Source organism: Humulus lupulus, chromosome 4 (assembly GCF_963169125.1).
Source record: "Humulus lupulus chromosome 4, drHumLupu1.1, whole genome shotgun sequence".
NCBI lineage: Eukaryota > Viridiplantae > Streptophyta > Magnoliopsida > Rosales > Cannabaceae > Humulus > Humulus lupulus.
This window is the reverse complement of record NC_084796.1, coordinates 41,628,128-41,700,216: the sequence shown is the minus strand read 5'-3', so window position 1 is coordinate 41,700,216 and position 72,089 is coordinate 41,628,128. Positions and strand designations below refer to the sequence as shown.

General features: G+C 39.2%; 2 protein-coding genes and 2 long non-coding RNA genes across 4 annotated transcripts; 3 read left to right on the top strand and 1 right to left on the bottom strand.

Moving 5' to 3' along the window:
• The first annotated feature begins 36,899 nt into the window (after positions 1-36,899).
• On the top strand, positions 36,900-38,467 carry LOC133830357 (uncharacterized). The gene is made up of 3 exons (XR_009892022.1): positions 36,900-37,206; positions 37,534-37,679; positions 38,258-38,467. It is a non-coding gene; the product is annotated as an uncharacterized LOC133830357 (long non-coding RNA).
• Positions 38,468-57,960: 19,493 nt separating this feature from the next.
• On the top strand, positions 57,961-59,212 carry LOC133830356 (uncharacterized). Its single transcript, XR_009892021.1, has 2 exons — positions 57,961-58,416; positions 58,608-59,212. It is a non-coding gene; the product is annotated as an uncharacterized LOC133830356 (long non-coding RNA).
• Positions 59,213-61,922: 2,710 nt separating this feature from the next.
• LOC133830355 (protein NUCLEAR FUSION DEFECTIVE 2) lies at positions 61,923-63,200 on the bottom strand. Its single transcript, XM_062260328.1, has 3 exons — positions 62,956-63,200; positions 62,776-62,864; positions 61,923-62,646 (listed from the first exon to the last, which is right to left on the bottom strand). Exons 1-3 carry the CDS (start codon positions 63,019-63,021, stop codon positions 62,235-62,237), a joined length of 567 nt encoding a protein of 188 aa, XP_062116312.1. The 5' UTR covers positions 63,022-63,200; the 3' UTR covers positions 61,923-62,234.
• Positions 63,201-64,157: 957 nt separating this feature from the next.
• LOC133832115 (uncharacterized) lies at positions 64,158-64,935 on the top strand. The gene is made up of 2 exons (XM_062262499.1): positions 64,158-64,524; positions 64,676-64,935. Exons 1-2 carry the CDS (start codon positions 64,158-64,160, stop codon positions 64,933-64,935), a joined length of 627 nt encoding a protein of 208 aa, XP_062118483.1.
• The last annotated feature ends 7,154 nt before the right edge of the window (positions 64,936-72,089 follow it).

The following is a 72,089-nucleotide window of genomic DNA, read 5'->3' as shown; positions in this document are numbered from 1 at the left end:
AACATTTCCTTTATAGTTTTTAATAAAGTTATGAATGTTTCATATGTATGTTTTCTTAAGAATAGTGTCTATGTATAAGTAGTTTTAATGGTCCAAAGTCTAGAATTAGTTGGGTCATTACACTCATAATGCCCATACTTCATACGGAAGGTCGTCTTCAGAATATCCTCATTCTTGATCCTTAGCTGGTGATAACTAGATCGAAGATCAATCTTCGAGAATACCGTCTTATGCTGCAGCTGATCGAACAAGTCATCTATCCTCGGTAGGGGATACTTGTTCTTGATAGTCAACTTGTTCAAATCCCTGCAGTCTATACACATTTTCAGCATCCCATCTTCTTCTTCACAAATAAAATCGGAGCACCCCATGGCGAGTAGCTTGGTCTGATGAATCCCAAATCCAATAATTCCTGCAACTGTATCTTCAACTCTTTTAGCTTTGCTGGAGCCATCCTATATAGTGCCCTCGACACTGGCTCTGTACCCGGTGCTAACTCAATGACAAACTGAACTTCCCTGTACGGCGGCAATCCCAGTAAGTCCTCAGGAAACACATCCGAAATCTCGCATACCAGTCTAGTCTCTCCCGGTCCCACGGGCATAACTCTAGTGGTATCCACCACATTAGCTAGAAAACCTATACAACCTCCTTGTAATAGGTCCCTAGCCCTCAACGCTGATATCATAGGAATACGGGGTCCATGGATAGTACCCACAAAATCAAAGGGGTCCTCACCCCTGGCTCGAAAGTCACCATCTTCTTCCTGCAATCTATAGTGGTGTAATGACCTGACTAACTTAAAGATCTCAGACCATTAAAAACTACTAAGCATAACTACTATTTTGGAATACATACATAAAATAATAGAACTTTAATATAAAAATCCAAAATACGGGATCCCATTGTTATTACATAAAAACATAAAGAAAACTTAAACCTTTGGTTAATTGTTCAAATACTAAATGCGAAAAACATAAATACATAAATTAAAAGACTTGAAACAGAACATCATCCTCGATCTTTCCCATCAGTCCATTCACTCAGTCCTCCCCCAATACACATGCCAAAGCTGCCATGAATCCATCCCACCTTCCAAGCTTATTTTCCTGGACCATCTAAAGTAAAAAGGAATGAGCTTGATGCCCAGCAAGGAAAATCTACTAAAACATATCATAAGTCATAAAACGTAAAACGTAAAACGTAAAAACATAAATCGTAAACGTATGATGTAAAAACGTAAATCATAAAACATAGGACTACAATAGTAATGGCCATTAACTCATTATCGCAGTATGTGATAGAAACCATCTAGGTCCTCTTGCTACTATTCGAGGTTCGTTTAAACCAATATAGTATATGATAAACCATCTAGGTCCTCTTGCTACTATTCGAGGTAGGTTTAAACATAACACTAAGATAATGATAAAAATCTTGGGATTTGCTTATTTGCTATCTAAGCAACTATATTTCCCAAGCGACTACAACATAAAACATAATCTAACCTATTTTCCTTACCAAAAACTGGAATATTAGAGACAAGAACGGGATTGAAAACTCCTAAAACCAAATAGTAAGATCCATAAGTTTTCTAAAGAAATGAAGATGAAGAGAATATCTAAACCATTAGTTTCAAGAAACTCAAACACCTAACCAAAAGCCATTATAACAAGTTAGGATTTTGAAGAAAATGAAAGAATAAGAGGAAATATAATGAACTAAACCTGAGGATAAAGAATACCTTGGATAGATTAGAACTTCGATCTACACCAGAATACCAAAATATCACTATATCTTACTTCCCAAGTGTTTAGAAAAGCTTAGATTGGATAGCTTTTAACCCCAAAACCCTACTGTTTCTCTCTTGAATGAACTTAGCAGCTTGGAGGTTCTGAAGAATGCTTGAATGATGAAGCAAATGGTTGAGTGAAAGGTCCTATTTATAAAGTTCAAGGAGTCAAACTAAATCCTTTTAAAATGAATAAATAATTGAATAAAATTTGAATTTTCAAAAAATGCCCAGAACTCGGTCAAAAACGTTCAAGAGCAAGTCCAAGTTGTTGAAGGCTGTTTCTAGCTCGGATTCCATAGATTTTAAAAAATGCATGAGGGAGTCGATATATTGCCCCCTATAGGCGATATATCGCCTGCCCTATAATCCTAAGCCTCCGTGGTTTCGTTCGTGCGAAGTCGACGTGTTTTCCGTATCAATCATAGGCGATATATCAGCCCCTATAGCTGTGATATATCGGCATACGCTGATATATGAAACACGTTTTTGCACACTTTTAGCACACTTGAATTTTGTTTAAACAACTTTGACTGAGTAAAACGTGATCCTAATAGTTGAGGGAAGGTTCTAGACTTCCTAGGTTTATCCTTTATTAATTTATTCATCTTAAATCCTTAATAATCATACCTGTAACAAGTGTCACGTTCTTAATTATTCTATCTAAACCTTATGTTATAATAAATATCATTTCTAAGACCAGCTATATTAATCAAACCTTATGTTAAAATTAATATTTCTAAACTATAGGCTAAACTTATAAAATCCATAACTATCTCTATGAGTTTCCAACTAAATCCCAGCTTGAACCAATAACCACAAAAACTAGAATACTAAGCTACTTCTACTACTAACTAACTAAGTAAAATTCTGAGACGCTACAAGTGGCCCCATATCTAACTAGCCAATCCATCCCCAAAATCATATCAAAATTGATCAACCCAACTCAATCAATTCTACTGATAGTTCCCTACTATCCCCCTCACTGGCAGAGCTGTAATCCATCTCCTAGAAACTACAAGCTCCCTTGTCGGCAGTATCGTCCCAAACCCCCCAATATAGTACTCACTAGGCCTACACAATATATCAATTACTTTACTAGAAACAAATGAATGTGTAGCACCAGAATCAATCAATACAGTATATGGAGAGCCAGCGCTAGAAAGCTGACATATTACTACCGAGGGACTAGCCTCATCCTCTGCCTATGTCAAGGTGAACACTCGGGCTGGAGTCAAGTTTTCCGCCTTCCCTGACCCCTATTTCTTCAACGTTGAGCAATCCTTCTTGAGGTGCCCAACCACCCCACACAAGTAACAATCCTTTACCCAACATTCACCCAGATGGAATTTCCTGCATCTAGTACACTCTGGAAATCTCCTCCATGTCTCAACGCCTCCTTGGCAGCCACTCTGGGCACCTCAGCCCCTCCTATAAGGATCGACAATGATCAAGGTGCCAGGGGTCTTCCTCTTCTGACCACTGGGGCCTCCGCCCCTACCAGACACTGTCTATGGAGGCACTACCCTGCGAACATGCCATCTTACAACATTCTCCCTCCAGATCTTGTTCTCCGCCTCCTCAGCAGTGAGGGCCTTCTCAACTGCCTGGGCATAAGTCGTCTCCCCAGGTACTGATGTGATCCTCACATCTCGGGTTATCATAGCATTAAGCCCTCAAACAAACTTGTCCTGTATAACAGCATCTATAGGCACTAGATCCGGTGCAAACTTCGCTAGCTTGTCAAATTTCAAGGCATATTCAGTAGCTGTCATGTTGCCCTGTACCAACCTAGTGAACTCATTCACCTTTGCTCCCCTGGTGGAAATGTTTTAATATTTCTGATTGAATAAATCTCTGAACCCATCCCAAGTCATAGCAAAAACTTCTTGAGTCTGTGATGCTGCCTCCCACCAGATGTGAGCATCATCACGAAGCATATAGGTGGCATAGGCCACCCTGTCATTTCCTTACTCCCTCATAAAATCCAGGATGGGGGTGATAATACTCATCCACTGTTCAACTTTTAGTGGATCTGGTCCTCCCTCAAAGATTGGAGGATGCTGTCTTCTAAATCTTTCATAAAGTGGCCCCCACCTATTCCTAGTATTAGGCGGCTGTACAACTGGTGCCACTACAGGTGGCAAGTTAGGTATCACACTCCCTGGTGGAGCCTGCTGCCTCAGAAGGCGGATCTCTTTCTCCTGGCTCTGAAGTCTAGCTTGCATATCAGCAAGCAACTACTACCAGTTCTCAGGGATTGGCGGAGGGTTCTGACCCTGCTCATCATCTCTAGCCCCGACTTAGGAGCTGGCTAGTCAAATTGATCTCATTGGATGCATAACTATCCAAGTTTATCTACAATCAATGACTCGGCATGTCAGTCAATGATTACAGGTTTATACTCATTCCATGGTCTAGCTCCGAAACACAACCAACAATACACAATCATAATGTAATCATGCATTTAAACAACTATTCACATACAGTAGCAATGCTAATAGGCACGCCTTAACATATTCACATAGCAGTCAAAGGCCAGGCCTTATCAGTATATATCATGCTCCTTATTAATCGTGTAGATAAAGCATTTTTATTTCATTTAAACACTCAAACACATAATCACATATATCGTTACCAAACTCTGAGTCAAGCTTGTATTTAGCGGCGAGTGTACATGCCCAACTAGTCTTCAGGAACCCTTAAACCTAGACCACTCTGATACCAAGTGGTAATGCCCTGGGTAACCAAGACCGTTACACTATGTGTTTAAAATAGTGCAAGACTTGCTAATCAAGTCATTTGAACATAAATGTGTTTTTAAAGTCAACAGTCAAGTCAGGGTTAAACAATTTTGATCGTAGAATAGTTGTCTTTCATTAAAATAAGAGTTTGATACATGGGATCCCAAAAATAGTGTTTACTTGGCAGATACAACCCTCAAAAGTTAATACAACAATAGCCAGTCTAATGGAAAAATACAGTTTTGAGCTCTAATCCCTGTAAATCCATCGACCGTGGCGGTCGAGCACTTGCTGATGTACACTCTGCCCCCAAAGCTTTCCAACTCATGGTTGGTCCAGCTTTCCCTTGCCTTTAGCTACACCACGTAGTACCCATGAGCCAAGGCTCAGCAAGAAAACTTAAATCAATAAGCATAGACAATAATAGAAAGTGCATGGTAAACTTTAAATCAAGTAGTTCAACCAACAACACGGTACAAGCAACAAGTTAGGCAACAGTAAACAAATACTGCCAAATATATAATTCAATCTTTAATACAAATGTTTAGGTGACGGGTCGTACTCTTACACATAATAGATATATAAATTACAGAACACAAATGTTCATATACAAGGAGTCTCAGTCTTATTCATAATTACTTGGGTGCAGTTTTCTTACCTCAAATCCCGAGCGAAGGATGTAGAGAGGTCTCGAGCACGATCCTCAATCCCGAGCCTTAACAGTAACCCTAGTCATAAGCGACAATGGATAACCATCAAAATCTAATCCAATTAAAATGATTTGGAAACAAATACTAGCCTCCGGGACCTCAAATTCTACTAAACCAGGTAGTAGAATTCATCCTGAGCGCTTATGTTTAAATCCTAGAGCCTAAAAACCAACCTAGGTTATGGCTGGCTAGGTAGGCCGCGACCTGACCCTAAGGGTCGCGGTGCGCCTCAAGTCAGAGGCGCCAGCCTTTTGTTCCAGGGGGGAGGCGGGCCGCAACTTGCCCTTTAGGGACGCAGCACGCCGACAAGTGAGCAAGCCTTCCCAGGGCCTTCTAGGGCACGCAGGCCGTAACGCCTAAGAACTGGGTCGCGGTGCACCCCTGTGAACCTAGAAATCCTTGGGTTGCTCCAACATTTTCCCCAACTTAACCCAATAATTTACACCCCAAACACCAGAAAAACTTTGAAGCATGCCTAAAATCCTCATTCATACAACCCAACATCACAGAAATTTCATAAACAGCTACATACCCTCACCAAACACTCAAAATGAGACTTAAAAGTCTACTTCATGGCAAGCCTAAAATTCTAATGGAATTCTGCAGATTAATCAACCTAAAATCCTTACCTTGATGATGCTGATGTTGTTCCTGAGCTGCACCTCAAATTCCTAGGCTTAGTTTTCCCATCCCTCAAACTTAATTCCTTAAGTTTTCTCCTCCAAAGTTTCAAAACTCCCTTAGGCACAAGAAAGGGAGAGAGAGAACGTGAGTGAGAGGGAGAGAGAGTGCTGAGAGTTTGAGAAATTTTGGTGGGTTCTGATTATTCCTAGAGTCTCCACTAAGTTTGTCCCATAACTAAACAGGACCAAAATGCCCCTAAAATCAACTCAGCCCTCTAATAGCTCTAAGGGTAAAACAATCATTTTCCTCATTTCCTGCTAATTCCTACAATTATCCTACAAATTTCCAATTAATCCTAGCGTGCCCAACTAACTACCAAATAATTACCCATTACTCAATATATCTCAAATATATTTTACATTTCCCAAAATAACCCTAGGCTCACCCCGAGCTGGGTATTAAACCCCGTTGTGACTATTCCGCTAACCCGCTCACTAGGATCGCCTCGAGCCGTATACTACAAATATATCCACATAATAATGTGGTCTTAATCATTTATCACAAAGAATTGTAGTTATGCTCTTAACGGGAAAAAATTACTGACATACCCTTGTAAACGATAGCGGGCCTACATGCATATCTAATACTCATAAACATGCATATAAATATATTCCATATTATCATATCAATAATGCATGCCACGTAGTCATGTATTGAATCAATTATTCAAACACATATCCAATTATGCCATCTCGACAATCTAATCAAGGCACTAAACCCTATTAGCATTTTTGGGTCATTACAACATCTTACTAGTGTCATTCCAACCATTTATCAATACCATTCTGGCCAATATAACCACAAACATACCGCCCTTGCAATGGCCCAATGCCATTGTGACAGCCCACTGCCCTTGCGACAGTCCTTCACTTCTTAACACATACCAAGTGTAAAGAATACATATTTCCTTGCTCTTTCCACATATGTTATATTCATCATAACATACTCAAAGCATAATATAACAAAATCAAATAAATTCAATGTGAACATGCATCAATACACATAAGCATGCAACAATTGTAACTCCCATAACATATATGACAAAGCATAGTGTAGCGTCCCAAATTTTCTAATAAGGCTTAGTGCCTTGAATAGCGTGCCAAGAGGGCAATAATTGATTTAATTGTGCTATTTATGTGGATTAAATGATTACAAATGCATGTTTAGGTGAATTGATTATGCATGTGGGTCCATTTTGGTTAATAGGGGCATATTTGTAATTTTAGCTCATTGAGGGCATAATTGTGATAATGTAAATTATATGTGTATTGTGCTTGAGACCACAAGAATGTGGAAATTTATTAATGATGTATGATTCGAGACATGCTTAGGGAGCGGAATAGCGAAATAGTCACAACGAGGACGAACACCCGGCTCGGGGTGAGCCTATGGGTATTTTGAGGGATATATTACGTGTTTGGGATTACCGGGTAAAGGGTAGTGATTTAGCAATTATTTGAGTATGATGGGATTAAATGGGGATTTATAGGACACTCGAGGAATTAGCAAGAATGTGGCAAAAGATTATTTTTCCCTTGGTGATATTAGAAGGTTATGATTGATCTTAGGGGTAGTTTGGTCAATTTGGAGGCTGGGGATAGAATTGAATTGGTTTAAGCACTAGAACTCACCAGAAAGAAAACAAAACCTTAGCCTTATCTCTCTCTCTCTCTCCACTCGGCTCTGTCTCTTCCTGTTTGGTGTGCTTGGAGCTTTGGTGAATTCTTTGAGGAATTGGCTGAGAATTGAGGCCGGGGACTTGGGAAAACAAGCTAGAATTTGTTGAGGTTTAGCTCAGGATCATAATTGTAGTTTAGGTAAGGATTATGTTCTGGTTTTAATGGTAATTTTGTTGTAGTTAGAAGTTTTTCTTAAGGTTAAGCTTCCCAAAGTGTCCTCGATGCAGGCGACGGCATGTGGGGGAGTGCAGAGTCTGAGCATGTTTCACTTATGGGAGTGTTAGTCACCTAAGGTAGGACTGCCCATAAGCCAAGAAGGAAGAACCAAAGAAGAGTGATAGTCTTACTCCAGCTAGAGTTTTCACCTTGACCCAGACCTAGGCTGAGGCTAGTCCCTCGTTCGTGATAGGTCAGATTTCTAGTGCTAGTTCTTCATTTATTGCATTGATTAATTCAGGAGCTACTCATTCATTTGTATCTGCTAGAGTGATAGATCGTTTGTGTAGACCTTGTGATATGTATGCTAGGGGATTCAATACTTTGTTGCCAACTGGGGAACTGGTAGTCTCTAGGAGATGGATTAAAGCATTACCAGTATAGATAGACAGTTTAGAGTTGTCTGTGGATCTGATTGCACTAGCGATGGATGACTTTGATTTGATTCTGGGGATGCACTGGTTATCAAAGTACGGGGCAACGATAGACTACAAGCAAAGAATGGTGAAATTTGAACCGAAAGGGGAGGAACCCTTTGTGTTTGTAGGGACAGTGAGTGGGCCACGAGTACCTATGATCTCTACACTGAAGGCTAGAGACCTAATGCAAGAAGGTTGCATAGGATTCCTAGCAAACATAGTGGATTCTTCTAGGATTGTTTCAGTTGGACCAGATGAGACCAGACTAGTGTATGAGTTTCCTGATGTATTTCCCGCAGACTTGCCAGGGTTTCCACCACACCAAGAGATCAAGTTTGTCATAAAGTTGGCACCAGGGGCGGAGCCAGTATCTAGGACACCTTATAGAATGGCTCCAATAGAGTTGAAAGAACTGAAGATTCAGTTGCAGGAGTTACTAGATCTAAGATTCATCAGACCCAAATTTTCGCCATGGGGTGCTCCAGTGTTGTTTGTCACGAAGAAGGATGGATCCTTAAGGATGTACATCGACTACAGAGAGCTGAATAAGTTAACCATTAAGAATAAGTAATTGTTATCCAGGATCAACAATTTATTCGACCAGCTACAGGGGAAGACGGTGTTCTCTAAGATCGACCTTCAGTCTGGCTATCATCAGTTGAGGATTTAGGAGGAGAACGTACCAAAGACCACATTCCGTACGAGGTATGGACATTATGAATTCTTGGTAATGTCCATTGGATTAACCAATAACCCAACATCCTTTATGGACTTGATGAATAGGGTCTTCAGGGATTATTTGGATAAGTTTGTGATTGTATTCATCGATGATATACTGGTGTACTCCCAGTCAGGGACAGACCACGAGCAGCATCTCCATTTGGTACTGCAGCGATTGAAAGAGCATAGGCTATATGCTAAGTTCCGCAAATGTGAGTTTTGATTGCCCCAAGTAACATTTATGGGCCACATTGTGAGTAAGGAGGGGATTCTAGTGGATCCAAGGAAGATTGAGGCAGTGAGAGATTGGCACAGGCCGAGCAGTGTACCAGAGGTTAGGAGTTTCTTGGGATTAGCAAGGTACTATCAGCGGTTTGTTGAGGGATTCTCTAGAATAGCTACATAGTTGATTGAGATGATGCTTAAGAAGACCAAGTATGTCTTGACAAATAGATGTGAAAACAGCTTCAAGGAGTTGAAGCGGTGACTGGTCACCGCTCCGGTATTGAGTCTTCCATTAGACAATGAGAAGTTTGTAGTCTACTGCGATGCTTCGAGACAAGGTTTAGGGTGTGTATTGATGCAATATGGAAAAGTGATAGCCTACGCGTCTTGACAGCTGAAGGAGTATGAGCAGAGGTATCCCACTCACGATCTGGAACTAGCAGTGGTTGTGCTCATAATGAAGGTATGGAGGCACTATCTGTATGGAGAGAAGTGCAAAATATACACCGACTATAAACGTTTAAAGTATTTCTTTACTCAAAAGGACCTGAATATGCGCCAAAGGCGTTGGATGGAATTGGTAAAGGACTACAACTGTAACGCCCTGGATAGCCAAGACCGTTACACTGTGTGTTTATAAAGTGCTAGACTTGATAATCAAGTCATGTAATTAAAAGCGTGTTACTGAAACTATAGAGGAGCTAGGGTTAAAATGTTCTGGTCTCAAAAGTCTCACTTTCATTAAGAAACATTATCTGTGTTACACGGGATCCCAAAAATAACAAGTTTTAAGAACATTTACAAAAGTCATAAGGTTTAGACACAATAACAAGCCATATTAAGGAAAAACAAACAGTTAGGCAATCCCTGTCCTGATCCACTCCTCGACCATGGTGATCGAACAGCTGGTTATGTACATTCAACCCCACAACTCTCCATCTCAGGATTGGTCCAACTTGCCCTTGCCTTTACCTGCACCACGTAGCACCCGTGAGCCAAGGCCCAGCAAGAAAACACAACAACAGAGCATAAGCAATCAGCAGACAAATCAATATCCCGGACTGCATCACATAATCTCAACCATACAATCATTCAATATAATCAAGTATTCAGCACACTAACATGTCATCTCATATCATATATCAGTTCACAAGTGATAACTAGGGCTAGCGCCCTCAGGCTGCTCCCTCTGTTATCCCACTGACTCCGGCCCGCTTAAACCGAGCTCAGTGAATATTAAGCTGTCCTTGGCTACCAGTGGCCAAGCCGCGCCTTGTGCGCAAATATTATGTACGGAACTCTTAGGCCGCTTTTACATGTCCCATGGAATAATACCATCATTGACACGATATAAATATCAGGAGCAATTAGTCCCATCACAAGCATATAGTCGGGTGTAGTTTTCTTACCTTTCAATTCACTAGCTTTGATCCCTCGACTCCTTGAGCACGATCCCCCTCGAGCCTTAGCACTCACCTAAACACAACCATAGGCCAAAGTCATCATCAATCCTCAAGTCTAAAACCTAGCCTCGGGGCCAATCCCGAGCCCCCGGGAAGTCCTAGTTACACCAAACAAGGTGGTAGAATCAAACCCCAAACCCTTGGTTAAAAACCCTTGCAAACAACCCTAAAATCTCCTTCAGAAGACAGGGTAGCGCTACAGTGCTCATGGGAGGGCGCTACAGCGCTACAAACAGAAGCAAAATCCCCTCAGCATGCATGGCCTAGCGCTACAGCGCCCAAAGGCTAGCGTTGTAGCGCTAGTCACAGACAGACAAACACCAGCTTTCCCTTCCTGCGATTTCCTCGAACCAAACTCAACCAAAACTCCTCCAAACCTTTACCAAACTCAAAAACAACCTTATGAACATACTCCACTCATCCCAAGCACCCCCAAATACCTAGAACTCAAGCACATGCATCCCCAAACTCAAAATTCACCATAGTTGTCCCTAAGCTTAGAAACTCAACAAAACCAGTCAAAACATCAGAGTTAAAGGCTTAGAATTTATACCTTTGGTGGAATTTTGACCTCAAATTATATCTAGACCTCCTTGGCTTGCTTTTCCTCAACCCTTGGCTCCAACTTCCCTAGAATTCCCCATCAACACAGCTTAGATATCTTTGCTAAACACCAAAACCAAAACTAAAAGAATTTACAGAATTTTACCTCAAGTGTTGGTGAGTTCTTGCTAAACCTCTGCCAATTCCTCAAACCTATCTTAGGTTCCTTGATGCTCAGCCTAACCCAGCTCTCCTCTGAACTTTGCTCCAAAAATCCTCAAGAAACTGATGAAGGAAGTGTAAACCGACCTTAGCAAACTCTCTCTGTTTTCTCCATTTCTTTTCCCTCCTTTTCCTTCTTTTCTTTCATCAGACTTCTACATTTGTCTACAATTTCCACTAACATAAAGCCTTAGTAACACTTAACTCCTGTAGGCCAAATGACTATTATGCCCTCCCTATTAACTCTAACCCTTTAATCCACTTAAGGGCATTCTAGTCATTTTACCCAATTCCCGCTAATTCCTCGAGTGTCTCAAATATTTACTGCTTAATTCCCGATACCTAATTAATCACCAATAATATTCCTCGATGTCAAAATAAATCCCAATATACTCACCAAATTCACATTTATACCCCTAGACTCACCCCGAGCCGGGTATAAATCCTCGCCATGACTTTTTCACTACTTTGCTCACTAGGATCGTCTCGAGTCACAAATCACAGATATATCCACATAATAATGTGGTCTTGACAATTATCACATATATCAAAGCAGTTATGCCCATAATGGCCAAAATTACGATTAAGCCCTTCTAACCTAATCAGGACCTACATGCATACTAATACACATAGTCATGTATCTCAAATATTCAGATAGTCATATAACATGCTTAAATCACAATCACACATTTTACTCATTAAAGTCACACATAATTCCCATTATGCCCTCCCATTATGCCCTCCAGGCACACTAATCAAGGCCCTTAAGCCTTATTAGTGAATTTGGGTCGTTACAACTATCCCCTCCTAATGAGAATTTCGTCCTCGAAATTTACCTGAACAACTCGGGATACTGATCCCGCATTGCTGCCTCAAGCTCCCAGGTCGTCTCCTTGACCTTACTATTCCTCCATAGCACTTTAACAAGAGGAATCGTCTTATTCTGCAATATTTTATCTTTCCGATCCAGAATCTGAACTGGTTGCTCCTCATAAGCCAAATCTGTCTGTAATTCCAAATCTTCATACCTCAACACATGAGTCACATATGAGACGTATTTTCAAAGCATGGAAACATGGAATACGTCATGAACTCCAGACAACGATGGTGGCAAGGCTAACCTGTAAGCCACCTGACCAACCCTTTCCAGAATCTCGAATGGTCCAATGAATCTAGGGCTTAGCTTACCCTTCTTTCCAAACCTCCTCACCCCTCGCAATGGTGAAACTCGGAGAAAGACGTGGTCCCCAACCTGGAACTTCACGTCTCTATGCTTAGGATCAGCGTAGCTTTTCTGTCTACTCTGAGAAGCGAGCATCCTAGCCCAGATCTTCTCTATGGTCTCACTTGTCCTTTGAACCATGTCCAGCCCCAAATATATTCTCTCACCCATCTCATCCCAATGAATGGGTGATCTACATTTCCTCCCATACAACATCTCATAGGGAGCCACTCCAATCGTTGACTGATAACTGTTGTTATACGAAAATTCAATCAACAGAAGATACTTACTCCATGAACCCTCAAAATCAGTCACACATGCTCTGAGCATATCCTCCAATACCTGGATCGTCCTCTTAGATTGTCCATCAGTCTGAGGATGAAAGGTTGTACTGAACTTCAATTGAGTCCCCAAAGCCCTCTGCAAACCACCCGAAAACTTGGAAGTGAAGATAGGATCCCGGTCTGACACTATAGACTTAGGAACCCCATGGAGACGTACGATCTCCCTCACATACAACTCAGCATACTGATCCACAGTATATGTCGACCTCACTGGAAGAAAATGGGCTGACTTGGTGTATCTATCCACTATCACCCACACCGAGTCATGAAGTCTTACTGTCCTGGGTAAACCTCCCATAAATCCATAGTAATGTCCTCCCATTTCCATTCAGGAATACCCAAGGGCTGAAGCAATCCTATTGGTCACTGATGCTCAGCTTTCACTTGCTAACAGGTTAAGCATCTGGCAACGTACTCTACCACATCCTTCTTCATCCCGGGCCACCAATATAAAGTTCGCAGATCCTGATACATCTTCGTGGTACCCGGATGAAGTGAGTACGGTGTCGTATGGGACTCATCTAGTATCTCTCGTCTGACCCCCTCATCAGCTAGAACACAAATCCGTCCCTGATACCGAAGCATACCAACCTCAAAAACAGAATAGTCCTTAGCTACCCCCGCTAAGACATCCTCTCTAACCTTCTATAACTGAGCGTCAGCCAACTACACTTCTCTGATCCGCTCTAACAGGGTCGACTGCAGAGTGATATTAGCCAATCGGCCTACCACCAACTCTATCCCTGCTCTGACCATCTCGTCAGCTAACTCCCTCAAGATCTAGATAGAACTATACAACTGACCTGGACCTCTCCGGCTCAATGCATCTGCCACCACATTGGCTTTCCCCGGATGGTAAAGAATATCACAGTCATAATCCTTTACCAACTCCAGCCAACGCCTCTGTCTCATGTTCAGGTCCTTCTGTGTAAAGAAATACTTTAGGCTCTTATGGTTAGTGTATACCTCGCACTTCTCCCCATACAGATAGTGTCGCCAAATCTTCAGTGCAAAAACCACTACTGCCAGCTCCAAATCATGGGTAGGATACCGCTGCTCATACTCCTTTAGATGTCGTGATGCATAAGCTATAACCTTCTCATTCTGCATCAACACACAGCCTAAGCCCAACCTCGATGCATCATAGTAAACAACAAACTTCCCTTTCCCCGAAGGAAGACTCAACACTGGCGCTGTAATAAGTTGTTGCTTCAGCTCTTGGAAACTGTCTTCACACTTGTCTGACCAGATAAACTTCAAATTCTTCCTTGTTAATTCTGTCATTGGTGCTGCTATCTTGAGAAACCCTCTACAAACCGTCTGTAGTAACCTGCTAACCCAAGAAAACTCCGCACCTCCGAGGCGTTCCTTGGCCTCGGCCAATCCCTAACTGCCTCCACCTTAGATGGATCCACCTTAATCCCATCTGCACCTACGATATGTCCAAGGAATGTCACTTCGGGTAGCCAGAATTCACACTTCTTAAACTTGGCGTACAACTGATGCTCCCTTAACCTTTGAAGAACCTGTCAAAGATGAAACTCATGCTCTGCCTCTGAACTGGAATACACCAAGATGTCGTCAATGAAGACAATAACGAACTGATCTAGGAAGTCCTTGAACACCCTGTTCATTAGATCCATAAAGGCTACTGGGATTGGTCAAACCAAAAGACATGACCAAGAACTCATAGTGCCCATACCGCATTCGGAAGGCCTTCTTAGGTATGTCCTCATCCTTGATCCTCAGCTGGTGATAACCAGATCGAAGATCAATCTTTGAGAACACCGTCTTACCCTGCAGCTGATCGAACAAGTCATCAATCCTCGGTAGGGGATACTTATTCTTGATAGTTAACTTGTTCAATTCTCGATAGTCGATACACATTCTCAAAGTCCCATCCTTCTTCTTAACAAAAAAAACTGGAGCACCCCATAGCGAGTAACTAGGCCTGATGAACCCCAAATCCAGAAGCTCCTGCAGCTGTATCTTCAACTCTTTCAGTTTCGCCGGTGCCATTCTATATGGTGCCCTCGACACTGGCTCTGTCCCAGGTCCCAATTCAATAACAAACAGAATCTCTCTACGCGGCGGTAACCCAGGAAAATCCTCAGGGAACACATCCAAGAATTCGCAAACCAATCTAGTCTCCTCCGGCCCAACTGGTGAAACTTTGGTGGTATCCACCACACTAGCCAGAAAGCCTATACATCACCCTGTAACAAATCTCTGGCTCTCAATGCAGATATCCTAGGTACGTGGGGTCCTTGCACCACTCCCACAAAGACAAAGGGATCCTCGCCCTCTGGCTCAAAGGTCACCATCTTCTTCCTGCAGTCAATGGTAGCTCCATATCTAACCAGCCAATCCATACCTAGAATTATATCAAAATCCTCCATACTCAACTCAATCAAGTCTACTGCAACTCCCTACCATCAACTATCACTGGCAGTGCTCTAATCCACCCCCTAGATACTACCAGTTCTCCTGTAGGCAAAATAGTCCCAAACCCTGAAGTACTATACTCACTAGGTCTACACAACCTATCAATCACCTTATCAAATACAATTGAGTGCGTAGCACCAGAATCAATCAAAATAGTAAAAGGAGTGCCAGCACTAGAAAGCTGACCTGTCACTACCGAGGGACTAGCCTCAGCCTCCGCCTGCGTCAGGGTGAACACTCGAGCTGGAGTCAAGCTGTCCACCTTCCCTGTCTCACCCTTCTTCACTGTCGGGCAATCCTTCCTAAGGTGTCCCACCACCCCGCACACATAACAGGCCTTAGCCCGACACTCGCCCGGATGGCGTCTCTTGCACCTCGTGCACTCTGGATAGGTCCTCCATGAATCACCGCCTCCCTGACGGCCACCCTGGGTACCCCGACCTCTCCTATCAAAACCAGGAGCGATTGGAGCATCAGGAGTCTTTCTCTTCAAATCATTGGGGCCTCCGCCTCTACCAGAACCAGAGTATGGAGGCACCGCCCTGCGCCCCTCCTTTCTCACAGCACTCTCTCTCCATATCTTGTTCTCCGCTTCCTCAGCGGTAAGAGCCCTCTCCACAGCCTAGGCATAAGTTGTTCCTCCAGGAACTGTGGTAATTCTCACATCTCGGGCTATCATAGCATTCAGCCCTCTGATAAATCTGTCCTGCTTAGCTGCATCAGTAGGCACAAGATCTGGTGCGAACTTCGCAAGTCTGTCGAACTTCAAGGCATATTCTGTAACTGTCATGCTGCCTTGAACCAGCCCCACGAATTCATTTATCTTCGCTGTCCTGATGGCAACATTATAATACTTCTGACTAAACAAGTCCTTAAACCCTTCCCAAGTCAATACAGAAACGTCTCTAGTCTGTGATGCCACCTCCCACCATATTCGGGCATCCTCCCTCAGCATATAAGTGGCATAGGCCACCCTGTCATGTCCTTCTACCCTCATGAAATCAAGTATGGTAGTGATCATAGTAATCCACTGCTTAGCCTTCAGTGAATCTGGTCCTCCCTCAAAGATCGGGGGCTGTTGCTTCCTGAACCGCTCATACAACGGTTCCCACTTGTTCCCAACCTCAACTGGCTGCGCTACCGGTACCACTGCCGGTGGCACAATAAGGGAAACACTCCCAGATGGAGCCTGCTGCAAAATTCGAATCTGCTCATCTTGGCTCTGAAGCCGAGCCTGCATGCCGGCCATTAACTGATGCCAGTTCTCAGGGACTGACGGAGGAGTCGGGCCCCGATCATCATCTCTAGCCCCAGACCTGCCGGCTAGTCGTGTGGATTTTCTCGAACGCATAACTATTCAAATCAATCTGCAATCAATGACTCGGCAATTAGTCTATGATGACAGGGTAATAATCCTTCCATGATCCATCACTGGAACTCCACAAACAATCAAAGTATAGCAATTGATCCAGATATTCACTCACATGCACAACAGTGCTAATAAGCACGCCTTAATAGCATCATGCAATAGTCAAGGGCCAGTCCCTATCAGTATCTCAAGCTCCCTATTAATCAGGCAAATATCAACAATCATATCTCACTCAAATCATTTAAACACATAATCATGTTTACACAATTTACCAAACCCTGAGTTGAGCTTGTCTCTCGCGGCGAATGTACATATCCAGCCAGTCTTCAGGACCCATAAACCTAGGACGCTCTAATACCAAGTTGTAACGCCCTGAATAGCCAAGACCGTTACACTGTGTGTTTATAAAGTGCTAGACTTGCTAATCAAGTCATGTAATTAAAATCGTGTTACTGAAACTATAGAGGAGCTAGGGTTAAAATGTTTTAGTCTCAAAAGACGCACTTTCATTAAGAAACATTATCTGTGTTACACGGGATCCCAAAAATAACAAGTTTTAAGACCGTTTACAAAATTCATAAGGTTTAGACACAATAACAAGCCATATTAAGGCAAAACAAACAGTTAGGCAATCCCTGTCCTGATCCACTCCTCGACCATGGTGATCGAACAGCTGGCTATGTACATTCAACCCCACAGCTCTCCATCTCAGGATTGGTCCAACTTGCCCTTGCCTTTACCTGCACCACGTAGCAACCGTGAGCCAAAGCCCAGCAAGAAAACACAACAATAGAGCATAAGCAATTAGCAGACAAATCAATATCTCGTACTGCATCACATAATCTCAACCATACAATCATTCAATATAATCAAGTATTCAGCACACTAACATGTCATCTCATATCATATATCAGTTCACAAGTGATAACTAGGGCTAGCGCCCTCAGGCTGCTCCCTCTGTTATCCCACTGACTCCGGCCCGCTTAAACCGAGCTCAGTGAATATTAAGCTATCCTTGGCTACCAGTGGCCAAGCTACGCCCTGTGCGCAAATATTATGTACGGCACTCTTAGGCCGCTTTTACATGTCCCATGGAATAATACCATCATTGACACAATGCAAATATCAGGAGCACTTAGTCCCATCACAAGCATATAGTCGGGTGTAGTTTTCTTACCTTTCAATTCACTAGCTTTGATCCCTCGACTCCTTGAGCACGATCCCCCTCGAGCCCTAGCGCTCACCTAAACACAACCATAGGCCAAAGTCATCATCAATCGTCAAGTCCAAAACCTAGCCTCGGGGCCAATCCCGAGCCCCCGGGAAGTCCTAGTTACACCAAACAAGGTGGTAGAATCAAACCCCAAACCCTTGGTCAAAAACCCTTGCAAACAACCCTAAAATCTCCTTCAGAAGACAGGGTAACGCTACAGCGCTCATGGGAGGGCACTACATCACTACAAACTGAAGCAAAATCCCCTCAGCATGCATGGCCTAGCGCTACAGTGCCCAAAGGCTAGCGATGTAGCGCTAGTCACAGACAGATAAACACCAGCTTTCCCTTCGTGCGATTTCCTCGAACCAAACTCAACCAAAACTCCTCCAAACCTTTACCAAACTCAAAAACAACCTTATGAACATACTCCACTCATCCCATGCACCCCAAATACCTAGAACTCAAGCACATGCATCCCCAAACTCAAAATTCACCATAGCTGTCCCTAAGCTCAGAAACTCAGCAAAACCAGTCAAAACATCAGAGTTAAAGGCTTAGAATTTATACCTTTGGTGGAATTTCAACCTCAAGTTGTCTCTAGACCTCCTTGGCTTGCTTTTCCTTAACCCTTGGCTCCAACTTCCCTAGAATTCCCCATCAACACAGCTTAGATATCTTTGCTAAACACCAAAACCAAAACTGAAGGAACTTACAGAATTTTACCTCAAGTGTTGGTGAGTTCTTGCTAAACCTCTGCCAATTCCTCAAACCTAGCTTAGGTTCCTTGATGCTCAGCCTAACCCAGCTCTCCTCTGAACTTTGCTCCAAAAATCCTCAAGAAACTGATGAAGGAAGTGTAAACCGACCTTAGAAAACTCTCTCTGTTTTCTCCCTTTCTTTTCCCTCCTTTTCCTTCTTTTCATTCATCAGACTTCTACATTTCTCTACAATTTCCACTAACATAAAGCCTTAGTAACACTTAACTCCCGTAGGCCAAATGACTATTATGCCCTCCCTTTTAACTCTTACCCTTTAATCCACTTAAGGGCATTCTAGTCATTTTACCCAATTCCCGCTAATTCCTCGAGTGTCTCAAATATTTACCACTTAATTCCCGATAGCTAATTAATCACCAATAATATTCCTCGATGTCAAAATAAATCCCAATATACTCGCCAAATTCACATTTATACCCCTAGACTCACCCCGAGCCGGGTATAAATCCTCGCCATGACTTTTTCGCTACTTTGCTCACTAGGATCGTCTCAAGTCACAGATCACAGATATATCCACATAATAATGTGGTCTTGACAATTATCACATATATCATAGCAGCTATGCCCATAATGACCAAAATTACTATTATGCCCTTCTAACCTAATCAGGGCCTACATGCATACTAATACACATAGTCATGCATCTCAAATATTCAGATAGTCATATAACATGCTTAAATCACAATCACACATTTTACTCATTAAAGTCACACATAATTTCCATTGTGCCCTCCAGGCACACTAATCAAGGCCCTTAAGCCTTATTAGCGAATTTGGGTCGTTACAACAACTGTGATATTTTGTACCATCCAGGGAAGGGCAATGTGGTGGATGACTCATTGAGTCGGAATGGCCCAGGGCATTTATTCAATTCCTGCTCTAGAAATGACTAGAGCAGGAATTGAATTGGTAGTTCGTTAGCTAGACAATATCACACTTCAGTCCACGCTCCTTGAAAGGATCAAGGAAGCGCATAGGGAGGATCCCAAGTTGAGGAAACACAGGGAGGATGTCTTAGCCAGAGTGGCTAGAGACTTTTCTATTTCAGAGGTGGGTTTACTAAGTTATAAAGGTTGGATTTGCTTTCCGATGGATTCTGGTATTAGGCGAGAAGATGTACTCCGTACTCCTTACATCCGGGTACGATGAAGATGTACCGAGACTTGAGAACTTTGTATTGGTGGCCAGGGGTGAAGAGGGACGTTGTGGATTATGTGGGCAAGTGTTTAACCTTTCAGCAGGTAAAGGTTGAACATCAAAAGTCAGCAGGATTGCTACAACCTTTAGGGATTCCGGGGTAGAAATGGGAGGAGATCACCCTGGACTTCATGGTTGGATTACCAAAGACAATAGGACAATATGATTATGTGTGGGTGATTGTGGATAGGTACACCAAATCATCCCACTTTTTGCATGTTAAAACAACTCATACAGTAGAGCAGTATGTTGAGTTGTATGTAAAGGAAATTGTGCGACTTCATAGGCTCCAAGGTCGATAGTATCTAACAGGGACCCCACCTTCACCTCTAAGTTTTGGGAGAGCCTGCAGAAGGCTATGGGCATGCGGTTGCAGTTTAGTACCACCTATTATCCCCAAACAGATGGACAGTCTTAGAGGACGAATCAGATACTAGAGGATATGTTACGGGCCTGTGTGCTGGATTTTGGGGGATCTTGGAGTAAGTATCTCCCTTTGATCGAGTTTTCGTATGATAACAACTATCAGGCGACTATCGCAGTGGATCCATATGAAATGTTGTATGGGAGGAAGTGCAGATCGCCCATCCATTAGGATGAGACAAGTGAGAGGAAGTACTTAGGTCCTAAGGCTATTCAAATGACCAATGAGGCGATTGAGAAGATTAGAGCTCGGATGCTCGCCTCCCAGACTCGACAAAAGAGTTTTTCAGGCTTGAGATGCAGAAGTGTAGAGTTTCAAGCCGGTGATCATGTGTTCCTCAGAGTTGCTCCTTTGAGAGGAGTAAAGCGATTTGGAGTGAAAGGCAAGTTAAGTCCTAGGTTTGTTGGCCCCTATGAGATTCTAGAACGGGTTGGAGAGGTAGCTTACAGATTGGCTATGCCTCCAGCCTTTTCAGGGGTTCACAATGTATTTCATGTGTCCATGCTCCGAAAGTACATATCAAATTCTACGCATGTGCTGAGTATTGGAAACCTGGAGCAGGATCAAGATTTGTCTTATAAGGAGAAGCCAGTTTAGATTCTAAACAAGACCATTTCCTTAGTAAAGGGGTTGTGGAGGAACAGAAAAGTGGAAGAGGCAACTTGGGAGCTTGAGGTTGAAATGCGGGATCGATACACCAAGTTGTTCAGGTAAATTTCGAGGATGAAATTTCTGTAAGGAGGGGATAGTTGTAGCGTCCCAAATTTTCTAATAAGGCTTAGGGCCTTGATTAGCGTGATGGGATGGCAATAATTGATTTAATTGTGCTATTACATGGATTAAATGAATATGTGATTACAAATGCATGTTTAGGTGAATTAAATATGCATGTGGGCCCATTTTGGTTAATAGGGGCATATTTGTAATTTTAGCCCCTTGAGGGCATAATTATGATAATGTAAATTATATGTGTGTTGTTCTTGAGACCACAAGATGTTGAGATTTATTTATGATGTGTGATCCGAGACAATCCTAGGGAGAGGAATAGCGAAATAGTCACAACGGGGTCGAACACCCGGCTCGGGGTGAGCCTAGGGGTATTTAGGGGGATATATTACGTGTTTGGGATTACCGGGTAACATGTACTAATTTAGCGATTATTTGAGTATGTCGGGATTAAATGTGGATTTATAGAAAACTCGAGGAATTAGCAGGAATGTGGCAAAAGACAATTTTTCCCTTGGTGATATTAGAAGGTTATGATTGATCTTAAGGGTAATTTGGTCAATTTGGAGGTTAGGGATAGACTTGAATTGGTTTACGCACTAGAACTCACCAGAAAGAAAACAAAACCTCATCCTTCTCTCTCTCTCTCTCTCTCTCTCTCTCTCTCTCTCTCTCTCTCTCTCTCTCTCTCTCTCTCTCTCTCTCTCTCTCTCTCTTTGGTGTGCTTGGAGCGTTGGTGAATTCTTTGAGGAATTGGCTGAGAATTGAGGTTAGGGACTTGGGAAAACAAGCTAGAAGTTGTTGAGGTTTAGCTCAGGATCATAATTGCAGTTGAGGTAAGGATTATGTTCTGGTTTTAATGGTATTTTTGTTGTAGTTAGAAGCTTTTCTTAAGGTTAAGCTTGGTCTGATTTTTGAGTTTTGATGGGTTATAGGCTAAGTATTGGGGTTGTTATGCTGCTTTGAAACAAACTATGGACTGAATTCTGGGTTAAGTGTTGAATTGGATGTGAATTGGAAGGTTTAGCTGAGAAAAAATGTAGTGGAAATGCATGGATTTTTGGGTTTTGGGGCTCGAGCTGCAGTCTTGTTCTTCAGGTGTCGTGGCCCCCGTGTGTTCGAAGAGGATTGGGAAGCCTCTGATTTTTCCCAGGCACTGCGGCGCAGACTGAGGCGCACCACGACCCATCTCCCCTAGAAGAGAGCCCCAAGGCTCTTTGACTTGTAGCGCGGGTCGCGGCCCTAGGGGTGAGATCGCGGCAAAAATTAGGCAAAATGACCAAAATAGGGTTTTGAGCTTGGGAACCCAAATCTTAGGGCTCAGGAATGATCCTACTACCCGGTTTTGTAGAATTCGAGGTTTCAGAGGCTAAAATATTAATTTGAAGTTCATAATTGGTTAGGGCTTGATGGATGTCTACTTATTGATGCGTTGTGACTAGGTTTTATGTCAATGCTCGGGTCTAGGGGATCGTGCTCGGGATCGCATTAAGCAATTAGCTCGGGACACAGGTAAGAAAACTGTTATACCCATAGAGCAGGGCATGGCCATATTATTTGTGTTTAATGTATGTGTTTATACCTGTAAATGTTATGCTATGTTGTGCATGATTATGAATGAACGTTAAAGGTCGGGAACGGCGAAGGCCGAGGACAGCAAAGGCCATAATTGACATTAAGCATGCTGAATGCAGGCTGCTAGGGTGAGACCCTCTAAGGGTGTTGTACGCACCCGCTCAGTGAAGATCGTGAAACAAGTGCCTGATAAAGCACCTGGGACAGCACAGGCCGCTATATGTTTAATTTGCTATTTTTTTGAGCTGTTTTTTACTGGATTGAATTGTGATATGCTATGTGTTGAGTTTTCTTGCTGAGCCTTGACTCACGGGTGTTCTATGGTGCACGTAAGGGCAAAGGAAATGTCGACCAACCAAGAGTTGGAGGGCGCGGAGTGGCGTGTACATGTTTGGCCTACCTGGCCACCACGGCCAGGGTTGTTTGAGGAATATGCTGTAAATGGTTGATTTTTTGCTTAGGTCGACTGTATTGTAACTTTTGAATTGTAATACATTTTGAAACACATTTTGAAACAGTATTTTGGGATCCCAATGTATAACTTTTATGAATTTAAATGAATGTCCAAATCTTTTATAATTAACGTTTGTCAAATGAGTCTTGATTTTGATTTAATCACACTTTTTAACCTAAAATTTCAATTAGCGAGTAAATGACACATTTATAAATCACCTGGTAACGACTCTAAGGCAGTAGGGCGTTACACATAGTCCTACACATAACATGAACAATCATTACCATTAGATCACACATACAGAAAACTTGTGCACTCAAATGCACACCCTGTGTTACAGTGACCACTCTTCTTACCTCGTCTCCACCAGGGACGCAATCGCCTTCCTTCAAGTGCCTTGACAAGTCCTAGATCAAAAACATATAGCATATAACATTTAGAGTCTCATAACTTAACCAAATTTCATGAACCAATCTTACACTTTCTAAGACCCAGCCACCCTTAAAGTGTCCTTATGAAAGTCCTAAAATTCCCAAACAGAAAACTCTTAAACTATACCATCAAAGCCCCAACCAAAACCATCAAAATGAAGAAAAAAACATGTTTTTTGGGCATGCAACGCGGTCGCACTACGCTTTGGGTGCGATCGCGCCTGACAAAGAACCCAGATCGCGACTTTTCTTCAAACAATCATAACTCTCTCAATTTAAATATGATTTGAACGATTCTTTTTGTGTTTTTTTCGTTTTGAATCCCTCTATTCTTTGAGATTAATATAATACCGAAAATTCATGAGCATCCCCTAACTCCATAACTCTAACAATCTCCTGCAACAAAACCTCTTTTTCCCCTACTTATCTTTCCATTCTTCAAAACTAGCAATCATGACTTAATAAATTCAACCCTAACATGTTTCTAACCATTATAGATTAACAACCTAGTATCTAACATGCATATAAAACCAATCATCCCAATCTATCACGTTTTCTAATCAAATCCACCATTAATATAACTCAAAGCTTCAAGAACTATCAAAGAAACTTTAAAAGTGTGAGAAGTTCTTACCAAGATCATGTAGAACAACCTAAGCCACGAAAATCTCCTCCCAAACCATCCTGAGTGAGTCCTCACATGAGTTCCTAGTGATCCATACGTATATGAATAGATCTTCATCCTTCTTCTTCTTTAAATCTTGAACCCTAGACTAGAAAGAGAGTGAGAGAGAGAGTTGTCTCCTTTGATCATGTGTAGAGCAACCACCAAATTCAAATTGTGAGTTTAACCCTAGCCATAGTCTCTCACTTTCTATTTATAATGACTCACTATCACCAAATTACCATCCTACCTAAGATCTAAGTCATTCTAACAATTTCATTAAACCCTTTTTAGTAATTCCCCCACTAAACTATTAGTTTTCATAATCCATAATTAACGTATTCCCCATAAGTTATCTTTATTTCATTATGATCCCTCTTTCAACAATTCTTGACAATAAAGCCCCTAGCACTTGAAGGAAAACACGATTTGTCACTTTAACACATATCCTAAGCACCATCAGTATTTTCCAACATAAAATATCTTTCACAGATATTAATATCACATAAACATATTCATACAATCACATAACACATAATTTCTCAAAATTACAAAAATACCCCTCAAGAATATTAAATTACCAAATCGCCATCATAGACCAAAATTACCAAAATACCCATGAAACGAAAAGGCAAATATTACAAAAAAAGTAGCCTACAATTTGAATTGTATATATATATATATATTGCTTAATGAAGTAGCCTGGTATAATCAATTGATTTGCTACACTTGATTCTATTCATTTTTATTAGCATATTGATGTAACCTTGCAGTTGGCCTTATTTTTATTAGAATATGTTCAACATCTTTCAAATTTAAAAAAAAAAAAAAATTATAGTGGAAAAGTAACATAGAACTTGTTTCTCTGCATTTTTTTAATTATATTGAGTAACCTGGTGATTTACATATCTTGTTAATTGAATATGTAGATCATTATTTAATTTTTGAAGAGGGTAGCCGAACAGAGAAAACAATAACCTGCCAGTTTATAATTTGATTTTTCATATCTTATTAAAATAACTGGGTACCAGAATACTTGATTTGCTAGATAGTAGATTGCATGTTTTAAGTTTTAAAAAAGTAACACGGTTTGTATGTATTTTTTTTATTAAGAAAGTAACCTAGAATCTCTGAAGCATCAGTTTATTAGAATATTTATGTAACCTATTTATGTAACCTGTACTTAGCTTCTTTTTTTTTTTGATAGAATATGTTTATCATCTTTCAAATTTTAGAAGAATAGACTAATAGTGAAAAAAAAAAAAAGTAACCTATAACTAGTTTCTCTGCATTTTTTTATCCTATTGAAGTAACTTGACTATTGATTAGTTTCTCTCATAGCTTATTCAAGTAACCTGGTACTTGCCCTTTCTTGTTCATTCAATTAGTAAGCAATATTTAATTTTTGGAAAATGTAACTTGACATTTGAATTTTGCAATTTAATTACTTATTCAATATTTGACATTAGGTATAAGAATACTTCATTTGTTAGAAACCATATTGCTTGTTTTAAGTTTTAAAAAATGTAACCTAACATAATCTTTTTTTTTTAAATTTGCAATGTTTTTTTCTTAAAAAAGTAACCTGGAACTTAGAACTTATGAAGCCTCTGATAATTTTGAGAAAATTGTACGAAAACTAACTGCATACTTAATTCATACATGAAATTGAAATTGTTCAAAGTTAACATACTAGTTTCATGACACAAAGAAGTTTTAAATGCTAAAATATCCACACACAAAAAATTAAACATGTCAAGGTCCAACTTTTCATAAAAAAAAAAAGCTACATCTTCCTTTGCTTTTTCTTCTTCAACCTTTGTAAACTTTTCATCATCAGTTTGGTAACCATCCTCAAGCTTCTACATAACATGCTTGAAAAGGCAAACAACAAGTTCATTACGATAAATAACAATTTTAAGTTAGGTAGAGATATTGCTCGTGGTCTCATGGATAATGTGATTAGCAAAAACAGCCACAAACGCACCAAAATCGCTGCATACATGAAAGCAAAAATAATATGAAGAATAATGATTTGAAATAATCAAAAACTAACACATAACAAAAATAACCAGCTACTTACCAATCTGCTTGTTGAGGAACACCTAAACAACTTTAATAGACAAATGATCTAACCTTGGAACTGAATATGGACGTTCTTTGAAGTCTAAATCTTGCCTAGCATCATAAAAGCCAATGTGTTCCAAAAACAAAGGAATTAAGACAGAAAAAACTTCAACAATTTTCAGAGTAGGTGTCTTGTGCTTTCTAGCTTTGAGGGGATTGTATATGATCAAACCTATCTCCTTGATATTGAAATGAACAAGAATGTAGTGAACTTCTTCCTTCACATAAGTAGGCCTCAATACATGGTCACAAAAGGCCCATGGTGTACTACAACACATATATGTGCCTAACATGTATTTAGCGAGACTCACAATAGATATATCACCACCACCGGCACAATATTTATCTTAAGTAAATCTAGCAGTCTTATAGAAAAAATTATCTGTAGTAGTCACCCTGATTCTGACATTACCACTGTGCTTTATCTTCTTCCTAAGATAATACATTAAGATATCTATATGTTGCAAAATATATTTTAAAATGAAAAATAGTTAAAATGGAATCAATAATAATTTATATAAATTGACTAGCTAGGTAACCTGGTGATTGGACTACACAAAAACAAAAGTACCAAGTTATATTATGATACTTACTTCATCTGACCAATATTGACCACAAGTCTAGAGCTTATAAAACAATATTTTCTCTTTGATTTGTGTAATACCAAAATCAAAGTCAATCTTGTTAGCATCATTTACATACATGTATCTGTTACGACCTGAAAAAATAATTAAGAACAAACCAGAAACCAAGCACAACACTAGCAAGATAGAAAGTAATTGAAGCACAAAAGCTTTGGAATTTCTATTAAGAGGAATAGGAAAATACACTCTCACAGCCACTGGTGGTATTCGAGAGACCACCAACTCTGCACACATTCAACAACTCACTCTAGGATACCCTTACAAACCAAGCCCTTACCTATTTATAAAATAAACCACAACCTATTCCCATTCCAAAACTGACAACAATAACACACAACTTAAATAACATAATAGTAATTAATAGCAACCCATTACAATTCTATAACCCCATAATATGAATCTGCACCTTTGTTTCTTACGTCTAACATAAGTGATGTGAGTTGGAGGCCTAACATTACCCGCCGTCCAAACTCGAACCTTGTCCTCAAGGTTGAAATGGGGAAATTGCTCTGTAAGAACCTCAAAGCACTCCCAAGAATCCTCAAAGCTGGCATCCCCTTCCACCTGATAAGAACCTCAGTACCCGTATAGTTGGGATGTGTGGAGGATCGCACACTAACCACCTCCAATGGTTCCACCAAAAGCTCCATGTCAGAAGAGAGATGAATAGGAATAGCAGGAAAAGTTGCATGCTTACCCACTGCTAGCTTAAGCTGAGAGACGTGGAAGACATCATGAATCTTGGATGTAGGGGATAACTTAAGCTGATATGCGACCTTTCCAATGCGGCGAAGTATCTCAAAGGGGCCATAAAATCTGGGAGCTAGTTTTTCATTGATTTTGTGAGCGAGGGACTGTTTTCGATAAGGCCTGAGTTTAATATAAACAAAGGTCTCGACCTCATAATTCACATCACGATGTTTTGAATCAGCAAAGGATTGCATCTTTTGTTGGGCTTGAGAAAGGTGAGACTTTAACTCCGTCAAAATCACATCAAGTTGAATCAGTTGTTGCTCTACTTCAGCATTGGTAGCAGAACCTAACTCATAACAGATCAAGGGTGGAGGGTCGCGACCATAAAGAACTTTAAAGGTTGTCATGCCCGCCAAAGAATGGAAATAGGTGTTGTAGCAATATTCAGCCCAAGATAGCCATGCAGACCAACGAGAGGGTTTATCCAAAGAAAAACAACGCAAATAGGTTTCTATACCCCGGTTGACCACCTCGGATTGGCCATCAATTTGTGGATGATAGTAGGAGCTTCGTCTGAGTTCAGAGCCTTGCAAAGAGAATAGCTCTCGCCAAAAAAGACTCATAAATATCTTATCCCGATCAGAAATAATACTTCGAGGTACACCATGTAAGGAACCACACCCTGAATAAAAACTTCCGCCACAGAAGGGGCAGAAAATGGATGCTTCAAAGGAATAACGTGTGCATATTTGGAAAGTCAATCGACAACTACTAGAATAGAATCATACCCTTTCAATTTAGGTAAGTCCTCAATGAAATCCATAGTAATATCATCCCAAAAATTTTATGGAATTAGCAACGGTTGAAGAAGTCTAGCTGGAGACATGGCTTCGTACTTGCTGCATTGACAAACATCACATGCAGCAACAAAATTCTGGACAGATTTTATAATGCCTTTCCAATGAAACTCAGCTGCCAAACGATGATAAGTACGACGTATTCCAGCATGCCCTCCGACCACCCCGCAATGGAATTCGCGAAGCAATATTGGAATATAAGGAGAATCTGCCGGTAAAACGAGTTTCCCATTGTATCTCAAATGACCCCCAACAAGTGAATATGCAGAATAAGAAGCGGGATCTTGCTGCACACAATGCTTGATATTAGAAAGAAAGGCATCAGCATCAACTTGCTCCTTGAGTTCCTCAAAATCTTGAATGATTATGGTAGAAATTGTACCCAGCGAGACTTCAACCGGTAATCGTGAAAGGGCGTCAGCAGCAGTATTAGCACTTCCTGGCTTGTATTGAATGTCAAAATCATAGCTCATAAGCTTTAATAACCATTGATGATGCTCGCCATCGACAACTCGTTCATCTAATAAAAAATTTAAGTTGCGTTGGTCCATACACACTATGAACTTTTGACCAAGAAGATATGGACGCCACTTCTTAATAGTGAAAACAATTGCCATTAGTTCCCTCTCATAAACATATTTAATGCGAGAGACAGAGCTGACCTTGTGACTGTTAAAAGCAATGGGTCTGTCTTCTTGCATAAGGACAGCTCCCAATCCAAAACCAGATACATCTGATTCAATCACAAATTTCTTAGAAAAATCAGGTAACACAAGCACTGTTACACTAATCATGGCTTCTTTAAGTTGGCGGAAAGCTGCCTCCGCTTCCGCATTCCACCCAAAAGCGTCTTTCTTCAGTTACTGAGTTAATGGCCATGCGATCTTGCTGTAATCTCGCACAAAATGATGATAATAGCCAGTAAGGCCTAGAAAACCTCATAAGGAACTAAGACTGGTTGGTTGAGGCTAGTCCACCATGGCTTGTACTTTTGCTGGATCAACTGAGACTCTGGTATCATCAATGATATGCCCTAGATACTCAATCTTCGTTTGAGCAAAAACACATTTCTTAGAGTTAGCATACAATTGATTTGCACGCAAAAAAGAAAAAACACACTGTAAGTGATAAAGATGACTTTCTTCAGATGAACTGTATATCAGACTATCATCAAAGAAAACAAGAACAAATTTTCAGAGATATTCACGAAAAACCTCATTCATCAAGGATTGGAAAGTGGAGGGGGCATTGGTAAGCGCAAACGGCATGACAAGAAACTCGTAATGCCCTTCATGAGTGCGAAAAGCAGTCTTCTCCACGGACACGAATCTGATGATATTCGAATTTAAGATCGATCTTGCTAAATACTCAGACTCCATGTAATTCATCTAATAATTCCTCAATAACAGGGATAGGAAATTTAACGGGAACTGTTGCTCGATTCAAAGCACGATAGTCAACACAAAAGTGCCAACTCCCATCTTTTTTCTTGACTAATAAAACTGGGCTAGAATACGAACTCGAACTAGGTTGGATAATCCCAGCCGCTAGCATCTCAACAACCAACCGTTCAATTTCATCTTTTTGAAACTGAGGACATCGATAAGGACGAACTAAAATTGGTGAGGTGCCCTCCTTGAGAATAATGGCACGGTCCTTGACTCTAGTAGGGGGCAAGCAAGAAGGCATGTTGAAGACATCACTTAAATTAGTTAAGAGAGTAGCCACCGTTGGCGACAATATAACCGGCGAAGCCGAGTTATCCAAATCAGGTGCCAACAAAGTCATGTGCCCAAGTTCCAACAGCAGACCATGCCCCTCATGAGTGATCGTTCACAACATGGCGTTTAAGGAAACTTGAGCTTTGCTCAAAGAAGGATCCCCCTGAAGCTTAACCCTCGAGCCTCCAACTGAAAACCTCATACACATGGTACCCCAGTTCATGTAACATTCCCCAAGAGTAGATAACCATTAGTACCCCAAAATTACTTCCGAACTGCCCAAACGCAGAGGAAAGAAATCTGCAATCACATCAAATTGTTCCAGGTGTAAGTAAACCTGTCAGCATACCCCCATAGTACGAACCTCATCACCATTTCCCATAGCAACTCCGAACTCTCGTGTATGGCTAATAGGCAATTTTATCTCTTCAACTAGGCTTGCTAAAATAAAATTATGTGAGGCTCCAGAATCAATTAAAATCACAACCTCTCATTCGCCAATTAACCCACGCACCTTCATAGTGTGTGGAGAGCATAGACCCACTAAGGAAGAAAGGGATAACACTGAAGATTCTGGTTCATCCCCCACCACTGAGTTGTCGGTAGTGGCTTTCGCGATCAGTTCATCATTACCCGAATCTTGTTCCTCATTGACCCATAAAACTTGAAGTTCCTTCTTCTTACAACGGTGCCCTGGACTAAATTTTTCATCATAGCGAAAACAAAGTCCCTTCTCTCGTTTGGCTTGCATCTCTGCATCAGTTAATCTGCGAAAAGAAGATTGGCTAGGGGGTTTTGAAACTGATATATTATAGGAAGCTGGTCGATTAACAAGTATGGTGGATGCGTGAGAAGACCAGTGAGTGAAAGTAGCACCAAAAGGAGTACGCTGCCCCATTGATAAATTGGGTCTAGATCGATACGACAAAAGGGCCTGATTTTTGTCTTCAATTTTCTGGGCTAATTTCATTTTCATGACAAGGCCCATGTTCTCCAAAATTTTGAGTTCAGCCGTAATGTCATCACGTAGCCCTTTTATAAAAATAATTTCCAATACTTGTTCCGATAAATCACAGAGAGGGGCTGAAAGTATTTCAAATTGCTTTATATACGTCTCAACTGTGGAGAGTTTCCGAAGAGAAAAAAGTTGCTCGGGAAGTGACCCTTCTTGAGATGACCAAAAATGTTCAAGAAGCATGTCACAGAATTCGTTCCAGTCACAAAAAGGTCGTCTTCCATCCTCCCAATAATACCACGAAAGATCATCACCCTCAAGACACACCACTGTTGTGCGAAGCTTCTCTGAAGGTAGCATCTAGTTGATGTCGAAATACCACTCAGCCCGAAACAACCATCCATCTGGATTAACCCCATTGAAAATGGGCAGCTCCAACTTCCTGGGTAACAAATCAGACGAGTTTCTAGGCGTAAGTAACTCCGTAAAATTCTCGACGTCCATACTCTTCTCCTTATCACTACTAGAAGTTGTCGCTGGGTTCGGACTCGCACTAGATCCAGCAGATTGTTGAGGACCCAAGTTGGGCCTTTGATGAATAAATTCATTGAACTGCCTAACAAGGGCGCAAATACTTGACTCCAGATCTAGAATTTTATCGATTTCGTTGTGCAGTTTTTCAATTTCGAGTCCCTGGAACTCAGATCGCAGCTGGCCAAATTCAGTTTTAATGGCCTCCAATTTTTCCTCCAAATCGTCGACCCGGTTCTCCACCCGTTTCACGCCCGCCATAGCCCAAGAAGGAGACTGCTCTGATACCATTGTTAAGACGTGAAAAAATAAGCAAGAACAAACTAGAAACCAAGCACAACACTAGCAAGACAGAAAGTAATTGAAGAACAAATGTTTTGGAATTTCTATTAAGAGGAATAGGAAAATACACTCTCACAGCCACTGGTGGTATTCAAGAGACCACCAACTCTCCACACATTCAACAACTCACTCTAGGATACCCTTACAAACCAAGCCCTTACCTATTTATAAAATAAACCACAACCTATTCCCATTCCAAAACTGACAGCAATAACACACAACTTAAATAACATAATAGTAATTAATAGCAACCCATTACAATTCTATAACCTCGGAATATGAATCAGCACCTCTTTTTCTTACGTCTAACATAAGTGATGTGAGTTGTAGGCCTAACAATATCTACAACAAAACAAATGAAACAATAAAAAATGAATTAACAAATAAAATTAGAAATGTATCAAATAAAATACATATATTAAAATAAACTATACTCACTTGGTTTTGGGTTTCAAACCATTGTAAAACCACTCTGAGTACTGAATAATATCATCAATAGTAGTATTACTCACAAGTTCTTTATCGAAAGGAATGACTCCCTTAACAATTCTCACATCATCAATCTTTCTTTTGCCTGCTGCTTTGACTTCACATGAACTAAATTTTGTAAGAAAAGGTGGCGTAACAATAGTTGACGGCTTATTCTCTTTTTTTTGTACATCTTCCCCATCATTTTTCCCCTCATATAACACCAAATCCAGGTTTTTTTCCATCTCAACATTTTCCATGGACTTTTTCATAGAAGATGATTGCGCCTCATAAAACATCTTCTTCAAATCACGAGACACACTAATGATAAAAGTATGAAATTCACTCTCTTTCGAAATCTGCAAAATACCACAAAAACATAAGCCAAATAAATTTTGAACACAACATTAAGTATTAAAAAAGTTACAAACAATGAAACACACCTGAATTTTCTCATCATCTTTGCATAACCCTAATCCTAGATGCTTCATAGCTGCATTAAAACAGAATGAACAACATTAACAATGTCATCACTAAAATCAACATCTTCTTCTTCAATAACATGTAAACAATAAAAGCACATTAAAATGGATAAGATGGCATAAAGTAACATTATACTTAATTCAAAAAAACTATAAATAACCTAAAGTAACTTGGTACCTTAACTGAAGAGTGAACAATTCCAGCATCACCATGAGCATCATCATGCAAAAAATCATTGTCATCATGCTTAGTTTCTCTATGTACGTCCTCCTAAAACAAATAAATATAGGAAACTAGTGTCCAATTTAAAAATAGTTTTATTAAAAAAAACGATATGAGAAAACAAAAAGTATCAGGTTACCTTATTAAAAGGAATATCATTTTAAGGAAAAAACTTCTCTGTACTGGTCTGAAAGCCAGTAATAGTACTTGAAATAACACTTATCATCTTCACAACTTCTCTAAAGTTTTTTTTGAAAGTATCAAGCTCAATATGTATACTTTTCAGTTTTGATAAAATATCCTTCATAGTTCTATCAATTTTTCTGAATTGAGCATCATAATTGATAGTTTTCTTAGCCTACAATAAAGTTAAACATTACTATACAGAAAACAAATAATAATTACATAAAAAAAGTAACTAGCAAAATAAATACTTACATGTGTTTTCCCTTTTGCCTTAGGGATTGATGAACTAGGTCTACAAATTGGAGTCTCAGACAATGAGTTCACATGACTTTCATTATCAGGTGTCTTCCTATATAAAAATTTGGGTTTGAAAGAAAACACAGTTAATGTCTTGTTCTTTCTCAAACTCATTTGGCAACAATTGAATAATTTCCAACATAAAAACATACAAAAAAAATATCAAACTCAGATGAACTTGGTTACTTTAAATTGCATTTAAAAGATAATATGGTTACTATAGCTAAAATTAAAAATGATATAAAAGTTACATAGTTTCTTTTGAAAAATATTATTCAAAATAATAATAAAAATATAAGTGGCAAAGTTACCTGTTTTGTAGAGAATATCTTCTTTGTGAAGGTGTTATAACTTGATGTGCGTACATTTTTCCAGCAAGTGATTTTAGGAAATCCTTCAGACACCTTCTCACAAAACTTGAAGAAAGATTGAGAATAGACTATTAAATACATATCTAAAATGCTAATGGAAACCCAAGCAACTTCTAAAAATTAGTTTCCACTTTCCCAGTATTTTCATCAAACATCTTGAAAATTTTATCCTTCTCATTAAGAGTATTTCTCATTGAATGACGGCTATTCTCCCATACAATTTTTACATATGGGAACTCATTCACCATTGAATCATCGAAATTAACAATAGACAAAAAAATATTGTTGACTTTAGTTTCGTGAATAGTACCTAACAAAAAATTGGCAAATAATTGAACAAATCCAAGCTTCACCATATATCAATCCTCCTTAACTATTTTTTTCTTAAAACCTTCCCTAACTTCTTTCTTAGTAATCTTATCCTTCCTACCTGGAAAAACAAGATTCCTCAAACCTCCTTCCTTCTCCACAAAAATTGAAGTGTCATCACTATCATGACATTTCAAACCTGTAACTAAGCAAAACTTCTCTATGGAGTACCTGAGCAAACTCTCATTAATCTTGAACTAGAATTCAACATCTTCTGTCATTAAAAACATCTCTCGCATCATTATATGGTGAATTAGTTGAGCTTGAAAGCATATATGAGAAACTCCCAAAAATGCCCAAAAGGTATGGACTTAAACAAAATATTTTGTTACTCAGTAAGGGTACTATTTATCTCTTCTATTACCTCTACATCATTGAAATTTGGACTTTACTACCAAACCTTTTGGTTTGGGTAATCATAAAATCTGCATTATGCATTAAAAAGGATAAAATGAATCATGTTACAATGCACAAAACTGTTGAAAGCTAAAAACTTAACAACTACAATATTAAAACTAACCAATATCATTATAAATACATGATTTGCACATCTATAAAGAGAAAACATGATACCCCGGTAAATTGTAAGAAATAAAAATAATAAATTTATAGAAGAATTCTGCAACTATTTAGTGTTGATAAAAGTAACATTCCAAAATATAAATTAAAGTACAAAAAGTAACCTAGAACTAATAAACACATGACAAAGATAAAAACACAGAGACATGTCAAAAAAGTATCCTGAAACATTTAAACATATTTGAGCAAAGTAACAAGATACTTTTTAACACTTAGTGTTCATAAAAGTAACTTGTAACATTCCAAAATATAAATCAACGTACAAAAAGTAACCTAGAACAAATAAACACGTACCAAAGACAAAAACATAGAGTCATATCCAAAAAATACCCTAAAACATTTAAATATGGACAAAACATATATGAACAAAGTATCATGATACTTTTAACTTTAGTGTTCAAAAAAGTAAGTTGTAACATTCCAAAATATAAATCAAAATAACCTAGAACTAATAAACACATAACAAAGAAATTTAAAACACAGAGACATGTCCAATAAAATTACCCTGAAACATTTCAGCATATACCAAACACGCTTAACAAAGTAACAAGATACTTTAACAGTTTAGTTACATATAATTTTTTTTTTCTAAAAAAAAAAAATCTACCTGAACATACCATTTTAGATTTAGATCTTCATTTGACAGTATTCTTAGTAGTGGATTTCAATTTAAAACCACCAATAGAAGAAGGTGAAATTTGATTTCTTCACTGGACTTTCAAAGTCAAATGAAGACATTATAAATTAATAATCTAAAAAGAAAAAAAAACTCAAGAACAATTAATGAAGATCAACAATAAAAACAAAAGAAATAAAATATTAAATTTAAACAAAACCAGCATAGAACCAAATACACATCCATCACATAAACATATGCCGCAATCACATAAATATGGAACCAAATACACGTAGAGAATCATTCACATGCCAATGCTTTTATTTAATTTGTAACAATCTAACAAGAAACAATGCATTTTTAGGAAAGAGATACAAACATAAACAAGGGAAATGAGAGCATGGTACATGTCGTACCATTCAATGAATTATTTTGTTCCAACAAAAATTATTTACCTGAAATCAGAATGGTCAGCGTGTAGGAATTGGAGCTGCCGACTGAGACAATGCCTGAGAATTTCGTCGATAGACCGAGATGAAGGAAGTTGTGACTGAAGCAGAGGTCGACGCCAATAATCGGAGACAACGCCTAAAAAAGACTATCGGAGTACGAACTTGATTTTGAACTAAACACGTCACTGACAATGAAGACAATCGGCAGAGCTACTGGTTCAGACCAGAGGTCGACACCCAGATGAGCTTTTCTTCTGCCCGATATCAGATAGACACGAAAAGAGAATAAGAGGATGAAGAATGAAACGTTAGGTTTTTTTAAAAATGAATAAAATATAATTCATAAAAATGAAATGATAAAAATATTCATGTAAAAATTCTCCACATAATTAGATTTAATTAAACAAAATTCATAAGATTAGTAAAATCAAAAAATTTCCATATTTATGAAAAGAAAAGTAAAAACTTCATATTCTATGTATTTTTTTTAATAAAAGCCAAACATTTAAGTTAGGCTTAGTGCATTTAAGCCCAACTTTATTAAATATGGAAATTACATAGAATATGGATTTTTTACTTTTCTTTTCATAAATATGGAAGAAAAAAATTTGATTTTACTAATCTTTTGGATTTAGTTTAATTAAATCTAATTATGTGGAGAATTGTTACACAGATATTTTTGTCATTTCATTTTCATGAATTGTATTTTATTCATTTAAAAAAAACCTAACGTTTCATTATTCCTCCTCTTCTTCTATTTTCGTGTATGGTCGATATCAAGGAGAAGAAAAGTTCACATGGGTGTCGACCTCCAGTCTGAACAGACAGCTCTACCGATTGTCTTTATTATCGGTGACGTACTCAGTCTGAAATCAAGTCCGGACTCTAATAGTCTTTTTCTAGCGTTGTCTCCAATTATCGAAGTCGGCCTCTGCTTCAGTCACAGCTTCCTTCATCTCAGTCGATTGGTGACATTCTCAGGCGTTGTCTCAGTCCGGCAGCTCTAATTCCTACGGTCCGACCATTCCGATTTCAGGTAAATAGCTTATTTTTTGTTGGAACAAAGTGTTTCATAATGGTACGACATATGTCATGCTCTCATTTACCTTGTTTATGTTAATATTTCATTCCTAAAAGTGCATTGTTTCTTGTTAGATTGTTACAAATTAAATGAAAGCATTGGCATATGAATGATTCACTGTGTGTATTTGGTTCCATATTTATCTGATTCGAGCATATGTTTATGTGATGGGTGTGTATTTGGTTCTACATATGTTGGTTTTGTGTAAATTTAATGTGTTTATTTCTCTTGTTTTTATTGTTGATCTTCATTAATTGTTCTTGAGTTTTTTTTTATTTTCAGGCTATTGATTTATAATGTCTTCATTTGACTTTGAAAGTCCAATGAAGAAATCAACTGGAAATCAATTTTCACATTCTTCTAATGGTGGTTTTAAATCTAAATCCACCGCTAAGAATATTGTCAAAGGAAAATCAAAATCTAAAATGGTATGTTCGTGTAGATTTTTTTTTAAAAAAAAATTATATGTAACTAAGCGGTTAAAAGTATCTTGTTACTTTGTTAAGTTGTGTTTGGTATATGTTAAAATGTTTCAGGGCAATTTTTTGGACATGTCTCTGGGCATTAATTTTTTTTTTTGTTATGTGTTTATTAGTTCCACGTTATTTTTTTTGTATTTTAATTTATATTTTGGAATATTACAGGTTACTTTTTTGAACATTAATGTGTTAAAAAGAATCATGTTACGTTGTTCATATATGTTTTGTCTATATTTAAATGTTTCATTGTACTTTTTGGATATGTCTATGTGTTTTTGTCTTTGGTACGTGTTTCTTTGTTCTAGGTTACTTTTTGTACTTTGATTTATATTTTGGAATGTTACGTGCTACTTTTATGAACCCTTAAGTGTTGAAAAGTATCGTGTTACTTTGCTCAGATATGTTTGGTATAGGTTTAAATGTTTCATGGTACTTTTTGGACATGTATATGTGTTTTTTTCTTTGTTATGTGTTTATTAGTTCTAGGTTACTTTTTGTAATTTGATTTATATTTTGGAATGTTGCAGGTTACTTTTATCAACACTAAATAGTTAGAGAGTTCTTAATTAAATTTGTTATTTTTATTGATTACAATTTACTAGGGTACGGTGTTTCCTCTTTATATATGTGCAAATCATGTATTTATTATGGTATTGGTTAGTTTTAATATTGTAGTTGTTAAAATTTTAGCTTCCCACAATTTTGTTGCATTGTAACCTGGTTTTTATTTTATTTTAATGTAGAATGTTGATTTTATGATTACCCAAACCAAAAGATTTGGTAGTAAAGTCCAAAATTTCAATGATGTGGATGTAATAGAAGAGATAAATAGTACCCTTATTGAGGAACAAAATGTTTTGTTTCAGTCCACACCTTTTGGGCATTTTTTTGAAATTTCTGCAACATGCTTTCACGTTCAACTAATTCACCATCTAATGTTGTGAGAGGTGTTTTCAATGACAAAAAATGTTGAATTCTAGTTCAAGATTAATGGGAGTTTGGTCAAGTACTCCATAGAGGAGTTTTGCTTAGTTACAGGTTTGAAATGTCATGACACTGATAAGAATCTTATGGAGTAGGAAGGAGGTTTGAAGAATCTTGTTTTTCCGTGTAGGAATGATAAGATTACTTAGAAAGAGGTTAGGGGGGCTTTTAAGAAAAAAAATAGTTTGGGGGGTTGGAATTATGGTGAAGTTTGGATTGGTTCATTTATTTGCCAATTTTTTGTTTAGTACTGTACACGAAACTAAAGTCAACAATCTTTTTTGGTCTATTGTTGATTCTAATGATTGAATGGTGAAGGAGTTCCCATATGGAAAAATTTTATAGGAGAATACTCATCATTCAATGAGAAATATAAATTTTTCAAGAAGTTTGATGCAAAAACTAGGAAAGTGAAAACTTATTCTTATAAGGTTCTTCGGTTTCCATTAGCATTTCATATATGAATTTGAGTCTATTCCTTATAACACCTTCACAAAGAAAATATTCTCTACGAAACATGTAACTTTGCCACTTATATTATTATTATTTTTATTATATCGTTTTTAGTTTTAGTTATAATAACATATTACATTTTAAATGCAATTTAAAATAACCAAGTCTCATCTGAGTTTGATATAAATATATATATATATACTAGGTAGAAAAGGGAAATTTGACTTTCTATGCTTAATAGGGGGTTGTAATTCAAAAAAATGCTAGGCATTTTTATCATTACAAAATAATGCCAAAACTTTTTACAGTACCAAAAATGCCCCTGTCACAAAAAAATTTCCCCCACTTTTGATTCTCCTCTCTCTCTCTCTCAACTTTCTCACTCTTTCTCTCTCCGTTCATCTCTCCCCCTCGATACCCATTGAGAACCATCAAACCTAATCGGAGAAGCTTGTCTCGCCGCCGTCGAACCACCGTCTGGGCATCGTCGAAGCACTTCTCCGTCGAACCTCTGAAGCACTGCCTTCGTCGAAGCACTGAGATCCTGAAGCACAACCCCTCCGTCTCGTCGAAGCACCAAGACCCCAAGACCCCTCCGTCCTCGTCAAAGCACAACCCCTCCGCTGAGGTCAATTGCGTCTCCTCTCCTTCGCCTTCGTCGAGGTCCTCCGCGTCTCTTCTCCTCCTTTTAAAATCACAAAGGTGAAGGTCGATTTCCCTTGATTTTTTTTATTTTTTTGTTTGAATGTTGCATACTTTACATGTGTGAGCATATTGATCTGATTTGTTTGAGTATTTTGGAATGTGTATGTTGAATATCGAGTGTGAGCTTTTGCTTTGTTTATTTGATGTTGCTCGATGGTTCGATGGGGGGTTCGATGGGAATCATTGGGGGTTCGATGAGCATCGATGGGTAGGCATTTAGGGGGTTTGATGCATACTCGATGGTTGTTATATGGCGCTCGATGCATGTTCTATTGGGTTCAATAGGTAAGGTCATTTGGGGTTCTAGGTTTATGCTTCTGTGATTTGATGCATGCTCGATGGTGGTTCGATGCATGCTCTAGGGTTGCTCGATGGTGGTTCGATGCATGCTCTAGGGTTGGTTCGATGGTGATTCGATGGATGCTCGATGGATGTTCGATGGGGTAGTTTTTTATGGAAATTTCCAGTTCGATAGGGGTTCGATTGGTGTTCAATGGGTACTTGATAGTGGTTCGATGGTTGCATATATGTTTATTTATGGATTTTTCACGCGACTTTAACTGTATTATTTTATTTTTATTTTTTGCAGATGCCAAAGTTTCTTTTTCCCTTGACAGATCACTTTCCTGGTCGAGTCACATATAGGGGTAATGGTTACTTTAAAACAATCGAGGACAAGTTTTAGGAGCTTGGGTTGATAGAAAGGGTGAAGGAATCCCCTTTCAAACAATTTTTTGTTGCTGAGAAATTAGACTTCTCTGCATCTCTCATACATCAATTAATGTTGCACAAGATCCAGTGCATCAAAGAGGATGAGTTGCATTTTCATTTGGGATCTAGACCTTGTAGATTTGGTAAAGGCGAGTTTGCTTTGGTTACGGGTTGAACTTTAGTTTCGAGCCATCTGAGACTGATTTGAAGAAACACTTGACTAGTGACCGCTTAATCAAGGAGTACTTTAATGATGAAGAAATAGTGAAGATAATGCATTTGGAGGCTGCTTTAAAAAACTGCGCTGTAGTTGAAGATGCCTACAAGTTAGGCCTATGTTTCTTTGTTGAGGGGGTTTTACTTTCACGAGAAGGCAAGTTAAATGTCTGGATAGATTCGCTGAAGATGGTGGAGGACACTGAGTACTTCTTTACTTACCCATGGGGGAAGGTATCTTTTAACAAGCTTATGGATTCATGTAAAAAAGACATGCATCATTAGAAGAGGAACTATGAAAAGAAGAAGGAAGTTAAGGGGAAACAGAAAGAAGCAAAATACAGTTTGTTTGTATGGTTATGTCCCTGCATTGCAGTATTGGGCATACGAAGCCATCTAGCAGTTTGCACGTGAGTATGGTATTAACCATGGAAACCAGTTCCCGAGGATGCTAAGTTGGTCGAGAAATAAGGAGCGTCCTATTTCGAAGGCCGACCTTGCACCGATGTTCAAGAAGACGAGTGTAAGTTCTGCTATATTATGTCAAAATACAGTATTCTTTGGTGGTTTCAAACTAACTTAATACTTTTTATTTGATGCAGTTGATTGTGTTGTCCATGTTGAAGCCCCGGCCTTCGGAGATAGATTATTATAGCGCTCTGACTGATGGTGATGCTCCCTTGTATCCCGGGTTGGGCCAAGAAGAAGAGGTAGAAACTCCCACTGATTTTGAGAAGGTGGCGGAGATAGCTGCTGAGGTTATGAAGGCAGCCAATATTTTTGTTGATGGCCCTAATGATGAGGATACCCCAGTCCCCATCAGCCCCACACCCTCGGCCCCGGCCCCATCGGTACACCCCAATCCTGATCAACCTGATATACGAGAGGTGTTGGAGAGGTTGGAGCGAGTCGAGAGTCGTCAGGATACCATCCTAAAGAACCAGGCGGTCATCATGGATGCTGTCAATAAGATCTTGACATTTGTACAAGATCTTCCAAATGATTCTAATTCCGACTCACTTGACCTCCCATATGATTTTGTCGTACATGACATAGGCACTCCTCCCCCGATAGTACTCACAACAAATCCTGAGACCCCAGGTGTTGCTATTATAGAACCTGGGGATGTCGCTGGTGTAGAGTTTGAATTAGCCAAGAGGAAAAGACGCAAACCTAAGAAATTTGAAGACTACACCGACCCAACCAAGAAGAAAGCTCGTCTGGATGCGATTGATGACGTGCCACTTGCTACACAGTACAGGACGGTCGGCAAAATGGTTGCTTGGAGATATTCCGAACAAGACGAAGAGGGATGTCCAAACTAGTGTGCATGGTCCGAGTTGGTTTCTGACGATGAAGACACCACAGTTTTGGATCGATGATGTTGTAAGTAATTTTATTAATATATGTTATCTGGTATAAACAGTGGGTTCGATAGGGTTCGATGTTGGTTCAATCTGAGTTCGATGAGGTTTCAATGGGTAGAGGCAGATGGTTTGGGTTCTAGTACCTTTAAATGGGGTTCGATAGGGGTTCGATGGAATTTCGATAGGCAGATCGTTTGGGTTCATGGGGTTCAATAGGGGTTCAATAGGGGTTCGATAGGGGTTCGATTGATAGAGGCAGATGGTTTGGTTGTAGTAGCATTAAATTTGGTTCGATAGGGGTTCGATGTTGTAACTCCCTACTTCCTTAGATCCGTTACTAAGTGAGTTTAAAATGTGCGTTTAACTCGCTAATCGAGATTCTAGGCCAAAAGGTGTAATTAAATCATAAGCAGAGCTATAAACTTTGAAAATAATTCCATTTACTGAAAATCATATATTGTTTGACACTTGGGATCCCAAAATATTGTTTAGAAATATTTACAACATATAAGTACAAACCAAGTCGACTAGACGACAAAATCTAGGTTTTAATACAATCATCTCTCAAAACCACTGGCTGTGGCAGCCAGTCAGGCCAAACATGTACGCGCCGCTTCACGCTCTCCGTACTCATGATTGGTCGACTTTTCCCTTGCCCTTACCTGCACCACAGAGCACCCGCGAGCCAAAGCCCAGCAAGAAAACCCTCACAATAGGAAAACATATGCATAGCAAACACATAGAATATTAACAGGCCATCAATAGGCTAAACACATATGGTCAAGCCATCCCAGGGGCTTTACCAGGCCCTGGGTTTGCGGTCCACACCGTGTGGATATCCCAGGTATCCCATAGGGTCTCGCCCTGGCAACTCGCACTCCACGTGCTAAACGCTGCTCCCGGCCCCTTGCCGCACTCGGCCTTGCACTCAACGTGCTTAACGTCGTTCCCAGCCCTTGCCGACCTCGGCCTGCACCGTTCCCAGCTCTCGCCGACCATTTACATAATTGCATTCATAGCATAATAAAACATATATTGATCATTAACAAATTCAATCAAAGGGCTACGCCCTGCAACTCAAACATATTGGGCTCTGTCCTGCATACAAGCTCTACGAGAACAGTGGTTTTCTTACCTGCGTCCCGAGCTCTCTGAGCACCGATAACCCCAAGCATAGTCCCCTAACTTGAGCCTCACCGAAACCCTAGTCACAACGCATTAACAATATTCACCCATCAAGTTCTAATCCAATAATTTGTCTCAAACCATAATTATAATCTCTGGGCTTTGAATTCTATCAATCCAAGTGATAAAATATGTCCCGAGCCTTAACCATTGAGTTCCCGAGCCTAAAACCCCTATAGAACCCAAAAATATCTTAAGCGTCGCGGCCCTAGATACCCATGTCGCGGCCCCCAGCTCAACTGAGGCTTTGCCTCAAGATAGCCCACACGCGCCGCAGCCCTTGCTGAAGGGCGTCGCGCGCACCTTCAAATCCTGACGCACCAACTTCAAAGGGGCTGGGTCTCAACAAGAACAGAGCCACGACCCTACCCCTTGAACCCAGAAAATCACCCTGTTTTTACCTCAAAAATCAATCCAATTATACCCAAAATCAAGCTAGCAATTCTAGATAATCATCACAAAGGTTCTAGCTCAGTCTCAACATCAAAACCTATCAAAAACCAGCCCTCAAAACTTAGCCTAACAATCAAAACCCAATTCAAACTTAGCTAACATGCAAACTCCAATATACAACCTTAAAACCACCGGCAAAATTGACACAATTCAACATATTAAGAGCATACCTTGATGAATTATGCTTCTGTGCAGATTCTCTAAGTTCCAAGCTTTAATCTCCCCAAAATCCAAACTGAATTCCCTTAGCTTCTAGCTAACTTCACCAAGATTTTCCTTAAGCTTCCAAAAGAGAAAAAACCACTTCAAGAGAGAGAGAGAGAAGGAGTGGGTCGGTTTCTGAGAGTTCTATGTAATTCTAAGTTTTGTTTTATTCAGCTTAAGTCTATAGGGTTACCTCAAGGCTCGGGGTACCGGAAACGTCCTCGAGGGAAAAATGGTAAATTTCCCCAATATTCCCTCCTAGACATTCTAACCTCAAATATATCTCCGAATATTTATTTCCATAACCCGATAACCCCATAGTACATCTAATACCCAAAATACCCCTCAACTCGCCCCGAGTCGGATTCTCAACCCCGTTGTGACTTTCTGGCTAACTACTCCCCAAGACTGTCTCGGATCGTGCTACACAGAAATATATCACATGCATATCATATTTATCACCTTTAAGCCCTCAACGGGATAAAATCACAAACATACCCTAATATCCAAACGGGGCCCACATGCACATTTAACTCAACTAAACATGCATCTCTATCACATACTCACATAAATTCACGTATTAACATATTAAATCATTTATTGCTCTCTAGGCACACTAATCAAGGCCCTAAGCCCTATTAGCAAATTTCGGTCGTTACAACTATCCCCTCCTTACAGAAATTTCGTCCTCGAAATTACCTGAACAACTCGGGATACCGCTCCCTCATCTCTGACTCAAGTTCCCATGTTGCCTCCTCAACCTTGTTGTTCCTCCACAACACTTTCACAAAGGCGATGGTCTTGCTTCGCAAGACTTTATCTTTTCGGTCAGGAACCTGAACCGGCTTCTCCTCATAGGACAAATCCTGATCAAGCTCCAGATTCTCATAACTTAAACGTGCATCGAATCTGACACATACTTCCAAAGCATGGACACATGGTAAACATCATGAACCCTTGATAAAGCTGGAGGCATCGCTAGTCTATAAGCTACCTCTCCAACCCGTTCCAGAATCTCAAAGGGGCCAACAAACCTAGGGCTCAACTTTCCCCGAACACCAAACCGTTTCACTCCCCTCAAAGGTGAAACCCTAAGAAACACATGATCACCAACCTGAAATTCTACGCCCCTGCGTTTCAGGTCTGAATAGCTCTTCTGACGACTCTGGGAGGCGAGCATCCGCGCTCTAATCTTCTCAATTGCCTCATTGGTCCTCTGAACCATCTCTGGACCCAGATATATCCTCTCACCTGTCTCATCCCAATGAAGATCTACACTTCCTTCCATAAAGCATCTCATACGGAGCCACTTCGATGGTCGCCTGATAGCTGTTGTTGTACGAGAACTCGATCAAAGGGAGATACTTACTCCATGATCCCCCAAAATCTAGCACACAGGCTCGCAACATGTCCTCCAATATCTGAATCGTCCTCTCAGACTGCCCATCTGTCTGAGGATGATAAGCGGTACTAAACCGTAAATGCGTGCCCATAGCCTTTTGCAGACTCTCCCAAAACTTGGAAGTGAAGGTGGGGTCTCTGTCGGATACTATCGACCTCGGAGCCCCATGAAGTCGAACAATCTCCTTCACATACAACTCAGCATACTTCTCCATAGTATAAGTTGTCCTAACAGGCAAAAAGTGGGCGGACTTGGTATACCTATCCACAATCACCCACACCGAGTCATGCTGTCCCACGTCCTCGGCAAACCAACCATAAAGTCCATGGTGATATCTTCCCACTTCCATTCTGGGATCCCCAGAGGCTGCAGCAACCCCGCTGGCCTCTGATGCTCAGCCTTAACCTACTGACAAGTTAAGCATTTGGCCACATAATCCACCACATCCCTCTTTATGCCCGACCACCAATACAAAACTCTCAAATCCTGATACATCTTCGTTGTACCCGGGTGCAAAGAATAGGGAGTGGTATGCAATTCATCTAAGATCTCTTGCCGGATGTTAGAATCCGTCGGAACGTAGATCCGACCCTTGTACTTCAGTAACCCCATCTCTGAAATAGAAAAGTCCTTAGTCACTCCGACTAAGACATTCTCCCTATGACCTCTCAACTAGCTGCGCCTCCTTGATTCTCTCAAGGAGTGTAGACTGAAGAGTGATGTTGGCCAACTGTCCAAGCACCAACTCTATACCTGTTCTGGTCATCTCCTCGGCTAGCTTATCAGATATCTGTCTCGAACTAAAAAACTATCCTGGGCCTTTCCGACTCAATGCATCAGCCACCACATTAGCCTTCCCAGGATGGTATAGGATATCACAATCATAATCCTTAACCAACTCCAGCCACCGCCTCTGGCGCATGTTCAGGTCCTTCTGAGTAAACAAGTACTTCAGGCTTTTATGGTCGGTATATATCTCGCACTTCTCACCATAGAGATAATGTCTCCAAATCTTAAGTGCGAACACCACCGTTGCCAACTCCAAATCATGCGTGGGATATCTCTGCTCATACTCCTTTATCTATCTCGATGCATAGGCTATCACCTTACCAGCTTGCATCAACACGCACCCCAAACCATGTTTGGATGCATCACAATAAACCACAAACTTTTCATTATTTGTCGGCAAGCTTAACACTGGCGCAGTGATCAATCGCCGCTTCAACTCCTTGAAACTGTTCTCACATCTATCCGTCCAGACATACCTTGTCTTATTCTTTGTCAGTTCTGTCAATGGCGTAGCTATTCTGGAGAACCCCTCAACGAACCGTCGATAATACCCTGCTAAGCCCAAAAAGCTTCTCACTTCAGGAACATTGCTCGGTTTAGGCCAATCTATGACCGCCTCAATCTTACTCGGGTCAACCAAAATCCCCTCCTTACTGACAATATGGCCCAGAAATGTAACTCGTGGTAACCAAAACTCACACTTACTGAACTTAGCATATAACTTATGCTCCCTCAACCACTGTAGAACCAACCGCAGATGCTGCTTGTGCTCTGCCTCCGACTGAGAATACACCAAGGTGTCGTCGATGAACACAATCACAAAATTATCCAGATAATCCTTGAAAACCTTATTCATCATGTCCATAAAGGCTGCTGGGGCATTGGTTAATCCAAAGGACATAACCAGGAATTCATAATGTCCATACCTCATTCGGAAAGCAGTCTTTGGTATGTCCTCATCTTTAATCCTCAACTGATGGTAACTTGGTCGGAGGTCTATCTTGGAAAACACTGTTCTTCCCTGTAACTGATCAAATAAATCGTCGATCCTAGGCAGTGGATACTTGTTCTTAATGATCAACTTATTCATCTCCCTGTAATCAATACACATCCTAAGAGATCCGTCCTTCTTCTTGACAAACAATACTGGAGCACCCCATGGCAATAAACTCGGTCTGATGAACCCCAAATCAAGTAACTCTTGCAATTGAATCTTCAACTCCATTAACTCCGCTGGAGCCATTCTATAAGGTGTCCTAGATACTGGCTCCGCCCCTAGCACCAATTCTATAACAAAATCAATCTCTTGCTGCGGCGACAACCCTGGCGAATCTGTCGGAAACAAATGTAGAAACTCACACACCAATCTAGTCTCACTCGGTCCAACCAACACCACCCTAGAGGTATCCACAACGCTCACTAGGAATCCCATGCAACCTTCCTGCATCAGGTCTCTAGCCTTCAATGCTGAAATCATTGGTACTCGCTGTCCACTAACCGTCCCCACAAACACAAAGGGTACCTCCCCTTCCGGTTCAAAAGTCACCATTCTGCGCTTGTAGTCTATCGTTGCCCCATACTTCGATAACCAATCCATCCCTAGAATCATATCAAAGTCGTCCATCTCGAACTCAATCAAATAAACAGGCAGTTCCCTACCATCTACCTCTACTGGCAATGCTCTGATCCATCTCCTAGAGACTACCAGTTCTCTTATTGGCAACAAAGTCTGAAATCCCCTAGCATACACACCACTAGGTCTACAAAGCTGATCTATAACTCTAGTAGATACAAATGAATGGGTATCCCTTGAATCAAACAATGCAATATACAAAGAACCAGCGCTAGAGATCTGACCTGTCACAATTGAGGGGCTAACCTCCGCCTCAGTCTGTGTCAAAGTAAATACCCTGACAGGGGCAAGACTGTCACTCTGCTTCAGCTCCTCTTTCTTGACTTGAGGGTAGTCCCCCCTCATATGACTAGCACTCCCACAGAAAAAGTAGGCCCTGATCCTGCACTCACCCTGGTGTCGTTGCCTGCACCGCAGACACACTGGAAAGCTCCTCCAGTTGTCACTTCCACCCTGGCGGCCAATAGAAGCACCCTGTGCCCTCCTATCTGAACTTGGAGGAACAAAGGAATTTGGGGCCTTCCTCTTCTGCTCACTAGAACCACCACCCCAACTGGATCCAATAAAAGGAAGTATTGTCCTCCTGGCATCGCGCCTAACAGCGCTCTCTCTCCATATTTGATCTTCGGCCCTCTTAGCTGTAAGGGCCTTGTCCACTACCTGGGCATAAGTGGTAGTCTCTGGATCCAAAGTAATATTCACATCGCGGGCGATCATAACGTTCAATCCTTGCACAAACCTGTCTCTTCTTGCTGCATCAGTCGGCACTAAATCTGGCGCAAACTTCACCAATCTGCCAAACTTCAAAGCATACTCTGTCACTGTCAATCGGTTCTGAGTCAGGTTGATGAACTCGTCAACCTTCGCAGCTCAAACTGCCACACTATAATACTTCTCATTAAATAAGCTTATGAACTCCTCCCAAGTCATAACTGTTACATTCCTTCTCTGAACCACCACGTCCCACCAGATGCGGGCATCCTCTCTAAACATGTAGCTAACACAAGCTACCCTCTCATTTCCCTGAACCCTCATAAAATCCAGAATTGAGGAAGTCATATTCATCCACTGCTCTACCCGCAGTGGATCTGGTCCACCCTCGAAGGTGGGAGGATGCTGTTTCATGAACCTCTCATACAAAGGTTCCCACTTATTCTCCATAGTAGATTGAACCGGCACTGGCGCCACAACCTGCTGAACTGGAAGCCCAGTGACCTGAGGTGAGGCCTGCTGCCTCAGCTGTCGAAGCTCTTCCTCTGTTCACTGCAGTCTTGCTTCCATCTCGGCAAACATCTCTTGCCAATTCTGTGGGGCAGGTAGAGGGTCCTGACCCTGGTTGTCATCCTCAGCCCTACTGCTGCAGAGTCTAGATGATTGTCGAGGCATCTCAACAAATATTCCTGCAACCAACGACGCCGCTCATCAGCCATGATAACAACATCCAAAACCATCACCCAAACATATCAGCCATCCACAAACAGTAATTCACATAACATACAGTAGCATATAACACACAATGGGCCATGCCCTAGCATCATGCATATGTTAACTCATTCATAATGCTCTATATGAAATAAGCAGGCAAACAAGGCATTCAAGCACATATTCAAGCATATTAGTCAATCATACCAACCAACCCTGAGTCGAGCTTGTCACTGACAGCGAGCGTAAATGTTCGGTCAATCTCCAGAACCATAAATCTTAGCTCGCTCTGATACCAAGTTGTAACGCCCTACTACCTTAGAGTCGTTGCTAAGTGAGTTTAAAATGTGCGTTTAACTCGCTAATCGAGATTCTAGGCCGAAAGGTGTAATTAAATCATAAGCAAAGCTATAAACTTTGAAAATAATTCCATTTACTGAAAATCATAAAGTGTTTGACAATTGGGATCCAAAAATATTGTTTAGAAATATTTACAACATATAAATACAAACCAAGTCGACTAGATGACAAAATCTAGGTTTTAATAAAATCATCTCTCAAAACCACTGGCTGTGGCAGCCAGTCAGGCCAAACATTTACGCGCCGCTTCACGCTCTCCGTACTCATGATTGGTCAACTTTTCCCTTGCCCTTACCTACACCACAGATCACCTGTGAGCCGAAGCCCAGCAAGAAAACCCTCACAAGCAGAAAACATATGCATAAAAAACACATAGCATATTAACAGGCCATCAATAGGCTAAACACATACGGCCAAGCCATCCCAGGGGCTTTACCAGGCCCTGGGTTTGCGGTCCACACTGTGAGGATATCCTAGGTATCCCATAAGGTCTAACCCTGGCAACTCGCACTCCACATGCTCAATGCTGCTCCCGGCCCCTTGCCGCACTCGGCCTTGCACTTAACGTGCTTAACGCCGTTCCCGGCCCCTTGCCATTCCCGGCCCTTGCCGACCTCGGCCTATGCCATTCCCGGCTCTCACCAAACATTTACATAATTGCATTCATAGAATAATAAAACATATACTTAACATTAACAAATTCAATCAAAGGGCTACACCCTGCAACTCAAACATATTGGGCTCTGCCTTGCATACAAGCTCTATGGGAACAGTGGTTTTCTTACCTACGTCCCGAGCTCTCCGAGTACAGTCCCCTAACTTGAGCCACGCCGAAACCCTAGTCACAATGCATTAACAATATTCACCCATCAAGTTCTAATCAAATAATTAGTCTCAAACCATAATTATAATCTCCGGGCTTTGAATTCTATCAATCTGGGTGATAAAATTCATCCCGAGCCTTAACCATTGAGTTCCCGAACCTAAAACCCCTCTCGAACCCAAAAATACCTTAAGCGCCACGGCCCCCAGCTCAACCCGAGGCTTTTCCTCAAGATAGCCCACACGCGTCGTGGCCCTTGCTGAAGGGCACCGCGGCGCGCCTTCAAATCCTAACGCACCAACTTCAAAGGGGCTACGGCTCAACAAGAACAGAGTCGCGACCCTACCCCTCGAACCCAGAAAATCACCCTGTTTTTACCTCAAAAATCAATCCAATTATAGCCAAAATCAAGCTAGAAATTCCATATAATCATCACAAAGGTTCTAGCCCAGCCTCAACATCAAAACCTATCAAAAACCAGCCCCCAAAACTTAGCCTAACAATCAAAACGTAATTCAAACTTAGCTAACATGCAAACTCCAATATACAACCTTAAAACCAGTGGAAAAATTGACACAATTCAACATATTAAGAGCTTACCTTGATGAATTATGCTTATGTGCAGATTCTCTAAGTTCCAAGCTTTAATCTCCCCAAAATCCCTACTGAATTCCCTTAGCTTCTAGCTAACTTCACCAAGATTTTCCTTAAGCTTCCAAAGGAGAGAAAATCACTTCAAGAGAGAGAGAGGAGTGGGTCGGTTTCTGAGAGTTCTATGTAATTCTAAGTTTTGTTTTATTCAACTTAAGTCTATAAGGTTACCTCAAGGCTTGGGGTACCGGAAACGTCCCCGAGGGCAAAATGGTAAATTTCCCCAATATTCCCTCCTAGACATTCTAACCTCAAATATATCTCCGAATATTTATTTCCATAACCCAATAACCCCATAGTACATCTAATACCCAAAATACCCCTCGACTCGCCCCGAGTCAGATTCTCAATCCCGTTGTGACTTTCTGGCTAACCGCTCCCCAGGACTGTCTCGAATCGTGCTACACAGAAATATATTACATGCATATCATATTTATCACATTTACGCCCTTAACAGGCTAAAATCACAAACATACCCCTGATATCCAAACGGGGCCCACATGCACATTTAACTCAACTAAACATGCATCTCTATTATATACTCACATAAATTCACATATTAACATATTAAATCACTTATTGCCCTCCAGGCACGCTAATCAAGGCCCTAAGCCCTATTATAAAATTTGGTCGTTACAGGTGTGGGTTCGATAAGCAGATGGATATGGTTTGGTTCTAGTAGCTTTAAATGGGGTTCGATGGGGTTTGATAGGGGTTCGATGGATAAAGGGAGATGGTTTGGTTCTAGTAGCTTTAAATGGGGCTCGATAGGAGTTCGATAGGGGTTCGATGGATAGAGGCAGATGGTTTAGTTGTAGTAGCTTTATATTTGGTTCGATAGGGGTTCGATGTTGGTTTGATGGATAGAGGGAGATGGTTTGGTTCTAGTAGCTTTAAATGGAGTTTGGTGGGGTTCGATAGGGGGTTCGATTGGGTTTGGTAGGCTGATTAATTGCTTTCCTATCATTAATTGCAGCATATTGATGTGGCCAAGCATATGCTACGTAGGCGTCGACAGTTCTATCCCAGGGCGTATCGGCAAGATGCTGTTGTGATGAATATTATGTTCTAACAAGTGGTACCGGCCCGTTATGATGCTTATCAGAATGCCAAGGAAGCAGATAAGAAAATGTTTTTGTGGGATTCAGATGTGATATCAATGATTATGGGAATTGACTAACAATTTCTGGCATCGTAGAAGGGAGTAGACACTGTATATTGGTGCCATAACTACCTTCAAGCACATTGGTTTGCAGTTGAAGCCTCCATTTCTACTTGGACTCTGAATGTTTATGATTCAGACATGATAAACAAATGCAATCATTTATGAAGTCATGGTCTACTTTGTTCTCATCGTTGTTATTGCAGTCACAACTTTTCAAGGACAACCCTCGGTTGACGATTCCACCTGGAGCTAAAAGATGCAAAGAGTTCAACGTGCACCGCATGCCAGTTGATTCAGTACCCCAAACCAAAGTCAGGTAATCAAAATTCTAGTTTTTATTCAAGTTTTTTAAATTAAATTCTATGTTGATTTTGTTACTAATGCAGTTTATGTTTCGTTCACAGTGGAGATTGTGGTGTGTACGCCATCAAGCACATCGAACACTTATTGGGTAGGCTACCACTTCACATGATCTGTGATGACAACATGGAGCTGTTCAGAAACAAATGGACAATTGACTTATGGTGTCAGAATGTTAGACATTGAACATTATCTTCTTGTTATATTTCTTTGCTTAAAATTTAGGTTATTAAGAAAAAAAAAATTGTATCGAGCATCTTTTTGTTAACGATAATTAACGACCAAAATTCATTAATGACAATAAAAAAACAAAACAAAAAATAACCTTCAACTTCAAGTTTAAATAAAATACAACAAAAAACAAACTCAAAGCTAAGCTTTGCATGAGGACTTGTTGTGGTCACGACCACCACATTTACTGCACTTATGCATTGTAACTAGTTTTTCCCCGCCGGATGGCCAACAGTTTGTCCTTGGCCTTCCTAGCTTTGGCTTTTTTGGACGACCAACTTGTTGTTTCTCTATGGGTACACCAACTACCATATTCCTAATGTCATCTGGAAGTATCCAGTCATCCTCGTTCCCAATTGGGTAAATGGTTTCTTTGTACGAATTCCTCCATGACTCAATGGTGTAAAATGGTGAACACAAAGAGTAAAGGTTCACTCCACGCTCTATAGTTGCTGCTGCTGCATGGGGACAAGGTGTGCCTTTGAGCTGGAATACCCCACATGAGCATGATTTCATCATCAAATTCACCTCAGCATCGCTGTCTGCACTAGTTACATGAAACTCAAATTAACCAAGGGCATAGACATTCATTAACCTTCTTTTGTCAGCATTGTTCGATACATCTGCCTCCATCAGGGTGGATAATTTGATGGTAGTCTTCTCTGTCACACTACGTCGTTCAGAAAACCAAGACTGTAGTGTGAACCGAATGAATTCCAAAAAAATTGTAACTGGAAAGGTTCTTGCATCCTTGGTCTTGTTCTTGAAGCTTTCAGCGTAGTTGCTTGTCATTATATTGTATCGTTTTCCAGGAAAGAAAGGACAAGACCACTTATCGAAACCAATTCCCTCCAAATAGGCAGCTATGGGAGGATCCATTCACTTAAATATTTTCAAAATGCTTTAGAAATTCGGTCTTCTTCCATGCATAGGCTACTGCCCACATCTCACTGTGACAGTGATCAGTGATCAGTCTTGAACTTAGCTTTCACATTCATACTGATGTGATGGTAGCATGCGACGTGGTAGACATCAGGAAAGACAGCCTCTAGAGCATGGATAATACTAGCATGCCTATCTGACACGAAAGCCAAGTCATCAGCGTCCCCAATGGCTTCCTTCAACTTCGTCATGAAATATTTCCACGAGTTGTGGTTCTCACTATCCACCAACCCGAACGCAATTGGATATAAATGACTATTCGCATCCAAAGCAACGACACATAGCATATGGCCATCGTACTTATTCTTCAAGAACGTGCCATCCACACATATCACAGGACGACAAAATCTGAATCCCCTCCTACAAACTCCAAGGGCAAAGAAGCAATATAGGAAATGGCCATCTTCAATGACAAAATCAGTAATTGTACCTGGATTCTTTTGCTGCAACATGTGCAAGTAGGATGGCAACTTGCAATACGTATCCTCATATGTCCCCCTAACATACATAAATGCCTTCTCTCTACATCTCCATGCCTTTTCATAACTCATATCAATATCAAAAAAATTCTTCATATCCTCCTTTATGTTGTTTGTCATGTAACTGGTCCCATCAACTGCATATTTCTTCTTTATGAGGTGTCCAACGACCCACGGTGCAGCTTGACGATGACCTTTTTGTCGCACTTCTAGTGAGCATGTGTGTACGCTCTTGTATACCGTGATCTCAAACATGGGGGACATTGGTAGTTTTTTCCCTCTCAGTCTCCAACAACAGTCAAGATCTTTGCATGTGATATACCACACGTCAATACCAGACTTTTTCACCATATACTCAAAGTTATTCTTCATTGCAAATAGAGCAGCTTTGGTTTTTAAATCAATCTTGTCCTCAAAAGTCTTCCCAACATATATTTCTTCCATTGGTGCACCAGATGATGAGGAATGGGCTTTAGTAGATGCCTCAATATCTTCTTTTGTAAACATTGGGGCACTCCATCTGGTGTGATCTTCTCTTGATACAATTGTCTCTCTCCACCCAATGTTATATTCTATCCTAACAGGTTGAACACTGCTTCGAGCAGGTGCTCGACGTCCTTGAGTTGGGAGGTGTGCCTGTGCAAGAGGCAGTCCTGACTCTTCTTCTACTTGTTGGGCTTGGGAAATGTCTAACTCCTCATTTGAAAAATCTGCACTATAATACGAGTCATCCTCGGAACCATCATCATTATCTTCAAAGCAATTACCAACTGGATCATCATTCACATAGGGATCGTACTCATATGCCTCAAGCACACCTGTGGGACCTCCTTGTGGTATATCAAGCTAAATAGTAGCCATCGGATCAGTAATTGGAACAAAAGTGCCCACCTCGCTAAGATGCTTGTAACTGCTACCTGCAGGAGATGGATCGACACTGGTCGTGTCTTTTTTATTCACACTAGGAGAAGGATCTAATATGACATTCTTCTTAATTGGAGTCACACATAAGACTATCCGTTCTTTCAAGCTTATTCCTAAGAATACACGAACTTGACAATCATTCCTCAATTGAACCGGTGCAAATGGTTGGTCCCCGCATACGTATGGCACCTCGAGTTTCAATTCATACACCTCTCTATCCACCTGAAATGTCTCGTGCAGTATGTCAAGTAATTGCAAGTAAGTGACATCATTCTCTACTGGTATCACTTCACCTTCAGCATCCTTAAAATACCATTTCCTACCATCTGTTTCCCAAACACCGTTGTAAGAAACAAATACGTAAATAGTAGAACCTGAAATAAAAAAACACAAATACAATTAGCTAAAAAACAGATGGTAGGAAATGGTATTTTAACGATGCTGAAAAACATGACCATCGAGCCTAGATTGAGTAAGCATCGAGCCTCCATCGAGCATGCACGAAATAGTGAGAATGCAAATTACCATGGAGCTTGCATCGAGTAGATATCGAGTAACCATCGAGCACAACATGCAACGTAAAAAATGATGTGCCATCAAGCCTGCATCGATCAGGCATCGAGCATCGATCGAGCATGCATGAAATAGTGAGAATGCACATTACCATCGAGTACCCATCGAGTAGGTATCGAGTAACCATCGAGCATAACATTCAACCGTAAAAATTGATGTTCCATCGAGCCTTCATCGAGCAGGCGTCAAGCAACCATCGAGCATGCATGATATAGTGATAATGCGCATTACCATCGAGCACCCATCGAGTAGGTATCGAGTAACCATCGAGCACAACATGCAACCGTAAAAATTGATGTGCCATCGAGCCTGCATCGAGCAGGCATCGAGCACAACCCAAACCCAGAAAATACCCCGAAAACGTAGATCGACAAAAAACCAAAAAAAAACCAAAAAAATGTGCAAATATTGCTTAGATTTATTCGAAATGCCCAAAATTTTTAAAGCAAACATTACTAATCCAAGTATTTAAGAAAAAATTGTTTACCCATAAAAATTTTCTCCAAAATTTCTTAACCCTTACTTTGGTCTTGATTTCTACAAATGGCTTTCATAGGGGTTCCTTCGTAAGGGTTGCTCGAATTCCTTCTACCGTGGTGCTCTTAGTGGCGGTGTGAGGTGAGGTGAGTGAAACAGAGTGAGGAAGAAACAAGAAGAAGGAAGAGAGGAGAGAAGAGAGGAGATAGTTGTGATAGGGGTATTTTGGTATGCTAAAATGAATTGGCATTATTTTGTAATGATAAAAATGCCTATCACTTTTTTGAATTACAACCCACTATTAAGCATAAAAAGTCAAATTTCCCGTAGAAAATACGTGCATTGCACGGTGTGTTTTGTGTTTTTTTAAGAGCGAAGTAATTTTTTAAAAAAAATTAGTTTAAAAATATTTTTATATGGTAGTATTTTGAAATAATTAAACTCCATAACATATATTTGAAGTTGAAAAATCATAAAAATGTATTATATGATTCAATAAGAAAATTTGTTGTCATATTATGTGACGAAATTCTTTGAATCAATATCTTATATTGATGTGTGCATCTTGTGTTTTTTCTAACTTTTTTTTTTTCAAATAAAAAATCCACCATTTTTAAGATACATAAATTTTAGATTTTTAATATCATCTGTTTTTATTTTGAATTGATTAAATTTTAGAACATCGGAGAGGTTATGTAATGAAATAGGATATGATTAATACAAAAATTTATAATAATAGGATGATAATTGAAACTATGTAATAGAATGTAGATACATACATTACATTAAATTAATCTTGCCAATATTAATAATTCTGTAAATAAAATGAAATCCTAGGAATTTAGGTTATGGTATCTAATTAATTATTTAAAAATTCATTTAAGCATACTTAAATATATTTTGCTTACATAAATAGTAAAATGTATCTTGCACAACTAATTTTTTTTTAATAAAAAACATCTGCATGAAGTACAATACATCAACTAATCAAATTAATAAATTATTAATGAAATAGCAGATATCATAAGTTATTTTGATTTACTTAAAACTAATCTATAAATAAATTCAAATATTAGTAATTTAAAAAAAATTATATATATTTGTAAGGAAAAAAAACAAAACTAACAATTTTATGAAAAATTAATATAAAAATTAATTATAATGATATTAGTAATTTTAGATGACACTTTTTTTTAAATCAATTTTCTATATATAATTATAAGTAACATAATTTAAAAAGAATAACGACAATTATTTATAAAAAAAAATTTAGTTCTTTTACAATCCTATAAAAGCTCTATCTCTCTTATTATTTCTCATTTTCTTATTACGTGGATTGTTTCTCTAAAAACACATCTCTCCTAATTAATTAAATCAATAATATATAAGGTTATTTCTAACCCATAACTAGGGGTGATAATTTGGGTCACGATACAACACGATTAAGGTAAACACGAGCACGACATATTTAATAATCGTGTCGTGTTCGTGTTTGAGTTTTTGACACGTTTAATAATCGTGTCATGTTCGTGTTTACCTTAATCGTGTCGTGTCATAATCGTGTTGACTCATTTATTAATCGTGTCGTGTCATAATCGTGTCAGACACAATAACACATATACTTTACATAGGTTTTATGATTTTTTTCGTATAGTTATGATTAATCGTGTCATAATCGTGTTATCGTGTTCGTGTCGTGTTGACCCTTTTAATAATCGTGTTCGTATTTTTGACACGTTTAATAATTATATCGTGTTCGTGTTTACCTTAATCGTGTCGTGTCATAATCGTGTCGACACGAATCTGACACGTTTACACAAATTGCCAGTCCTACCCATAACATTTACTTTTGTAACTATATTCAAATATTGTTTTGTAATAAATATTATATTCAAATATTACATTTTTAACATTTTTTGGTAGCAACATAAAGCCCAAGCCCACATTTTGTTAGGGATTTGTTTCTTCACTTCTCTTACACGGTCAATTCCCTAAAACAATTGCACAGACTTTCACCTCTCTCGTCATTGACCTCCTCTCGAAATCTCTGTCCAGTGGCACCACGACATGGTAGTTTTTGCAAGCCTTTTTTCTTTTCAAATCAAAAAATCAGTTGACCTCTCTCCATCAATTCGACAGTGTTGCTCGCAATCAAGAAGCATTGGGTTGTTGTTGTAGTAAGTTTATCTCTCTTGTTCTAGTTTGGTTTCTTTGCTCGCGTTTTTGGGCCTTTTTTTTTATCTTTTTGTTTTGGTTTTGTCAGTGTATTCTTATTATGAATTTTTTTTCCTAATTTTTGACGTTTTAGTGTTTTCTTTTGTTGAGTAGTTTTTATTTTTTTGGTTGTTGAGATTTCTTTGTTTTCAAGGATTCAGTTGGGGCTCAGGCCTGCTGTCACAGTCATATGCATTTGTCTCTTTGTGGTTAGTTTTGCAGATGATGATGGTGGTTGTAGCACTGCCGTTTTTTTGTTTCGAGGTTTTGGTTTATGAGTTTTTGTTTGTCACTATTTCTGTTTGGGTGTTTGCAGATGGTGATGATGGTGTGTGTTTTTGCTTGAAACACTAATCTTTGATGTTGTAACTTTTGGGTTTGGTTTACTCGAAGAAAACTAATTTGAAATGTTGTTATATGCCAGAGTGAAATTTAAATGCTATAATCATAGTAAATGCAATTAAACTAACTTTTGTACCGTTCCTTGAATTCCTTACAGATGAGACCCTATTTCTATAATAAATCTGAAAGAAAAAAAATTACAAAAGAAGTGGGTTAACTTTTGTATTTGTTCAACTGAAATTAATATGAGATTCTAATGAATCTTGTTTAGAATGGTGAGATCATTTTTCTTTATTTGTACTTTCTCTTGTCAATGTGAAAGATTGTGTACTCTTGAAATATTGTATTGCTTGGTTATGTAAATATGCAATTGTTGTTGAAGAAACAACTATTAGAATTGGATGACCAATTGACAGGTATTATTGGAACCAATTGACCAACTGTTAGAATTGGAACAAATTTTGTTAAAACATACTAATTTCTGTTAAACATATGAAATTCTATTAAGTATACTAAATTCGGTTTCATAGCCATTTATATAATAGGTAAGATTTATATATATATATTTGTATGTTTTTCAGTTGGAACTTATTAAGTGCTGCCATACAAATGAGTGTGAGAAAGAACAAGACATACTAAAAGTGTTTTCTTTCAAACCCAAATTTTTATATAGGAAGGCACCAAATAATGCCAGGTTATTTTTTCTGCGTTTCAAGCTACTTTATACAAAATCGAAAAAAATTAGTCAAATTCTATCAAATTAAAGAAGTCAGATACCAAGTTACACCATCAAACTAAAAAAAAATAAGAAGTTAAATTGCAGGTTAACTTCTCAGGAAAATATGAACAACCAACAAAATATAAAAAATTAACAACTAGCATAAAAAATGCAGATAGTTCTGAAATTTCCATAATTAAAATTTTATATCAAAGCAAACGATAAAATCAATAATTCGGATTATACCCTTATAAAAAAATTTAATAGAAATTACCTTACTCCCAATCAAGAAAGAAGAATTTAGATGGTGATCTTGGGGAATGGAATTCTTATCCCTGGCGAAATATTCCAACAAAAAGAAATGGTGGTTTCGACGGCAAGAAAATGAAGGACAACCAGAAAAAAAATGGTGGATCAGCAACAAGAAAATGAAGGACAACCGAAAAAAATGGTGGATCGACGGCAAGAAAATGAATGTGATTGACTTGGAGACAATGTTGGTATCGACCTGAAGTTTTTTTTTTTTCGTAAATTGGAGAGTTTTTTTCGCGCTATTCAGTTGCCAATTATGGAGATTCAATATTTATACCCTTTTGTAATATATCCATATTTGGTAACTTTTTATTAGAACTCCATATTTTAAAAAAAATTCTTATTATTCCCGACTTTCTAAAAAAGCTTATAGAAAAACCCATATAAATTTTTATATATATATCTTACCTATTATATAAATGGCTATTTAACGGTGTTTGGTATTTAACGGATTTTGGTATGGTTTAACAGAATTTGTTACGAATTGAACAGAATATGCTAAAAAAAAAGTTAAATTTAGATAAGTCATCCAAACTGAACAATTGCTTCTATTCCCAAAAAATACAATAATTGGTTCTTTACACAATCAAATAATTAATGTTAAAAAAATTAAACAATACAACACTTTAGAAGTACACATCCTTTCAAGAGTACACAACCCTTCAAAAGTACACATCCTTTCAAGAGTACACAACCATAAAAAATTTCCCTGATTTTGTTTTCATATATATATTTGGTGATTAGCAAGAAGTACTTAATTCATCAAAATCAAGAAGTATGGCCAGGTTCCACACTGAAATCGACTTTTCAGTAACTAAGATGGTAAAACAATCCTCGCCACCATTTCTTGTTTTTATTTAATTGTTTATATATTTTTAATAAGATAATAATTAATTATATGTGTTATATATAACACAGAAGGAGACAGGAGTGTTTAGCAATGAAAATCCATTGAAGAATGACCTGATTCAATTCTTCACTGACATGGAGAAAGTACGTCCCAATGAACGATTTCAGACGACTTATGATATTGTCAAACAGCAGTAGAATTTCGATCGTGCCCAAAATTATTGAAGATTTCGTTGGATTTTATATATGATTATGATAATTTTATAATGATGATGATTTTATAATGCTATAGCACGTGCCTTGTACGTGCACATAACAAGGCACCAAATGGAGGCATCATGTTCTATATTTTGCTTCACCGAAATATAACGTGCATTGCACGTATTTTATACCTAGTATATATATATATATCTATATATACATATATTTAATACCCTCTCCTAGGATAAACTCTCAAGCCAAAACATATAAAGAAATTTACCTTAGACTTTCTTGTATATCACATTTCCATCACCTGATAAACGAAATAATGCAAAATAATTTCAAGGTCCTAAAACAGGGTGTAATAGAGCCTAGGCAAAGTTTGATATAAAATGATTTATGAGCCATTTATCAAACGAGTTACTCATACTTCTCCACACAAAACTCAAATTCAATAACTTAAGATGTTCTTTCAATCCAAATCACGTTCATACAATTCTAATTGCACACATTTCTTTTTCTTTTTCATTTTTTTCCATCTTTTTTTCAAAAGAATAAAACTGGCAACTTGAATGACTTGATTTCCAACGTCTTTCAATTTTCCCACATATGATTGATCATGGTTGATTTTAAGGCTAAGGCTAAAAATTGGCTTTCTAAGGGTAGAAATCAAGGCAGTTTCTTTATTTATTTATTAATTTTCTATCATTATTTTTTTCAAGAGGGTTAAAACGGCTTCACCTGATACCCTTACAATTTTAATGCATTCAATTCAACTATGTGATCTTTAACATGCACAAAAAATAAGTTCTACAAAAAAAATCATCTATGTATGACAAGCACTCAATCAAGAAAATGGAGTATGTTGAAATATAAATGCTTGAAATATAAATGCTTATAGGCCCAAAACCTCACAAAAAAAGGTATATGTGTATCAAATTCGACCTATTTTTCGTCCACACAATCACCGTATAGTAAATAAGAACTCAACTACTCATGCTAATCCCCTACTTTTAATTAACAAGTATAAACATTTCAAAGAAGAAATGAAAGTTTAAACCATATCATGAGTATTACCATTACTTATGGCTCATTTACTGTATCTTTTTCTCAATATTAACCCTGAAATCTGAATAGTCTGAGTGCATGAAGAAATGCACAAATGCACAGCTACATAGTGCATAGCATATATAAAGACTAAAGATACATTGCAATCCTATAAAATTATTCTTCAAAGCATCATCTAAACATAGGTAAGTACATAAGTTTCACACAAACAACATTCGCAAGAACAGACGACATCAAACATGTTAGCTAGAAACTAAAATCTACAAGCGGATTAAGTGAAGAATCACACCACTAAGAAGCAAGAGCTTCTCCAGCTTTTCCACCATGAAGAACCAAAAAAACTTTTCCGGCCTCATCACAGTTTCCTGCATCGATAGCAATGGCACCAAAGATTGCCCGGAAAGCTCCACAAACGACAGAAGGAGTCGAAGAATTGGTCCTGCTCTTGTGAGAAACTCTAACCACCTTATGCAATTCCAGACGAGTCCCATCCTTGGCACAAGAAGTTTCCACCTTGGAGACATCGGTGATCCGAGTGGTCAACTCTTCAGGGGAAATATCAATGTCCTTTTTTAAGTAATACAGAGAGACTGATGTTTCAATGATAATGGCACCAAAAATGCTCAATGCCCTGTTGTTCTCTTCCGAATAGGATGAGTGGGTCATAGCCCGCCTGAGCAGACCAACACTCTTGAAATTGTACCTATGAAAAAAAAAAGTTTCTTTTATTTTCCTACGGTTTCCCGGAAACCAAACAGAGAAAGTGATGCAGAAAAATAAAGAAATGAGAGATGAAAAAAAAAAAAGCGAAAAGGGTCGAAAGTAAACATACCCAATTTGGCCCTGGAGGAATTCGAGAGCTTTTGAGAATGAAGAAGAGGGTTCGAACTTGTTGTGGCAGAGTTCAAACTCTGGGTCTCCCTGAAAACATAACAAAGAAACGATGATCACATAAGAAAGAAAAGGAAGGAAGAAATCGAAATTGGGAGTGAAAAGAAAAAATAAAACATACCCGGAACTGAGGGAGGATTGCCAAAACGACAATGGTGGTGATGATGGAGAAACGGGGTAGAAACATTTTTTAGTATTAAGGGGTTATGCTTAGTATGAAGACTCAATGGAGGTCTGAGAGCGAGGAGGAAAAACCTAACCAAGGAGGCTTTTTTTTCCTTTTGGCGAAGGGGAGTTATTCGTAGTATTTTGACTCTCAGTCGCTGTCACACTCACACTCTCTCCCTCTCTCCTCTCTCCTCTCTCCTCTCTCTCTCGGTTTAAAATGATAGATTTAATATAATAATTTTTTTATTAATATACATTTTTAATGGAGGAATGGTTTTTTTTTACCAGGTATAGTCTTTTTTTTTCGAGGAAATAAGCCTCAATCGAGGACTATGATAAATTGACTAAAACTATTAGAAGTTACTATACATTACAAATATTCTAGAATATACTAGACATTTGTAAAATATTTTGCTCTAGAATTTTCTAGATATTTGTAAAACAAGATTACTTTATAATTTCTTATAAGTATTTCTAAAAAACTCAAGTCTAAAACTTACTAGTTATGCTTGAGGAACAATTAAATTTGTGTAGTTAATATTCATTATAGTAAAAGAAGGATCTTAAACAAATAATTCTAGCCACAAATGTAAAGTGGATTAGCCACTATAAATACTCCATCATAGGTAGCAAATAGTGTAATTACAATCAACAAATCATCAATAACTCTACTAATTTCTACTATCCTATACTTTCTAAAACATAAGCACTACTACTCCAAACTCAAATTTCTTCACTTGTTCACTCAACAACATCAACTATAATATCATAACGCATCATTACTCTAGCCACTACTATTACTCATCAAATATTCTAAACTACAACAAATCATCATTATTTTCTCTATCCCAAATTCACAAACCATCAGTGATACCAGAGTCAGGTCGATTCAAACACTAGGCATAATATTTTCAGCAAATCATGGAAACCGATTCCAACCGCTCTTCTCTACCTCTTCCAATTTTCCATGGAGAAAACTATGATTTTTGGTCCATCAAAATGAGGACCTATTTTCGATCACAAAATCTATGAAAAATTGTTGAGGTAGGATTTACTATTCCGGAAGACACTTCGTCTCTCTCGGAAAATCAAAAGAAGGCCCTGAAGGAGAATTAACAAAAGGATTCTCAAGCATTATTCTGCTTGCAACAAGCTATGGCAGACGCCATTTTTCCACGGATTATGGGCGCATCAACAACAAAAGAAGCATGGGACACCTTGCAGGATGAGTTCCAAGGAACAGTCAAGGTAAGCACTGTTAAACTACAGAAGCTCAGAAGAGATTTTGAAAATCTTAAAATGAAGGATAATGAGACCGCAAAAGATTACTATTATAGAATTAGAGAAATAGTAAATAAAATGGGAGCTTATGGGGAAATAATTTATGACAAGAAAATAGTAGAAAAAATACTAATTTCTTGTACAGAAAAATATGATGCACTAATCTCTGTGATAGAAGAAACAAAAGATTTAGATACTTTATCACTAACTGAATTAATGGGCTCTCTTGAAGCATATGAAAGTAGGCGAGAAATGCATAGTGAAAATTCGACTGAAAATTCCTTTCAATCTAAAATTAATTCGCAGTCTCAAAAATCTAAAGCTGATGAGAGAAAATCACTAGAAAATTTTAAAAACAAGAATCATTTAGAAACTCTTCTATATCTGTCAAGCTGCATCAGAAGAAAAAGATACTTGGTATCTAGACAGTGGTTGCAGTAATCACATGACAAAAAATGAAAGCATCTTTTGTAGTCTTGATAAATCCAAGACTAGAGTCAAGATTGGTAATGGTGACTTCAAAGAAGCAGTTGGAAAAGGCAGCATTGCCATTGACACTAAAAAGGGCAAGAGATACATCAATGATGTACTCTTGGTACCCAACATTGATCAGAACCTACTCAGTGTAGGACAAATGATTGAAAAAGGGTAGTCTTTGCATTTTGAAGGAGATTCTTGCACAATCTATGACAAGTAAGACAAATCCTTTGAAATTTCCAAAATAAAAATAAAAGAAAACAGATGCTTTCATTTACAATGGAAATACGTAAGCAATGTCGCAATGCAAGCACAAGCAAATGAATCGTGGCAATGGCATAGAAGGTTCGAACATTTCAATTTCCACGGGCTAAAGATCCTCCAGCAAAAGAATATGATACGAGACCTCTTAACAATCAAGGAGCTCAACATTGTCTGCGAAGGTTGCATGCTCGGAAAACAACATCGACAACCTTTTCCATCCAATAAAGCTTGGAGAGCCAAAGAGCCACTGGAGTTAATCCACAAAGACGTTTGCGGGCCTATGCGTACTCTGTCAAATGATCAAGACATGTACTTCATTCTCTTTATCGACGAATTTACTAGAATGACATGGGTTTATTTTTTGCAACAAAAATCGCAAGTTTTTGATATTTTCAAGAAATTCAAAACCTGTGTCAAAAAGCAAAGTGGTCTCAACATCAAGACAATAAGAAGTGGCAGAGGCAAAGAATACACTTCTATCGAGTTCAACAAGTTTTGCGAAGAAGAAGGCATGGAGCATCAACTCACAGTTGGATACGGACTAGAACAAAATGGTGTGTCTGAGAGAAAAAACAGAACTATTATGGAGACATCAAGAGCTATGCTCATGGAGAAAGGTCTTCCAAAAATATTTTAAGCAGAGGTAGTAAGCACTGCAGTCTACTTGGTCAATAGATGTCCAACCAAAGCTGTGCAAGACAAGACGTCGATCGAAGCTTGGAGTGGACAGAAACCATCAGCAAAGCATCTCAAGGTCTTCGGCTACATATGCAACACTCACATTCCAAAAGAAAAAAGAGGCAAGCTAGACGAGAAGACTGAGAAAGGTATTTTCTTAGGCTATAGTACATAATCAAAAGGCTATCGAGTCTATAGCTTAGGAACGAAGAAGCTCATAATCAGCTGAGACGTACAATTTGACGAAGATGCGACATACAATTGGGAGACAGAAGAAGTTGAAAGAAAGACTGTCAACATTCCTCTACTTCCGAGACAATAACTTGATCAAAATGATGTTCCAACTCAACTAACCACGGAGGAGCCGACACAAGTTGTAATGCCCCAAATTTCCTAGTAAGGTTTAGAACCTTGATTAGGAGGCCGGGAGGGCCATAATTAGTTTATTATGGTATTTAATGATTATATGCATGTTTACGTGAATTATATTATTATATGATGGTGAATGCATGCGTATGGGAGTATTTGTTATTATAAGGGTATTTTGGTAATTTGGCCGCTGTGGGGGTAATTGTGTATTTTGGGTGCATGGTTGTGATTAATCAATATAGCCACATTATTAGGTGGATTGGTTTGAGCTATTCAGCATGAGACGATCATGAGATGTAAGTGTTCGGTCTAGTCATAACGGGTTTAAGTTCGGGGCTTGGGGTGAGTCTCGGGGTCATTTTGATGACTAGAGCATTACCGGGAATTAAAGGGTAATGGGATATGATTTATTGGTATTTGGGAATATTGAGAATAGCGGGAACTGGAGAGCGTTAATTATAATTAACGAGATAGGCGGGAAAGGACAGTTTTACCCTCGGAAGCCTTTGGAGGGATTTATTTGGCTTAAGGGCATTATGGTCTTTTGACCTTAAGGATTTATATAAGCTTTTGGGATTTAGAAGGCTGTGGAAACAGAACAGAAACAGAGCCATCCTCATCCCTTCTCCTTCTCTCCCATACAAGGTTTCTCCCTCATCTTCCTTTCAAATTTTTAAGAGCCAATTGAAGAGCAAGCTAGGGAAATCAAAGCTTGGGGATTTTAGACTTAGCTTAGCTATTGGGAAGGATTCAAACCAGCTTAAGGTAAGGAATTGAATCTGAGTTTTGAGCTATACCCTGTTTTTCTATTAAGTTTTTAGTTAAGGATTTTGATGTGTTAGTTGAGAATTGATGGAAGTTTAGTTGAGGTTTAACTTGGGTTATGATGAGGGTGAGTTATGGATGATGTTTGGTGGTTGAATGGGTGTTAGGTTGGAGTTTGGGACAGGTTTGAGGGGCTGGTTTCAAGGGAAAACGCAGGGGAAAATCTGGTGTTGCGTGCTGAGTTTTTGGCTAGTCTGGGCTGGGCGCCGCGCCGCGGCTGTGGTGTGCCGCGGCCCTTGGCGTCTAGCAGGGAGGTCTGCCTCTGTCTGAAGGGTGCACCGCGGCCCTTAATGACCTTTTTTACTAGAATGGTGTTTTAAGCTTGGGGATTCAAGCCTTAGGCCTCGGGGTTGAACCTAGTACCCGGTTAAGTGGGGATTGATGTCCCGGAGGCTAGATATTGGTTTGGGAATTTATGTTGATGATTTTTATTGATGGTATCTTATATTTGGTTATGACTAGGTGACTGCTAAAGGACTAAAAGTCGATCGTTCTCAAGGGTCGTTCTTTAAATCATTCTAGCTCGACTTTGAGGTAAGAGAACTGCACCCCATATGTAACATGCATGGTTATGATTGATGCATGTTGAATGTTTAAGTGTAAACATTGATAACATAATGAATGCTTGGCAATCTTGCCCATTTGCATATGATTATTATTGAGGCATGCTGGATGGTTAAGTGTGATGCATGTGATGCACGAGAAACATGTGATTAGGGCATGCCATGAACGATGAATATGAGGTTGGTCAGAGCTTGAGTCTCTATGTTTGTGCATGATCATAATTATGCTAGCAAGTGTTTAGTAAGCATGCTGAATGCCCTATTTTTGGATAACTAGCATATGATACACATTGATAGCATTGCTTACTTGTGCATGGTACTGACTAATTAGTCAGATTTGGCAAAGGTGCTAGTATCAACTGTGAAGCTGTGACTCATTAGTCAGGTTCGGCAGTGGTACTGGGCACTGGTCACGTTGCACTGACTTATTAGTCAGAATGACCTTAGCGTGTATCACGCAAGCCAACAGAGATTAGATCTAATCGACTATCAGCATTGAATGACTCAAAGAGCATTAATGCCAGACCGACCTCAAGGGTCGATGAACATTATAAGCGCTTAAAGGTTAGAGGCTTACCCAATAGCCACCCTTCCATTTGAAATAGTGACTTGCTTGTCAGTCACTCAGTATGGTTTACCAGAACCTATTGAAGGTTAGAGGCTTACCCAACAGCCACCCTTCCATTTGAATTAGTGACTCGCTTGTCGGTCACTCAGCATGGTTTATCGGAACCTCAAGTGTTGCGACACTCATCTGATTAGGATTGACTTGATAGTCCTCCAATTAGAAGGCCATGATTTCTTATCCTGGATACCCCAGCATTGTTGAGGTCACTTGCATGCCTGAATAAAGCTATGTTTGCTAGGCATGCCAGATATGGTTTGATGTCAAGATATGACTGTTTATGAGCATATGAGTTTTCTTGCTAGGCTTCGGCTCACGGGTGCTTTGTGGTGCAGGTAAAGGCAAAAGGAAGCTGGACAATCCTTGAGTTGGAGAGCTTAGGTGATGACGTGTACATATGCAGCTGCTCGACCAATACTTGGGCGAGGTTTGGAAGAGGAACTAGAGTCGAACCCTGTTTTGCCGCTTAGAACGGCCTGTTGTAAATATCTTTCTGTAATAGATTTTAAAACTATGTTTTTGGGATCCCAATGTATATATTAAACGTTCTAGTGAAACGTTACATCTTAACCAAAATGTTTAATCCCTAAACCGCTAATCATACTTAGTTACACGTTTTTGGCCAAATGACTCGATTAGCGAGTTTAGCACTGTTTACAAGGCACACCGTAACGGTCCCTGGGGTTGGGGCGTGACACAAGTCATAGAATCCCCGCCAAACTCACCACCATTACGAACGAGATATTTAGTAGAGATCTAAGAGACATGCAACTTAGCGCTTATGGAGCCAGAAAGCTATGAAGTAGCTCAACAACAAGAAGTATGGAGAAAAGCCATGAATGAAGAAATAAAGATGATTGAGAAGAATGAAATATGGGAGCTTGTAGATCTTCCGCAAGACAAAGACATTATAAGAGTCAAGTGGGTTTACACAACAAAGCTCAACCTAGACGACTCGATTCAAAAGAATAAAGCAAGGTTAGTTGCTAAAGGATACTCACAAAAACATGGAGTAGACTACAATGAGACATTTTCTCTAGTTGCACGATTGGACACAATAAGAGCCTTAATTTCTCTAGCCTCACAAAAGAAATGGCAGATTTTTCAGCTAGACATAAAGTCAGCATTCCTCAAAGGCTACCTTGATGAAGAAATATATGCAGAGCAACCTCAAAGGTTCATGGTGCAAGGACAAGAAGACAAAGTTCTCATATTATAAAAGGATTTATACGGCCTGAAGAAAGCTCTGCGAGCTTGGTATAGCAGGATTGATAGCTACTTCCCCGAACAAGGATTCAGGAGGAGCAAAAGTGAGCCAACACTCTACATCAAGACTCAAGGTACGAGTGACACACTTGTTGTCTCTCTATATGTTGATGATCTCATCTATACAGGCAACAATAAGGAGGTGATCAAGAAATTCAAAGAAGACATGATGAAGAGTTTCGAGATGACTGATTTGGGCTTAATGTACTACTTTCTCAGGATTAAAATAACTCAAAAAGAAGATGGGATCTTCATTTCACAAAAGAAGTATACAAAGACACTATTGAAGAAGTTCAAAATAGAGGGATGTAATACAGTATCAACTCCATTAGACAACAACAAAGCTCTCAAGAAAGAGGATGGCTCACCAAAAGCAGATGAATCGAAATTTAAAAGTTTAATTGGCAGCTTACTCTATCTGAAAGCTACAAGACCATACATTATGTATGCAGTCAGTCTCCTATCAAGATTCATGAACGGTCCAAGTCAAGTTCACTACGGAGCAGCCAAGAGAGTCCTTAGATACTTGGAAGGGACAAAGAACTACGAAATATGGTATGGAGTCACACAAGAGTCAAAACTCATTGGCTACATAGGCAGTGACTAGGCAGGATCACTAGCCGGTATGAAAACCACGACAGGATATGCCTTCATAATTGGACCTGGGATATTTTCTTGGGCATCAAAGAAACAAACGATAGTTGCGCAATCATCAGCTGAAGCAGAGTATATTGCTGCAATAATGACTACAAGCCAAGCTATACGGCTAAAAAGAATACTTGAAGACATGGGAGAATCACAAAACGAAGCTACAAAGATCTACTGCGATAGCAAATTAGCTATTGCAATGGCCAAAAATCTCATATTTCACAGGAGAACGAAGCATATAAGCATTAAGTATCATTTCATCAGAGAAGCTGAAACAAACAAAGAAATAGAACTCAAGCACTGCAGGACTGAAGAACAGTTAGCAGATATATTCACAAAGGCACTACCAGAGGAAAGTTTGAGCTACTACGAGACATGATTGGAGTTACTGAAATGTGTACCAAGGAGGAGTATTAGAAGTTGATACACATTTTAAATACTCTATAATATGCTAGACATTTGTAGAATACTTTACTCTAGAATTTTCTAGATATTTGTAGAATAAGATTACTCTAGAATTTCTTATAAGCATTTCTAGAAAACTTAAGTCTAGAACTTTCTAGTTGGGCTTGAGGAACAAGTAAATTTGTGTGGTTAATATTCCTTCTTGTAAAAGAAGGATCTTGAACAAGTAATTCTAGCCACAAATGTAAAGTGGGCTAGCCACTATAAATACCCCATAGCAAATGTGTAACTACAAACAACAAACCATCAATAAAACTCTACTACTTTCTACAATCCTATACTCTCTAAAATATAAACCTTACTCCTCCAAACACAAATTTCTTCACTTGTCCACTCAACAACATCAACTATAATATCATAACTCATCATTACTCTAGCCACTACTACCACTCTAGCCACTTCACGTAAGAACCTAAAGTTTGTCTGAATGGATAGTTGCGTATCGAATTTTTAGAAGTTGGAATAAAGGTTGGTTAGCACGTCATGGTATTAAATATGCGTGGGATGGAATTCTGCAGGAGGGCGGCATGACGGACAATGTCCTTGTTTAAAATGTGGAGTTATAATGTGGCGCATCAAGGACTAAGAGGGGGCTCCTGTGTGTAAACTAAAAGAGTGATTGTGTTGTACCTCACAGTGGATGAAGGGATAAGGACTTATATGTTCTACATAGGATGTTGAGGATGTCGAGTTGACAGTAATGCTGGTTAGCCACAGTTAGGGTGGAGTAATGACCGGGATTGGTTTGAAACCTGTGATTGATAATTGGAAGATATACTTCTATGAATAATAGTGAAACACATAAAGAAGATCTTGTAGGAATGATTAAGAATCCTACCACTTAGGCATAGATAGGTTAAAATATTCGGATCGGATGAGTGATCCGATGGATGCTGACGTTTAGGGGAAGATGCGGGATGAACCTTAGGTTACCCCTTACGATTATTGTATCCAAGAAGTTTGAATTGGTGTTAAGACCAAAATTTGTATACTGGGAGGCGAACGACCTAATCTTTTAGTAAGTGAGAGATGATAATAAGAAGCCAGAATAGTTATTATGACTGTAGGGTATCCTAGAGTGGGTATGGAGGGATATAGTTATGGACCCTAAGGGTGGATCACCTCAAATTGTAGATGAGTTGAGTGGATGCGAAAAGTTTTGACTCGACCTATTAGGTTAACACACTATGGTTGTGTGAGTGAGATATCAAACGAGGGAGTGTGTACGAAAGGAGACCGTACGTCTCCACTGGACACCGAAGTCGATAGTGTTGAGTTGAGACCCTTAGGTTTCCAGGTTCTGGAAAAGGTTCATAGGGGGCAATGAGTATAAGATTGAGATTTGGAATTAATGGTTACCTTCAGACAAACTGATAACCTGAAGGAATAACTCAGACTTTGAGTGTTTTACTTCGAATATGTGAGTTTTAGGACCTTGAGGTAAATACGGTCCTTGGAGTGAATTGTCACAGTAATGAATATCAGTTGACGACTAGAGTGGCTCTGAATAAGATATTGTGAGATAGGGAACGATAAGTACTTCTTCCAGAAAATGAAACCAGGGACAGGAAGTATCCTGGTTCAGAATTGGCTCGGAGGACCAGTGAAATTATTAAGGATCATTAG

What these genes read in the sequence shown, in the direction of transcription:
- LOC133832115 (XM_062262499.1), top strand. Translation starts at nt 64,158, where the DNA reads ATGGCAGACGCCATTTTTCCACGGATTATGGGCGCATCAACAACAAAA. An exon ending in CTCTCTTGAAGCATATGAAA is followed by an intron (nt 64,525 to 64,675) that starts GTAGGCGAGAAA and finishes ATATCTGTCAAG; the next exon opens with CTGCATCAGAAGAAAAAGAT.
- LOC133830355 (XM_062260328.1), bottom strand. Translation starts at nt 63,021, where the DNA reads ATGTTTCTACCCCGTTTCTCCATCATCACCACCATTGTCGTTTTGGCA. An exon ending in CAATCCTCCCTCAGTTCCGG is followed by an intron (nt 62,865 to 62,955) that starts GTATGTTTTATT and finishes TTATGTTTTCAG; the next exon opens with GGAGACCCAGAGTTTGAACT. An exon ending in TTCCTCCAGGGCCAAATTGG is followed by an intron (nt 62,647 to 62,775) that starts GTATGTTTACTT and finishes TTTTTTTCATAG; the next exon opens with GTACAATTTCAAGAGTGTTG.